At 40.8% G+C, this 72,089-nt stretch overlaps 1 protein-coding gene across 1 annotated transcript; it reads right to left on the bottom strand.

The window, feature by feature from the left end:
* Positions 1-18,276: 18,276 nt before the first annotated feature.
* On the bottom strand, positions 18,277-32,406 carry LOC124619603 (cytochrome c oxidase subunit 7A-related protein, mitochondrial-like). Its single transcript, XM_047146105.1, has 3 exons — positions 32,248-32,406; positions 25,242-25,418; positions 18,277-18,561 (listed from the first exon to the last, which is right to left on the bottom strand). Exons 1-3 carry the CDS (start codon positions 32,317-32,319, stop codon positions 18,424-18,426), a joined length of 387 nt encoding a protein of 128 aa, XP_047002061.1. The 5' UTR covers positions 32,320-32,406; the 3' UTR covers positions 18,277-18,423.
* Positions 32,407-72,089: the final 39,683 nt, after the last annotated feature.

Raw genomic sequence — 72,089 nt, forward strand, 5'->3', positions numbered from 1 at the left:
CGTATAAGTCTTGGTCAATTTAATGAGGGGCAGGACAGGCCTAAGCCTTGTGACACCACAACTGGTTACAAAAATACCTACTTTCATAAAAGACCTTGATATTTTGCTATTATTCAATTCAGAAAATTTCACCTTCAAAACTTTCTGGCATGCTTTGGGAATCCCTACATATGTAGAAATCACATTTATAACATACTACCTACAATTTCTTTCATTTGCTAACTGTCCAGCTCATTGTTAAAATGATGATTGTGTCTCTGTGTCCCCTAGTTTTTGTGCACATTTAGTTAAATTTCTAGCAATTGTGTCATAAGTATGTAATTGGTAAAATAATTTACATTTTCTAAGTAATGAGGAAATGAATACTAAAATATACACAGTTGTATGTGCAGCTTATTGTTACCTTAATTCGGCTACTAATCTTTGGTTACTGACAATCAGTCATATTTATTGTAATAAGCTTGGTGCTGGTACTATGATTATAAGGATCCTTGGCCTAGGACACTTACAATGTAGCTCAAGGTCTAGGTCAGAGTACTGAAGATTAGCAGCAGACTTAAGGCAACCATAAGCTGCACATACAGTTTTGTACACTATAGTATTTATTTCTTAGTTACTGCAAAAGTCTACATTATTTTACAGATCATAGTGACATATGATTGCTTCAAATATGAAACCAGCCTCACCATTATAGTGGAACCTCAATTTTACATTCTCCAATTTTATGTGTTTAGCAATTCTACATCATAAATCTGTAGCCCCTATGACAAACCCATAAGATAAATGCTAAAAATTCACCGACTTTTCATTTATTCCTAGTAAGGTTTACCTGAATTCTAAGTTCTTACTCAGTGTCTCACTTGAGTTCATCCTGTTCTCTTCCTACTGACATCTGATGTGACTGGAAAAGTTGTAAGTGACTCAAAATAAATAGTTCACACCAGGAGTGGTGGCAGAGTTAAGGAAGTATTTTAAACCATTGTGAAGAGGGAGATGTGAAAGGAAATGCTGACGTAATCCAAGATAAGTGTTGCCAACCCCAAATTGCAACATTTAGATTCTCCACACAGTTATGATACAACTACTGCTAGGTTGCAGCAGTAAGACAGTCAAAACGAAGTGTTCCAGATGGAGCCAATATGTGATGAAGGGGCCCAGACACGACTTTTTCTTGTGGCACTTACAACTCAGTCTCATCTTTTTGTATGTATTTCTGATGTACTGTATTCAGCTACAATATCAGTTGTCAACCTTTCAAATTCAAAAATTGAGTCTCTAAGAATATGTTCAGTCATAATTGAGGAAACATTGCCCATTTCCACCTAGTGAACTCATATTGGCCACCAATTTGTTAAAGTCATCCAATAGTCAGCGCAGCCACCACATCACATTAACATGTGAAATGAGCTCACCTACTGAGAGGGGGAGTGGCCCTTCAGTGACAGGAGTGCAGATAGGTGTGAAAGCATTTTGTGGAGTGCTGAAAATATACTGTTCATGCAGATGATGTACTATGACAGATGTCACATGGAAATTGAGCAAGGATTTTGTGATAGCACATTTTAAAGACTTTTGTGTTCCAATCTGACATAGTACACTATTCATGTATATACTTTACAACACACACTGTAGATTGTAAAGATTGCCAGCAGTGATAGAAGGCAAGCGAAACCGTAGCACCTGAGCTTTCTTTCAAATTTAGATTTTACACAGTGAACAGAAATTCACTGAGTCAACTTCTAATGAGCTTGTAATGTCACTTGGGGAAGTAAACTCATTTTTCACATGTTTCTCTCATCAAGCCTAAAATAACACTTTAACAGTGGTTAGCATATGTAGTGGAGCTCATAATAAAAGCATTAAACAATTACAGCAATGGTTACAAAGTATGTCACTAAGCATATGTCTGCATTTATGCTTCTGGTTTAACCATTTAGCTACTGTTATATTTTTGGTTTAGTTCAATATGTTCATCAATTTTTGCTTTTTTCTGGATGAGTACAAAGGATGATCTCTCAAAAATGCATGTTTTGAATATATAATCTGTAGTCATAACATGTCAGAAAACAGCTCGATTACCTTGTACCCACATATCAATCTCCATTTTTTGGTGAGTGTTTATTTGCTGTTACACATTTCTGATTTTTTAATAACTGATGAAATTCATTACCACAAATTATTGTATAAATGTAGTACTGTACATTAAAATTCCCTTCATTTACACAGATTTTATACAAAGTATTGGAGAGGATTGCAATTTTTAATCATATGCCAATTAGGTTTGTTTTCACTCATATTTTTGGGGAGTTTTATATTTCCTTTACTTCAGCATTTTTTCTCAATTTTGCATTTTTTTAAGTTTGGACCACACAAAAAAGTAAAATAGGGGTTCCACTGTAGTACCCTCTCAAAATTTAATGTAGGACATAGGCTTCAAGCTAAAGAGTGTCGCTATGATTTTGGCAAAATTGTCAGAATGCTACAGGAAGGTAATCTCATGGTGTGTGTTAGGCCTAAATATTTAATAAAAGATTCTTGTATTATGACAATAAGAATAGTGTAATATTTATAATGCAGGATTCTGATATAAATGTAATTCATAAACCCAAGAGTACATCACAGATACAATACGAATATTAAATAAAGTTTTTTTTTTTTTTTTTTCTTTTTTTGGTGGCGCACAACTTCAATGGTCATTAGCGCCCAGACTACGTTAAGAATGCACCGCAAGGCACAAGTTTAAAACAACTACTAAAAGGGAAAACACGATAAAAGACAGACTGACAGGCATAGGATTAAAAAAACAGCATAATCAAATGTCCTTAGAGAGGTTTGTCAAATTGATAAAACGTAGAACGCGAGCAGCTGCTCATGGGTCATCCACTAAAATGGCATCTAGAGTACATGGCAGGCCAAGATCAAGACGCAGTGTGTTAAAATCTGGACAGGACGTTAAAATGTGGCGGACCGTCAGCAATTGCCCACATGGGTAGAACGGCACCGGCGCAGCCGTCAGCAGATGGCGATGGCTGAACCGGCAGTGTCCAATGCGTAACCGGGCCAAAACGACCTCCTCCCGCCGAGAAGGGTGGGAGGAGGACGTCCAAGCCGCGGGAAGAGGTTTCAAGGCCCGAAGCTTGTTGTCCGTAAGTGCAGCCCAATCGGCATGCCACAGCGATAAAATGCGCTGACAAATTACCCTGCTACAATCTGACGAAGGTACACAACAAGAAGCTGTCCAAGGCTGGAGGACCGCAGCCTTGGCCGCGGCATCTGCAGCTTCGTTCCCAGGGATACCAACATGGCCAGGAACCCACATAAAGCTAACCGGAGAACCGACGTCCACCAGCTGCTGAAGAGAGCGTTGGATCCGGTGCACGAAAGGGTGAACCGGATACGGATCACTGAGGCTCTGGATGGCGCTGAGGGAATCGGTGCAGATGACATAAGCAGAATGTCGGTGGCGGCAGATGTAAAGAACAGCCTGGTAGAGGGCAAAGAGCTCAGCTGTGAAGGCCGAACAATGGCCATGGAGCCGGTATTTGAAACTTTGTGCCCCGACAATAAAGGAACACCCGACCACGTCATTGGTCTTTGAGCCATCTGTATAAATGAAGGTCATATTAATGAACTTCGAACGAAGTTTAACAAAACGGGAGTGGTAGACCGTACCGGGGGTAACCTCTTTTGGGAGCGAGCTGAGGTCAAGGTGAACGCGAACCTGAGCCTGGAGCCAAGGTGGCGTGTGGCTCTCACCCACTCAATAGGTTGCAGGGAGTGAAAAATTAAGGTGTTGAAGGAGGCGACGAAAGCGAACTCCAGGGGGTAGCAGGGCAGAGACATACAACCCGTATTGACGGTCGAGAGAGTCATCAAAAAAGGAACGATAAGATGGGTGGTCGGGCATTGACAGTAGCCGACAGGCATACCGACAAAGCAGTATATCGCGCCGGTAGGCGAGTGGCAATTCGCCAGCGTCAGCATGAAGACTCTCTTCGGGATTAGTATAAAACGCTCCGATCGCAAGTCGTAAACCCCGATGTTGTATGGAGTTGAGGCGGCGTAAGATGGATGGCCGTGCAGAGGAGTATACGAAGCTCCCATAATCCAGCTTGGAGCGGATGATCGACCGATATAGACGAAGTAGGACAGTTCGAATCGCTCCCCACGACATACCACTGAGAACACGGAGGACATTTACAGAACGGGTACAACGGGCAGCCAAATATGACACATGTGGAGACCAGCTAAGTTTCCTGTCAAATGTAAGACCTAAAAATTTTGTTGTCTCCACGAATGGGAGAGCAACGGGACCGAGTCGTAAGGACGGAGGGAGAAACTCTTTGTAGCGCCAGAAGTTAATACAGACCGTCTTCTCAGCAGAAAAACGGAAGCCATTGGCGACACTCCAGGAGTAAAGACGGTCAAGAGAACGCTGAAGACAGCGCTCCAGGACACGTGTACGCTGCGCGCTGCAATAGATGGTAAAATCGTCCACGAAAAGGGAGCCTGATACATCAGCTGGGAGGCAATCCATTATTGGATTGATCGCTATGGCAAAGAGAGCGACGCTCAAAACTGAGCCCTGTGGCACCCCATTCTCCTGGTGAAAGGTGTCTGACAGGACAGAACCCACACGTACCCTGAACTGTCAATCCATTAAAAAGGAACGAATAAAAAGAGGGAGGCGACCACGAAGACCCCATGTATGCATGGTGCAGAGAATGCCCGCCCTCCAACAGGTGTCGTAAGCCTTCTCCAAATCAAAGAACACAGCCGAGGTCGGGTGCTTCCGCAAGAAGTTATTCATAATGAAGGTCGACAGGGTAACCAGATGGTCAACAGCAGAGCGGCGCCTATGAATTCCACATTGTACATTGGTAAGTAGGCGTCGAGACTCGAGCAGCCAAACCAAACGAGAGTTAACCATTCACTCCATCACTTTACAGACACAGCTGGTAAGCGAGATGGGTCGATAACTGGAAGGCAAGTGCTTGTCCTTCCCCGGTTTAGGAATCAGGACAACAATAGACTCGCGCCAGCATGCGGGAACATGTCCCTCAGTCCAGATGCGATTGTAAGTATGAAGAAGAAAACCTTTACCCGCAGGAGAAAGGTTCTTCAGCATCTGAATATGAATAGAATCAGGCCCTGGAGCGGAGGACCATGACCGGGCAAGTGCGTTTTCGAGTTCCCGCATGGTGAATGGGGCATTATAACTTTCACGATTCGAGGAGCGGAAGTTAGGTGGCCTAGCCCCCTCTGCCTGTTTGCGGGGGAGGAAGGCAGGGTGGTAATGAGCGGAGCTCGAAACCTCTGCGAAAAAGCGGCCGAAGGCATTGGAGACATCCTCCGGGGCCACAAGGACGTCATTCACGACCATCAAGCCAGAAACTGGTGAGTGGACCTTAGTGTCAGATAGCCGGCGCGGGCTACCCCAGACAACAGAAGAAGGAGTAAAACTGTTGAAGGTGCTTGTGAAAGCAGCCCAGCTGGCTTTCTTGCTTTCTTTAATAATACGACGACACTGTGCACGTAATCGTTTATAAGTGATACAATTCGCCACTGTAGGGTGGCGTTTAAAGGTGCGTAAAGCACGTCGACGAGCACGTAAAGCGTCTCTACATGCTGCGGTCCATCAGGGGACCGGTACGCGACGTGGAGAAGAAGTAGTGTGAGGGATGGAATATTCAGCAGCAGTGAGAATGACTTCCGTGAGGTGTGCGATCTGACGATCGCAGCTTGTGAAGGTTTGATCCTGAAAGGTCGCCCTGGAAGAGAAGAGCCCCCAGCCTGCTTTGGAGATGTTCCAACTAGATGAGCACGGGGAGGGGGTATGCTGCAGGAGATGGATAACACACGGGAAGTGGTCGCTCGAATATGTATCAGAAAGTGCATACCACTCAAACCGGCGTGCAAGTTGGGTAGTACATATAGAGTGGTCTAAATGGGAATAGGTGTGAGATGTGTCCGAAAGAAAAGTAGGGGCGCCAGTATTGAGGCAGACAAGATTGAGCTGGTTGAAAAGGTCTGCTAACAGGGAGCCCCTCGGGCAGGATGCCGGAGAGCCCCAAAGGGGATGGTGGGCATTGAAGTCTCCAGTTAACAAAAATGGGGCAGGTAGCTGAGCAATAAGCTGCATCATGTCTGCCCTGGTAACGGCAGATGACGATGGAGTGTAGACGGTACAAATGGAAAATGTAAAAGTGGGGAGAGTAATGTGGATGGCAACTGCCTGCAGGCCGGTGTGCAATGTGATGGGATCGTAGTAAATATCATCCCGGACCAGCAACATAACCCCTCCATGAGCCGGAATACCTACCATAGGGGGTAGGTCAAAACGCACAGAGGTGTAGTGTGCCAAGGCAATTTGATCGCATGGGCGTAGTTTCGTTTCCTGGAGGGCTACGACGAGCGGACGGTAGGAAGTCTGCACGGGACGGTTCCTTCTTGAAGGCCCATGCATCTGACTTCTGGGTCTTCGTCTTAGCAGAAGCTGATGAAGGGGCTGGTGTCTGTGGGGTGATGGGAGGAAGAGGAGACGTCGACCGCGCGATCTTAGCACTGGCTGAACGGACGACCGTGGTGCTGAAGGTCAGATCGCATGTCTGGGTTGCCACCTCCCTGGTAGTCCGAGGAGAGGCGAGGACAGTACTGTATTTCCCCGCTGGGAGCAGCGTGGGCTTCCTACTAGCCAATAGCTTGCAAGCAGCCGAGGTGGACACTTTCTCTTTGACCCGAATTTCTTGGATACAGCGTTCTTCCTTATAGACAGGACAGTCGCGGGAGGATGCGGCATGGTCACCCTGACAGTTCACACAATGAGGAGACGGAGGTGGACAGTCACCCTCATGGGCATCCCTGCCACAAGTGACACATTTAGCCGCATTGGAACAAGACTGTCGAGTGTGATTGAAACGCTGACACTGGTAGCAGCGCGTAGGTGTCGGGACAAAGGGGCGAACAGAAATAACCTCGTAGCCCGCCTTGATGCGCGATGGCAGTTTAACACTATCAAAGGTCAAGAAAAGTGTCCGGGTCGGTACAAGGTCATTGTTGACCTTTTTCATGACCCTATGGACAGCCGTCATGCCCTGCTCAGCGAGGAAAGATTGAATCTCCTCGTCAGTCAATCCGTCGAGGGATCTAGTATAGACCACACCACGAGACGAATTCAAAGTTCGGTGAGCCTCCACCCGGACATGGAACGTGTACAGGAGTGTGGCCCGAAGCAGTTTTTGTGCCTGAAAGGCGCTCTCAGTTTCTAGTAATAAGGTACTGTTACGCAACCTGGTACAAGATTTGACAGATCCGGCTATGGCATCTACGCCCTTCTGGATAACGAAAGGGTTGACAGAGGAAAAATCCTTTCCGTCCTCAGATCGAGAAAAGACGAGGAGCTGTGGGGCAGGCGGTAGTACTTTTGTCACTGGTGGCTGGTCAAGTTTCCGTTTTTGGGCAGAAGTCGAGAGAGATGGAGTGAAATCCATTGCAGAGGAATCCCCCATGATTGCCAGCGTCTCCGATGGCGCGCTCCTTCCTTGTGGGGACCCTCTCAGAGGGCACTCCCGCCTTAGGTGAATGTTTACACCTCAGGTCACACCTCCCGAGAAACAGACGGAGGGACCAATCGGCATGGTCAGAAGGTATCAGCTCAGGCAATCACCCCTCCCTGGGCCTGGCCTTTACCAGGGGGTACGTGCGTGCCTTACATGTCTACCCAGGGCGGGGAATTACGCGTTACCCCGTCACCGGCTACGTGTGCGAACGCGTGGGTCGGCCTTCAGGTGCGCACAGGGAGGAAGGAAGAAGAGGAAAAAGGAGAGAGAGAGAGGGAGGGAGAGAGAGGACAGACTGTCTCAAACGCCGAGGCGGAGACCAGAGAAGGCAAGGAGAAGAAGGCAATGAGAAGGCAAGGAGAAGAAGACAAGGGAAAGAGTAAGGAAGACAGTGAGGTGGAGAAGAGCAAAGAAAGGAACCAACCAAAGGAAGGAAGAAACGAGAAGTGAAAAAGCAAAATGACCGCAAATAGAGGTCGTGGAACCGTCCGTCTCCGGACGCAGGCGCTAACTATCCCCTTGAGGGTGAGGGACTCGTTTTAGTCGCCTCTTACGACAGGCAGGAATACCTCGGGCCTATTCTAACCCCCAGACCCGCAGGGGGGGAAAGTTTTTTGCTGTTCATGCCAACTGATTCAGGATGTGCAAACAGGGTATCACTGCAGTTATATAGATAATGCAACTAATATAACTTGTAAATACATTTGCATTCTCGGAAATGATGTCTAATGGTAATAAACCAACTACAATTTTACTCATACAGTGATGATACATTGATGGAAAGATAAAAATAAAAAAAATAGAAGATAAATTTTATCTTTAATTTAATATTAGTATATGTTTTTACTACAAACTGTTTTATAAAAGAATTTCATATTATATTGCTAGCCTTCATTGTGTAGGGGCTTGTTTCACACTTTCCTACCACAAAATTGTTCATTGTCATCCTTTGCATGTGGTGAAACGAATCAATATGTCAAATCCCATTTCATAATTCTGTAAATGTTGACAGTGTACCTTTCCCCTACAGCTTCTATTACATATATTGTGTGGTATAACTCTGTAATTTATTTGTCATTATTACATAACAGAATGTTTCCTATTTTTATCTGACAGAGTTCCATGACACTTCACAGCACACTGCTTCTCCTTTGTATACAATTTGAGTAAATTTTTCTGTTATGATTGCTTGGCATATACTACTTTGATGTTACATTCCTTCTGTTAATTCCTATGTTAACAAGTCCGACCCTGTTAAATTAGTTGATGTGAAGCAGTGCAGACCACCATCTAGTGGTCCCTCTCAGTAATCACTTCCACTGAACTCCAAATCCAGTTCACAATTACTGTCTCAGTCAATATGGCATTATACCACAAAGAGACAAGATGTGGTCCATATCTGTCTGGTTCATGCTACTCATACTCCAAGCTGTGCATGCATTACGATAGCACGCCTGGCATGTCATTGTAATACCTCAATGTTCTTATGGTATGTTCTTATTTAAATTTTACTTATTCGAGGTATTCATCATCAAATTTTGACTTTGGATTGTATCCATATAAGCATAATTTTATTAGAGTTGTTATATTACAGCATACTGTATAGTCCTACATTGTTCGATGTAACTATCACTGTCCAGTTCAACGGGTATGCAATGTTTGTCGTTAAGCTGTTGTGTATGCCCACTTTATTTTTATGACTGCAAGCCTGTAACCTTGGCATATTTTCTTTTTATAGATTTGAAAGTGCAATATTTATTGCTGAAACTAGGAATCTAATTTCTGTGTTATTGTTGTTGTTTTCAGTCCAGAGACTGGTTTGATCCAGCTCTCCATGCCACTCTATCCTGTGCAAGCTGTTTGATCTCCGATTAACTACTACAACCTACATCCTGAATCTGTCTAGTGTATTCATGCCTTGGTCTCCCTTTATGATTTTTACCCTCTGCACTTACCTCAGATACTAAATTGATAATCCCTTGATGTCTCAATGTGTCCTACCAATCGATCCCTTCTTCTAGTCAAGTTATGCCTCAAATTCCTCTTCTCCCCAATTCTATTCAGTACCACCTCATTAGTTACATGATCTACCCATCTAATCTTCAGCATTCTCCTGTATCAACACATTTCTAGAGCTTCTATTCTCTTGTTGTCTAAACTATTTATCATCCATGTTTCACTCCTGTACATGGCTACACTCCATGCAAATACTTGTGGAAAAGGCTTCCTGAGACTTAAATCTATATTCGATGTTAAAAAATTTCTCTTCTTCAGACACTTTCCTTGCCATTGCCAGTCTGCATTTTATATTTTTTCTACTTCGACTATCATCAGTTATTTTGCTGTCCAAATAGCAAAACTCATCTATTACTTTGTCTCATTTCCTAATGTAATTCCCTCAGCATCACCTGACTTACTTCGACTACAATCCATTATCCTCGTTTTGCTTTCGTTGATGATCATCTTATAGCCTCCTTTCAAGACACTGTCCATTCCATTTAACTGCTCCTCCATGTCCTTTGCTGTCTGACATAATTACAATGTCATCAGCAAACCTCATAGTTTTTATTTCTTCTCCATGAATTTTAATTCCTACTCCAAATTTTTCTTCCATTTCCTTTACTGCTTGCTAAATATAGAGATTGAATAACATTGGGGATAGGCTACAACCCTGTCTCACTCCCTTCTCAATCACTGCTTCCCTTTCATACCCCTTGATTCTTATAACTGCCATCTGGTTTCTGTACAAATTGTAAATAGCCTTTTGCTCCCTGTATTTTACCCCTGCCACCTTCAGGATTTGAAAGAGAGTATTCCATTCAACATTGTCAAAAGCTTTCTCCAAGTCTACAAATGCTAGAAATGTAGGGTTGCCTTTCCTTAATCTACCTTCTAAGGCAAGTCATAGGGTCAGTATTGCCTCACACGGTGCAACATTTCTACGAAATCCAAAATGATCTTCCCAAAGATCGGCTTCTGCTAGTTTTTCCATTTGTCTGTAAGGAATTCGTGTTATTATTTTGCAGCCATGACTTATTACAGTAATTTTCACAACTGTCAACACTTGCTTTCTTTGGGATTGGAATAATTATATTCTTCTTGAAGTCTGAGGGTATTTCACCTGTCTCATACATCTTGCTCACCAGATAGAGTTTTGTCAGGACTGGCTCTCCCAAGGCTATCAGTAGTCCCGGGACCTTGTTTCATCATAGGTCTTTCAGTGCTCTGTCAAACTCTTCACGCAGTATCACATCTCCCATTTCATCTTCACCTATGTCCTCTTCCATTTCCATAATATTGCCCTCAAGTACATCACCCTTGTATGGACCCTCTATATACTACTTCCACCTTTCTGCCTTCCCTTTTTTGCTTAGAACTGGTTTTTCATCTGAGCTCTTGATATTCATACAAGTGGTTCTCTTTTCTCCAAAGGTCTCTCTAATTTTCTTGTAGGCAGTATCTATCTTACCCCTACTGATATATGCCTCTACATCTCACATTTGTCCTTGCTTCATCTACTGCATTTTTATATTTTGTCCTTTCATGAATTAAATTCAATCTTTCTACTGTTACCCAAGTATTTCTACCAGACCTCTCTTTCTAACTACTTTATCCTCTGCTGTCTTCACAATTTCAGCTCTCAAAGATACCCATTCTTCTTCTACTACTGTATTTCTTTCCCCCGTTCTTGTCAATCATTCCCTAATACTCTCTCTACAACACTCTATAAGCTCTGGTTCTTCCAGTTTATCCAGGTCCCAATCTCCTTAAATTCCCACCTTTTTGCAGTTTTAATCTACAGTTCATAACCAACAGATTGTGGCCACAGTCCACATCTGCCCCCTGAAAATGTCTTACAACTTAAAACGTGGTTCCTAAATCTGTATCTTACCATTATATAATCGATCTGAATCCTTCCAGTGTCTCCAGGCCTCTTCACATATACGACTTTCTTTCATGATTCTTAAACTAAGTATTAGCTGTGATTAAGTTAAGCTCTGTGCAAAATTCTACTAGGTGGCTTCCTCTTTCATTCCTTACCCCCATTCTATATTCACCTACTACTATTCCTTCTCTTCCTTTTCCTACTATCTAATTGCAGTCCCCCATGACTATTAAATTTTCATTTCCCTTCACTATCTGAATAATTTCTCTTATCCTCATCGTACATTTCTTCAATCTCTTTGTCATCTGCGGAGCTAGTTGGCAGATAAACTTTTACTACTGTGGTAGGTGTGGGCTTCGTGTCTAGCTTTGCTACAATAATGCATTCACTATGCTGTCCACAGTAGCTTACCCACGCTCCTATTTTTTTATTCTTTAGTAAACTTACTCCTGCATTACCCCTATTTGATTTGGTATTTATAACCTTGTATTCATCTGACCAGAAGTCAGGTTCCTCCTGCTACCAAACTTCACTAATTCCCACTATATCTAGCTTTAGGCTGTGCATTTCCCTTTTTAAATTTTGCGACCTACCTACCCGATTAAGGAATTGGGCATTCCACGCTCCAATCCAGAGGACACCAGTTTTCTTTCTCCTCATAACAAGAATTATGTTTTAATGTAAATAAATTGGTTTTTCACAAGAACACGACAGTACATCCTTTACATTGTATAAGTCATTCAGTCCGTGCCAAGTTATCAGACTCCACCTATCAGTAAGGCTCAGTACAGTAACTATATCTGTAGAAGTCAAGGCTGAATAGAGGTAGAGTGCAGTTACTGTACAATGAGCTCAAACCTCACTTTGTCAGTGAGAATTCCAGGGTAAAGGTGTAGATCTGTCAAAACAATTGTAAGTGAAGTGCTGATCCATGATATACTGTATTAACAGTCTAAATTCATGAATAGAAGTTGAACATTGCAGTTTTACTTGTATCAATAAAAGTGAAAAGACTGCAAATTAATTTATACAGGTCAGTTTAATTTCAGACCCACCAATGAAAGTGTGCAATCACTGCAAAAGGAAATAAAATTTTTAAGCTATTCAGTATTACCAAAGTAGACATATAAAATGTAGTCCATCTAATCAAAGTTACCATTCCCGTCTCATTTCATTTCTTTTTTATTAATATATACATAACTTTATTGGAATGATGAATTCAGATCATATTTGTACTAATTTTTCTTGTGTTTCTGGACATAGTGTGGCATCCAGGCACATTTAGAAGTAGACTCAACTATCAGACAAAGTCCACCAAATTTAAAAATGCATACATATGGCCACAGCCATCTCTTGATACTGAGACAGTACGCAGAGGCAACATTGGCAGAGAGAGAGAGAGAGAGAGAGAGAGAGAGAGAGAGAGAGAGAGAGAGAGAGAGAGAGAGAGAGAGTGTTTTCCCTAAAAGTGATGAAGGACTTTATGTGACAACTTAGTCTGCTTTTAAATGTTTTTATCTGTTGCTCAATGCCGCCTATACATTGTAAGTAGCAATCAATTCTAATTCATATCATTGTTATTCCAGCTCATTTTCCATTATTTGAAAAGGCATATTTTATTGTTAAGTGTCTACATCTATGTACATATTCCTCAAGCCAAGCCATCATACAGTGCATGGCAGAGGTAGTTTTCCATTCCGCTCGCAAAGAGTGCAAAGGAAAAGCAACTGCATTCATGCGAGCCCTAATTTCTCTCATTATTTCCATGATCTTTATATGAAATGTAAATTGGCAGCGAATTGTTCTGCTGTCAGTCCCAGATGCTGATTCTCTGAATTTCCTCAACTGTGGCTCACAAAAGTAATGTCTTACCTCCACGGATTCTCATCTGAGTTTACAAAGCACCTCCATAATACTTTTGTGCTGACTGAACCTACTAGTAACAAATCTAGCAGCTCAACTCTGAAATGCTTCAATGTCTTCCTTTAATCTGACCTAGTGAGGAATCCAAATACTCTAGGAGTGCTCAAGAATGGGTTGCATTAGCATTATATACATCGTCTCCTTTATAGAAGAAGTACACTTTCCCAAAATTCTACCTACAGTCAACCTGACATGCTTGTTCCATTTCACATCAATTTGCAATGCTAAGCCTAAATATTTAATCACTGGTGACTGTCAAGTAGCATATTACTAATGCCATATTCAAACATTACTGGGTTGCTTTTCCAACTCATCCCAAGTGACTTTAATTTTTCTACATTGAGAGCGAGCTGCTATTCCTAACACCAGTTAGAAATTCTGTGAGTATTTTTGTACCCTCCTTCAGTCGATCAATGATGACATCTTCCCATACCCTATAGCGTAACCAGCAAACAGCCATAAACTGCTGCTCACCCTGTCCATCAGATCGTTTGTGTATAAAGAGAAAAATGGAGGTCTTGCCCCCCCCCCCTCCCTTCCCGGGGCACTCTTGACATTACCCTCATTTCTGATGAACACTCACTGTCGAGTACAACATACTGGGTTCTGGTGCTTAAGAAGTCTTCGAGCCACTTGGGTAACTGGGAACCTCATCCATACGTCTGGATCAAAATTGGAATTATATTAATACCGTCAGCTGCACACGGGCATTGATATAGATCAACGGGGATAGGTGAAAATGTGTGCCCCGACTGGGACTCGAACCCGGGATCTCCTGCTTACATGGCAGATGCTCTATCCATCTGAGCCACCAAGGACACAGATGATAGTGCGACTGCATGAACTATCTCACGCACGCCTCCCGTGAGAGACACATTCTCACCTTGTATGTCCACACACTACATTCGTAGTGTCCCACCCCAACACAGTCATTACTCGTGGAAGACAGACTTCCAAGTTCCGTAAGAGTTCGGGGAATGTGTGTGCATCCGCACAGAATAAGGTCATGGTCGGTATCACCAGAACAGACACCATATCCATGGAAGTATACGTCTGGATCTTCAGCAACAGTCTGCGGCAGGGTACTGTGTCAAATGCTTTTGAGAAATCTATGCCTATTGCCCTTCATCCATGGTTCACACATACGAGAAAAGGACAAGCCAAGGTTCACACAACTGATGCTCTCTCAATCCATGTTTATTTATGGACAAACTTTTCAGCCTGAAGGAAGTTTGTTACATTCGAACGTGGAATGCAATTGGATATTTTGCAACATATCATTGCAAGGACATTGGTCTGTAATTATGTAGCTCCGTTCTTTTACCTTTTTTATGTACAGGAGTCACCTGCACCATTCTCTAGTCACTTGGGACTCTGCACTGGGTGAGAGATTCAAGCTAAGTAAGAGGTTAATGCTGCACAGTACTCCATGTAAAAACCAAATTGGGATTCCATCTGGACTTGGTGACTTACTTTCTTTCAGCTCATTCAGATGGTTCTCTCTACAACAGAGATGCCGATTTCTATGTCCTCCATGCAGGAGTTTGTGTGACAGTAGTAGTTGGGCATGCATGTTTTATTATGCAAAAAATATCAATCAACAGAAATATGCATATCTAACATACCATGTGCAAGTCCAAAGCCTGCAGTCAAAAGATTGATTGTGTGTTGGTTGGTTGGTTACTTCAGGGGATGTGACCAAACAGCGAAGTCTTCAGTCCCATTGGATTAGGGAAGAATCGGGAAGGAAGTTTGATGTGCCCTTACAAATTAATCATCCTGGTTTGCCTGAAGGATTTAGGGAAATCACAGAAAACCTAAATCAGAATGGTTGGACACAGGTTTCAACTGTCATCCTCCCAAATGCGAGTCCAGTGTGCTAATCACTGCACCACCTCACTCAGTAAGAAGGATGTACATTATTTTGTTGCATCCAGTCTCATGTTGTACACCCATTTGCCAACACATTATATTCATGTACAGCTGAGCTTGTGAATACAGATGATACCCTACCACTTGGAACCACACTGTGTGGCCATAGCCAGCATTACAGGGTTAATGGTCATACACTACATGGAGGGTTCTGTTTAATAGTCCTGGGTGGGGGGTGGGGGGCAGTTAAGTTAAAATGCAGGCAACTATCAAACTAATGAAGCAGCTCAGTTATGTGCGTTTTGACATTAGAGACATTCCTCATTGAGGTCGCCTAAAGACAGGTGTGTTGGCTTATTTTGAATCTCTTCACTGCTTGCTGTCATGTGGAATTACCTTCTGGGGCAGTGCAACAAATGCAAATAAATGTTTATTTGTCAGAAGCCAAAAGTAAAAATAGAGTGCACAGCACATAACCACACTTTTTTTAAGAGCCTCTTTAATAATCATTCCATTCTTCTCAGTACATAATACTTTTTGTTGCTGTCAATAATAACCATTTCACTCGACTCAGTGACGAACACAGTCACAGTATAAGACACTAATTTCGATGTGGACTTTGCCTCCTTGTCTGTGATTCAGAGTGGAGTTACATATTCTGGCATCAACATATCCAACAAGCTCCATCTAAGAAAGTCAGACACAAGGAATCCCAACCAGATCAAAACACTGTTAGCAACTGTTTCTACTAATTATCAGAATATCTAGATGAAAGAACTGAGAAGTTATGTGATGTACACAGCAAGCAGCATTGTTTGCTGCAAAGATTTACGACAAAAAGCAATGTGCAACAATAATGGAAATTTCTGGATGGCAAAATATATAACATAAGGGTAAGGCAACACCTATAGCAGACCAAAGCATTGAGCACAGAAATGTAAAAGAAAACAGCATGCACAATAGCTGTTGAGCATTCTTTTTCTAGTAAAGTTACACACATTCACACACAGAAGCACACACGATCCAAAGCCACAGTCCTATGGCCACTGCAAAAAACAGGACTATTTATAAAAGTATTTCCTTTGAAAAATACTATTGTAATAATCAAGAAAATATTTAGTTGTCAATAACAGCTAGCCAATATAACTGAGGAGAGAGCAGTAATTCTTTCTCACTTAACTTATTAAATATAGCCGTCATAAGCATGAACATCTTTAAGCAGTATAGTGAATTTACTGTTAATAGAGTACACATATAAGAAGTACGCATATTAAGAAAATGATTTTGTTGTCTTTTGTTAATGCAGACCTTGACCCATTCCACATCTTTTAATGTTATCCTTATTGATAGGATCTACAGAACATCTTGAATAGATGAATTAATGGACATCAGCATCCCCTATGTTTGCAATTGTCCCTATTTTGTTGTATTTTTATAATTGCATTTTATAGTCATCAAAGAATTTTTGAACAGTGTGATCCCTGTAAACCATGCTGTATTGTCCTCTTTACTTGCCATACTGTCCACCTCTGTAGCATAGCGGTAGCATTACTACCTACCACGCAGGGGCCCGGGTTCAATTCCCAGCAGGGGACTGGGTGTTGTGTGTCCATCATCATTTTCATCATCATTGACTCGCAAGTCACCGAAGTGGCGCCAAATAAAAAGGACTTGCAATACAGCAGCTAAACTCCCCCCCCGAATGGGGCCTCCCGGCCAACAATGCCATACGATCATTTCATTTCTTACCATACTCTATTCTAATTCGTATTACCCATCTATTCCTCAATGTCATATTGGAACTGCATTATCCAATTTTCTGAGGAAACAATTATCAAAGATTTGGGAGAAACGTTGTTAGAAATGCATTAAATTTAGATTTCAGATATGTGTAACATCGCCACTTACATTCAGCATGGTGCTTCTGAATGTATGTGTCTCACAAACATTTCTTTTTCATTTCTGACTATGAATTCATCACAATGACAATTCATTTAAGGTTATAACATAATGAGTCATTTTAGACACTGGAAACTCCAGGTTGGAATATCAAGAATGCAAGGAAAAGATAGGCTGGTATTTACTGTAAAGATGACACATTAAATTGCAGACAGGCACAACTAAAAGACACTTACACATTAGCTTTCAGCCACAGCCTTCGTCAAAAACACACACACACACACACACACACACACACACACACACACACACACACACACACACACACAAGACTACCCTACCATCTCCGGCAGTTCAGATAGGAATGCTTTTAAAAACATACAGAAACACTGAAGAAAAACATATGAAGCATGTGTTAGTATAAGGGAAGAGAGAGGAAGGTGGATCAGTTCGGCCGAGGGCCCCAAGTTCGGCCGAGGGCCCCAAGTTCGGCCGAGGGCCCCAAGTTCGGCCGAGGGCCCCAAGTTCGGCCGAGGGCCCCAAGTTCGGCCGAGGGCCCCAAGTTCGGCCGAGGGCCCCAAGTTCGGCCGAGGGCCCCAAGTTCGGCCGAGGGCCCCAAGTTCATGTGGCATGGCTAGGTGGGAAAATAAAATGTGAAAATATGTTAGGATGAGTGAAAAAGTGTGACCAATAGGAATAAATGTAATAATCTGTGGCATCAGATGTTGCGTCAACAATCTGCATGGTCATGTAGGCATGTGTTGCGCATTGACCATCACTGATACAGTATGGCTGAAGTGTGTACACTTTGGCAGGCAGTGAGTAAACGCAGGAAAGAAGAGGAAGACTGTCACCAAGACCAGCTGGGAGACGACTGTGTATTTCATTTTGTGACAAAGAATGTGGCTGAAAGCTAATGTGTAAGTGTCTTAGTTGTGCCAGTCTGCAATTTAATGTGTCATCTTTACAGTAAGTAGAAATCTATCTTTCCCTTATACTACTGAGTTATTTTAATAAATGGTAATCATCGGCATTTTGTTGGACACAAGCAATTTGCATGTAAATATAAAAACATTTTTGAAAAATATGTTGTCTTCAATACAAGCATACATTTCTCAAATAAAAGCTTTTCATAAATTGTAGAAGAATAATACATCTCCATTTATTTTAATAAATAATATTTACAATATTAATCACGTATGACTCATGGGGTCTCTCCACAGTTTTTGTCAAATGATTTACATTTTTGTTTCCTACTATTAACACACTAGCATTTATCCATGTCTATTTCCTTGGTGTAGACATTATATAGTAGAAGCGGAAACTTTCAAACAGTCCAATAGCACACAAGGCTACTGTGAGTCCAAATAAGGCTCTGTCCATAGGACCACCTTTCAGATGAACTGGAACACCATCTCGCTTCTGAAAATACAAAAATACATGGTCTTATATTAATGATGTGTTGTTAGTCATATAAAGAGAAACTGACATTTACATTGCATGGAAGATTAATAATAGGATTAAAAATAAACATGAAAATTTTATATTTCAAAGAGTAATACTGTTTACAGAGAACACTGAAAGCTCATTTGTAAAGAGTAACACTGCCAAGCACATTTAAAGTATTCCGACATGTATGACTAAAAAGAATCTGTAGCACAATATATTAAAAAGGTAAGTCATGCATTTTGGACCTTAAGAAGAAAGGTCTAATTCTGAGCTACCCAAACCACACTGGCAGTAAAATTACAGAGATTAAACCACAGCTCTGAGATATGCAAATTCTGGTATAGGGGCAAAACAAACTTTTTACACAACTAAAAGTCATTGCTTTCATATCTTTCATATATTTTTGCACCACTTACATTAAAATTATTTCAGGTCAATTACCTGACACAAACATTTTAATAACTGAAAAGAATAACTGGAATGAACCCGAACTCGGAGGATCTACAGGACAGTCTACCTGTAATAAGTGATCGATAACAGCAGAATGAAAAAAATTAAAGTAGTTCAGTCAATGGGCAGCATCCAAATGAAGTGGAAACTTCAAAGAAAGTGGCCATGTATCTCATCAGTGTCAAGGACAACAACATCAGCAAGTCACTCAGTTTCAGTTGGCTATCATATCATCACATTTTGGCTGTACTGTTAGGATACAGTGCATGTGAGAAAACTGGTGTTTAGATGAGAGTGATACAAAGTGATGATGAACTGGACCATAAAATGTTAACACAGCCTTGAATCACTGTTATCTGGTTTTCATAACCATAACAAACCATAAGATTTTCTCCAAAAAGTTGGCTCTACTATCTGTGCACTCTCGGGAGCCCCTCAGTCTGGTGGTTGGAGGTAATAATTGAATCTCTATAAATGAAATGACTGACTGGTAATGATTTCTTTCTGATTTTTGCCAAAATTAACTAGCACATAACAATTTTGAAATTAAAAGTGATATGGAGTTAATGATTAATTTGTTGTGAGGAATCAATCTGAAAGTGATGCTGGCATTGTAGGTACCAGATGATACAAAGTTTCATTCATCTGAAGTTGGTACATGCTGGAAAGCATTCAAGACAGTTAACATTTTTGCAACTTCTATCGATGTAGCAACATTCGTCGGCCTCTTGCTGAAGGTGGCCTTGGGCTGTACATACTATCCATAGAGCCCTGCAATGGGTATAGACCTGTCTGCACTAATGTTGTGATGCCAAGCTGACTGAATTGGTGGCACACATGCCATGCACTAGAGTCTAGTCAGGCAGCAACAGCACCTAAGGCTGAAAAATGGATGTGAAACTATCTCTAGTGTGTGACTGACAAAATTTACTGTATGTGGGCACAAGTTTCACTCTGGCCTATCCTACAGCAAGGGAGCTACATTTGTAAGACAGTACCGTGATACCCATCATATCACAGGCTACATTGTTAAGCAATGTAGCACAGACATCCTGAATGTGGTGGTTTGGAGTATTACAATAAATAATAATCTCTTCTAGTGCAATGTGCCATACTGATCAACCTCATGTACGAGTCTCTAAACACAGTGAGCCTTTTCTCTCAAGCTAGAATCTGTGCACCCCATCCATCTGTGCCTAGAGCAGGTATCATATTCAAGCATGATAACATTTTCTAAATATTTGTTTAGTGTGTACCTGAGGTGGGACATCGGTACCAGTCGATCATTTATCTAGCTTGATGTGGCAAATGGCCTAAAACACACATCCAGACTGGATGGCTCACCAGTTCTCATTAATCCACAGGACAAATTGGGTAAGGGCTGATTCCCTGTCTGCTGACAGCACATGACCTTGCTTGTGCATTACAGACTTCGATTCAGAGATAAGAGAGATAATGGACGGAAAAGAGCAATGTAAACATTGGATGTGTACAATGACACAGTGTGAGCTAGGTACTACTGAAACAAGCAATGTAAACAGTCACTGGGTTGTCAAGAATGTGCAATTCGCTTGTGTAAACAATGAATTAAGTACAACCAAATGTTTCTTTTCTTTCACAAAATTACAGTAATGAAGGTTGTGGTACTAAAGAAAAGCTAACTTCAAATGTCTCCCTTAGTACAAAATCAACCAATTATCATGTAATTTGTTTTCTATTAATTGCAATCAACTGTTTCCTCTTTTTAACAATGCCATAATGAAAATTAAATTCAAATTATTTTCCTTTTCTATAACAGTATCGTAACAAAAGTGAAACCCACATTACTTTGTTTCCTATTACACCAATACTACAAGAAGTGTTCGAAATGCCCACCATTCGATTCGACACATGCTTCATTATAGCGAACCCAGTTTCAACTCTCTCTCTCTCTCTCTCTCTCTCTCTCTCTCTCTCTCTCTCTCTCTATCTATCTATCTATCTATCTATCCAGCCACATGGTCTCCTCATATAACACTTGCAATGCATTTCGATACTTGATACTACCCCAACAACACGTATGTCCTGCATGAACCCCAATTGGACAGGCAGTACTTGGCAGAGCACTGCATACATCACAGTAAGGAAGAACTATTCTTTTTGCCCCACTACTATGGAAAGGTAGGTGTTCTTACCTCTCACAGCAGTTCTTTCCACATAGCAGGTGCTATGCATAATGAGTTTGGTTGAAATTGATTCAGTAGTTTAGAAAGATATGTTTAAGATCCAAATATACACATATCAATTTTTACAATTATTAAGATCAAGATGAACACTGATAATGAGATTGACAGAATGTATGACGAGACAAAAGATCACTAAGGAGAATGACAAATTAACTGCGATGTAGAGGCAGAATTTGATGGTAAAAAAAGGAAGAAACAGAAGAATTGTAGGAGAAAATCAGCTGAGAGTTGGTGGGTTTGGGGTGGGGAGGGGGGGGGGGGGGGAGGAGGGGGTTAGATGGGACGAGAGAGGGGTGAAAGGATTAGTCACCTGATAAAATTTGGAACCTAAATCAATCTATCTATCACTAACACTTGGTTTAAAAAGTCATGATGTAGGTGACATGCAGACTATTGTATGACTTGACAATTATGGCATCTTCTCAGGTAAAATATGTATGTGAAGTTGGGTATATGGAAGGGTCCTAGTGATTTTAAACTCTGAAACCTTTACAGGTGCAGATGTTTACACTGACCATTATTTATTGGTTATGAATTATAGATCAAAACTGAAGAAAATGCAAAAAGATATGAGACCTGGATGAATTGAATTAACCACTGGTTGCTGAGAGCTTAAAAGGAAACATTAGGCAACTTAGACAAACAAGGAAAAGGAAACAAACTAGCTGAATGACCAGCCTTAAGGAATGGGAATGGTAAATGCACCAGACGATCAAATAAGCAAAAAACAAGCCCAGTAATAATCCTCAGATAGCATGAAACACTGAATTTAACCGATGAAAGGAGAAAATATAAAAATGCAGCAAACGAAGCGGATGGAAGGGAATACAGATGGAACTTCCTGGCAAATTAAAACTGTGTGCCAGACCGAGACTCAAACTCGGGCCCTATGCCTTTCGCAGACAAGTGCTCTTCCAGGCAAATAAATTAAATTCCCTGCCTTTTGCAATATTTATTTTATCTGGTGCCACCCCTACGGACACAAGAAAGACAGTCTACCACAGTTATTTTGAGTCTGTTATTCGGTATGGGATAATTTTCTGGGGCAACTCTAGAAGCAGTACAAGGCTACTATTTCTTCAGAAGAAAATCATTAGAAACATGTGCTGCCCACAAAATGAGTCATGTCACCCTTTGTTCAAGAAATTAAAAATACTAACAATTACTTCAATGTACATTTTTGAAATTTTGATTTTTGTATATAGTAATCAACATACTCTTGAAAAGATCCGTTTCAAGCATAGCTATGGTACTTGTCGCAAGGAAAACTTCAAATTTCCTTTGCACCACTTAAAGCTTTATGCTCAGACACCACTGTACATGGGGCTAAAAATATATAACAAATTAAAAGGAAGAAACCTATTAACAATGGACCTTGGTTCGCTGGAAAGTTTACTCCAAAATATATTAGAGAAATGTTACTACACCATTGAAGAATTCATGGAAGACAGTCTGATACTTTGAACAATGAAAATCTATAGCTAATATTGCAGTGTTGTCTGTGTACAACAAAGGTAACTGGGAAACTGCTGATTTATAGTAATATTGTGGTGTTTTATTTATTGGCATTATTTTTAAAACAGTGTAAAAAGAATTTCTGTATCATTATACATTACATTTTTGCTAAACTTCACATGTCTCCTGTACAACAGATCACATGATCTGTACAATATATGTAATGAGACTAATAAATCACATTTCACCATCTGAGCTACCCAAGCACAACTCTCGACCCATCCTCACAGCGTTAGTTCTGCCAGTACCTCATCTCCTACCTCCCAAACTTTACAGAAGCTCTCTTGCAGAACTAGCACTCCTGAAAGAAAGGATATTGCAGAGATATGGCTTAGCCACAGCCTGGGGATATCTCCAGAATAAAAATTTGCCTGGAAGCACACACTGCTGCAGGGTGAAAATTTCGTTCTGGGAATACAAGTGTCTAAAAAATTTGATTGACGGAAAGTGTAAAATTGCATGCACTAATGGCTTGCAGAAAACTGCAAAGCTTTTGATGCATGATTATGGGAAAAAATAGATCCACTTATAGCAAAATTAAACAACTTTTTGATATCTATGGATATTAAGAGCTTTGATGGCGAGCCAGTACTACGCAAATAAATGAAGGATGAAAGTGGAAGGAATACACAGAAGGGAAATGAAATTAAGACCAGTATTTTTGAGTGGCAATAGGTTGCACATACAGACGAGATGTGTGACATGATACTGCAAGAAGAAACTGGGAGAGCACTGAAAGACCTACATTGAAACCAGCCCCACAAAGCCTAGTACATTCCCTCACTCAGATTTACTGGGATCCCCAGAAGAGCCAGCCACAACAAAACAATTCTACCTAGTATGCAAGATACATCGAACAGGTGAAATCCCTCGAGACTTCACAAAGAATGCAATAAATCCACTTCCAAAGAAGGCAGATGCTGTCAGGCGTGAATACTACTGAACTGCCAGCCTAAAGTTCTGTTTGCAAAATAATGAACTGAATTATTTACAGAAGAATGGGAAAACTTTTAAACGTTGATCTCAGGAAGATCAATTTGGGTTAAGGAGAAATGTCTTGGAGATACTGTAAAACACACACCAAAAGTAAAACGGATAACTGAATGTAATCAAATCAAGTGAAGGTGAGGGAATCAGGTTAGAAAATGAGACACTAAAAATAATGAAGACTGTCATTTTGTCAGAAAAATAACTGGCAATAGTCAAAGCAGTGAGGATATAAAAATGCATAATGGTAATAGAAAAGCATTTCTGAAAAAGTGACTGTTATAAACATCAAACAAATTTAAATATTAAAAAGTCCTTTTCTCAAAGTATTTGTTTGGAGTGTAGTGTTGTACATGGAATGAAAATGGGGTCAATTGTTTGTACCAGAAAATTAGGTAATTTTTGAGAAGATACTGAATCAAACTGGCAAAAAAAGAAATTTGTGACAACCTGACTAACAGAAGACATCAGTTGACAGGATACATCCTCAGGCAAGATAAGGGTGGAGAGTAAAAGCTGTAGAGAGAGAGAGAGAGAGAGACCAAAACTTAACTACAGCAAGCAAGTTCAAATGGATGTAGACTGCAGCAGTTATGCAGAGATGCAGAGGGCAGACTAGTGCAGAGAGCTTCATCACTCCAATGTTCAGACTGAAAAACAATAACAGGTAGTGCCTTTACCAACAGGTGATTGACATGAACTTCAGGAAGAATAAAAGATCAAGCCGAAGTCACATCCAGTAGAGAGTAATGAAATTTAACTAAGCATATTGTATGTCACACCGACTTGAAGCTTCCAACTGTCACAGTTCCATATAGTCACACAGAATTGGTATAATGTATACTACATAATGTAAGAAATTTCAGTCTATACAGGAGATGTTCCTGGTGTAGTTTTCATGTAATATATTTTAAACATTTTTGTTTAACTTCCAACAAATATTAACTGGTGATATACATACTATAAGAAGATTATCTACTACATTTATAATCAGGTAACTTATGGGAACACAGCTGGATAACATCTTCAATACAGGCCAGTATTTTGACAGATGTACATCCTGTCATTTTCAAGACACAAATGCAGCAAGGGAATTTAGAACTTTGGTATGCACATCATTTCCAGTAAAGTAAGGTAGCTAAACACACACACACACACACACACACACACACACACACACACACACACACACACACACACACACAAATAAACACTAAGCCCCCACAGTTGACTGATGTTAGAGGCTATCAACAGTGAAAATTAATGCTCAATGGATGAAGTAGCATTAACTCTGCCCTGCCGCCGCCGCCCCCCCCCCCCCCCTTGCCTCTCCAGTGGAGAGGGAGATTATGTTAGAACTTATTAAAATATCAGACATTCAAACCCATTCACTCTAGTTAACATAAGAAATTCACAGGGTTCTTATTCTTAAGCTGTTTGGAAATATGAAAAAATTCTGAAACAGGTCTATTTTACCTGAAAATGTTCCATCTTGCGCCGCAGATTCTCAGGTACAGGACCATAGGGGGTATTTGTGCCTGGAATAAGGTTTTGTGATGCATGTCTAACTGGTGGTGCAACCCGTGCCATCTGTTCATTTTTGCTGTGAAATATTATCTTGGGAGGTTCCCTCCTTTCCAGTGGCTGTGCACTCTTCCATGGGGGAAAAAATAAAACATTTAAGCATGTATATCAAACATTACATTCTCTAATATAAATTAGATTCTGTTCAAAAGTACAAAACTAAATTTAAACAAGTATTTTTTCATTTTTTGTAATTGATCCAAATCACAGATCATAAATGTTTGCAAAATGCTAAACATAGTTTCTTCAATGTCTCACGTTCTGTTTGAGAGCTGTACAGAACAATCTTGATACTGACATGTCACCAATTTCCTAACTAAAAATCACTTCTTGTGCCATTTAAAATGGTTGGAGAATATTTAATAGTTCATAAATCAAGTTTTCTACTCTATAAGTAGAACTGTCATTTGTTTTAGTACTTTACAAAGCAAGTTTGCTTCTGGAAGCACCTCTAAATGCTTGTATTCCACCTTTTGCATTTAAAATAAATTTTATCATTCAGTCAAGTGTCAGGCCTTAAGAGTCCACTATAACATTTTGCTATGTTAGTACCATGAGACATATTGCCTTCTAAATCTATAACTGCCAAAGTAAACTGCATTACTAGAAGTTTTCTACTGCTCGAAATCATTTCCTTGGGGCTATGACTGGAAACAAACATTATAAGAAGAGCTCCCATGAAAAAGAAATCTATAGTGAGAAGGTGGGGCGGGGGTGGCGGTAGTAACATGAGGAGAGGAATTTTAGACATGTCAAGTAAAAATTTTACAAATATTACGATGCTTATAATGCAAATTGCTGTTTAAGGAAGTTATACAAATTTTGGGTTTGGAAATTGGTGTGTGTTAAGCTCTGCTGAATAGGATAGTTTTATAAACTTTAAAATAAAAGAAAGAATCAAAGAAAATGAAGGACAGGTTGCCCACCATTAGACTGGAAGTAAGGCCTACAAAGAACACGTAAATTGCCTACTCAGTAAGAAGAAGAAATCAGTTACACCTAACATGTTTCATCAGTTTGTTTTGATAAATAAATGATGTATATGCACACTGGGGGACTATTTTGATCTTTAACTATACAATTCAAGTACACATTTTTAAAGAATGTATTAATTTTTCTTGGATGCCAAATTTATTCATCCATTTGCACTCAAAATAAAAACCTACTCTGTGGTATATACCAGCAAACTTCTTGATGAGCAAGTACTTTGATGAAATTGCCATTCACAAACATTTGGGCATGCAGATCTGTTTTTGATCTGTGCTGCACAAACTGAGATCATAAAATGGACACTTTAGAGGATTTTATTAAAGCTTGTGATTGAGACTCCTACTTCCTGTAAACTGTCTTTACTGAGAATAAGAGCTGGTGCTATGAGTTCACACTTGTGCAGTTTAGGCAAGCCTGTCAATTACTATGCACCAATGTCTGCACCTCACTTCTAAAGACATCTATTAATAATGGAAGTTAACTGAAGTTTGTCATTGTCAATTGGTACTGTACAAAACTGGTTAGACATATTTTGATTCTAACATATTTTATGATAGCACTCATAAGATTATTTATACACAGCTTGCAACTAAAATAAGTCAGTAACTATTTGTTTCCCACAAGTCCAACTCCTCAACCACATTTTGGAAACAGGCAACTGCCTGAAGTAGGGCATTGCCTATAGGATCAAAGTACAGTGGAGAACACTAGGGTAGCTTTGAAGACCCTAAAGAAACCTCAAAAAGTGACAGGCAGCAGGGCAGATTTGTCCAAAGAAATACATAGGACTTAAACATTGTATCCTTATAAATGGATGCAAGAACCCAGGAAATAGCACAGATCATGACAGGAGGGTACATACCAATGATGGTACTAAGTGAGGTAAGAAAGATAGGGACTTTTAGTAAGGTGCAGGATAAAGGATATAAGATATGGTGGTCAGGAAAAGTCAAAAGAAGAAACAGTGAACAAATTACTTAATGTGGAAAATATAAGAGAATAATTAAACTTAAGATGGAAAGAAATATTCTTGATGCAGTCCACATTTATGCTCCTCAAATAAGATGCAAAACAGATTAGAAGGAAAAGTTTATCACTAACCTGCAATATGGTGTAACATCTAACAAGACTGTGATTATGGGAGAGTTTAAGGCCAGAGTTGGGAGTGATAGAAGAGGATATGAAACAGCCACAGGAAGCCATGGAAGATATCACAGAAATGAGGAAGGTGAGGTATTACTTGACTCATGTCTGAGAAATAAATGGATAACTGGTAATGGATGGTATGAGAAAAGAGTGTCACAAGTTTATCAGCTACAGTTGGAATTTGGCACATAAATCCATAATAAGCTATATATTGTAATAACTGAAGAAATCAGAAGATGCCTGACAGAAGTGAAAGTGATACCAAGCATTAATCTTTAAGGTGACCACAGGCTATTGGTACGGACACTAAAGAAATTCAGAAAAGGAATAAGACAGACAAAACTCAAGTGCCAGAATCTGAAAGGTAGAGAAACCCAAGAGATATATGGGGATACAAATAATATACACCTTCCTAAAGATGAGAGGAAGGATGTACATGAAGGATGAAGGAGTGTCAAACAGGCCCTAGCCAGGGCAGTGGAAGAAACGAGAAACAAGTGCAAGGACATCAACAAAAGTCATACACAAAAAACTTCCTGGGTGAAATGTGAGAATTACAGACACTGTGAAGAAGAAGGCAATGAAAGAATGGTTCAAAACCAGAATGGAAAAAAAATGGAAATGACTAAGAAGAGCAGCAAGGAAAATGACAGCATTGGCTGAGAAGATGCCTTGGGAAAAATTCACAAAAGAAGTAGAAAATTTTATGAACAACAAGAAGATGATATACCACATATTAGGTAAAAGAAGGAAACAAAAAGAAAATACTTCAAACATCATCAACATGGAAGAAAAACTGTGTCAGAGGAAGTAGTAGTCTTTAAAGAATGGAAAGAATACTTCCAAGAACTATACGAAGGAAAGGATGAAACAAGTATGAGATAGAGGGAGATGAAAGAAATACACAGAGAAGAAATAGGAGGAGATGATCTGCAGATGATGAATGTAGAGAAAGCTGTATTACAAACAAAAAATGGCAAAGCCACTGGAGTAGTGACATCACAGTGTAAATGATCAAAGCTGCAGGAGCTATCAGAATTCAGTGGTTTTATAGATTGAGAATAGTACGGACATATGGAAATATTCCAGACAATTGGACAAAGGAAATAACTATACCTACCTTTAAGAGGGGCAAAAAGGCACTCTGTGAGAATTAGAGAGAAACAATGCTAGTGTGCCACTGCATGAAGATTTATGAAAAGATAGTTTTACAGAAAATAGGGAATAAGATAGAACAACAATTAATAGAAGAACAATGATTTTGACCTGAAAGATCATTTATAGATGCTTTATTTACAGGCAGACAGGTTGTTGAAAAGAACTAGGAATTTGGGAAAGACACAGTTGCATTCATAGATACAAAAAGGCCTTATGACACTGTTAGAAGGGAGAGAGACAGCAAGGTCTGCACAGATTGGGACTTTCAAAGGGAATGCCAGTGAGAATCAAACATGTACAAAAATGCCTGAATTATGCTATAGTAGATGGCAAAAACTCCATCGTTTACAGCAGATAAAGAGGTTTGGCAAAAAAGTGTGCTCCACCAGGGCTTTTTAATATAGTCACGGACAGCATCATACGGGAAGTTCACCAAGGGTCAATGGCAATGATATGAAAAACATAGCATATGCAGATGCTGTGATGATATGAGATGAAAATGAGCATAAATTGGAAGAACAACTAAATGCCGGCTGAGAGTAATTAATGAATCAGCCTTGAAAATCCGCTTAACAAAAAGTGAAGTAATGAAATCAGCAAGAAAAATGAAAAAATGAAGGTTGTAACTTGCAATGGAAAAATTATTAGAGAAGTAAATGCCTTCAAGTATCTAGGAAGCAAATTAGCCAAGAAAGGAACATCAAGGATGAAATTTCTGAGAGAATAGAAAATTGTTTGAAATTTTGTTATTGTTTATTGGACGTAATTAAGACTTTGTAAAATATGTGCCAAAATAAAGATCACAATGTACAAGTCACTATCTGCTGGTTTTGACCAATGAATCACAATGCTGGATTTTGACAAAGCTCTGATCAGAACGCAAGCAACAGAGATATGATTTCTATGAGGGTTCTAGGATACGACAAGAAGGGACAGGATAAGGAATTAAACAATATGAAACACGTTGCATTTCAAGCCCCTAAAATAAACTATGGAGTGTTAGGCTTCAATGGTCTGACCACATTAAATGAATGGGTCCAGAAAGACTTTTTGAGAAGAGCCCTAAAATTGACAGAATCTGGACAAAGGCTGACTGGAAGACCATGGACAAGACAGGGAGACCAGGTGAAGAATGATGTGACCTGAAGAGAGAGCAATGGGAGCAGATGCTACATGATACACTGCAGGAGAACATATATGTTTGGCAGAGGCTCTGTGAATGACCTGCATGGGCACAAACATTTCAGGAAGAAGAATAAATCACCAACTGCACAGAAATATTGGCTCTTAAATGAGGTGACACAAATGATCCACTGAATTATACATGTCCATATTATCATATGCTCTATTTTGTATGTTTCCATACACCTTCAATGCACTAAAATATACTCAATAGAGAATGTTGCAGTGCTTGTGCATGTATCACATCAATGATGTGACCTATAAGTTACCCTTGCAAATCCACTTTTCTTGTACATACTGCTGTATTAATCCAGTCCCAAACAAAAATATAATGAATTATAGTCCTAACACCAAGTTGTCCATAATTGCAGCATCATTATTGATACACAGGAATTTTTTTTTTTAAGTAGACTACAAATAAATCTAGAAGAAATTCTACTTATCAATATAGTACATTAGCACTAGCCATACATTGTTGTTAGTATACTTTCTGGACATAATCTGCTGCTGCACAGTGTACTGGCAGATGAATGAATAGTACAGAAACTTCAGAAGTATCAAATTTATGGGTGGCTGTGAAGGGGCTTCATGCAGAAATTCTAGAATATTTTATAGGCCAATGGAGTCTTCTCTATTACTACAATGTATTTATATCTTAGAATAATGAAAATTACTGTCTCTTAGCATTTTTTCCCTAAAATAACAGGAATATTAATATACCACTGAGTATCACATTCCATACTGATACAGATATGAGGTTTCGAATTTATTTCAAGTTTAACATATGGCTTCTTCTGCAACCATTAATGGTTCTTACAAATGTTATTAATTCCATTTGAGCAAAAGGGAAAGATAATTAGAATTCGACATATTAGAAAAGATAATTAGAATTCGACATATTAGAAAGGACTAGGCCTAATAATATTCTTTAACAGCAGTGGGACCATTACCATCACCAAAGTCAAAATGTTATGAATTTACACCCTGATAAATTATAACTAAAAAATAAATAATCAAATAAAACTAGTTCACAATGATAAAAATTTACAATTATTTATAAAGGACATCTTTTGAAACAGGGCAAATGTCTACTGGGCTTTTTTTGGTTCAAATGACAACTAGAACTTCACAGCACATATGCCTTACAATTGTAATACATATTTTTATCGATCTCACAGTTACCTCTATACAGTATAAAAGTAGGCTAATCAGAATTATGATATGAAAAACACTGAATTTTAAAATTATGTAGATTTCCCAAATCCATGCTAGTAAAAATTAAATTAATGAATATTAAAATCCCTTAATTCTTTGTCTTGCTGTGACCATTGCTATCTAGACATGGGAGACGAATATTCCAAAACCTTTTCCATGAAATACGAGTAACTTCACCTATGACTTCCAGACATTCAAATTACATTAAGGACAGAATATAAAGTAAAAATGACAGCTGAAATACTATTTTTTCTTAATTTTCTGTTCTTTTCCAATATAACTGATTTTATACCTAGTCTCTGTTATCACTGACTCAAAATCTTATGTTCAGTAACACAAAAGAAACAGTTTTCAAAACTTTTGGATACATACAATACAGTAAACACTCAATCTCCTTCTAGCAGATGTGTTATCCTTAGCTCCTAAGTTTACACAATTAGAAAAAATATACAAATTTAAATTTGATTATTTCTATTATTATTGAATAGATCATAACAGCACGAACAAATGTCATAAATGTACTAGGCAACTTACTAATTAGTACCTGAGCTGCATCCAAAATGTTGCAGTAGAGGACACACCAGTATTTGCATGATTACACCGCAGGAAATTGCCTAGACCTTACTTCAAGTTTGCTGAACTGCAGTCGCAAACTGAGTCTTGCAAATCACAAATTCACAGTAAACTACATTTCACCCCATCTGCACAAAATATTGTAAATTTGGGGGCCGAGACAAACACGTATTGTGCTTTATTCAAAGCTTTGCAGTTGTAGCAAACTTGGAGGCTCCAAAGGCGGTCTTCTGTAAGTACATTTACAACATTCCGTCTTACCACTGCTAATACGGAATGGGCCAAATATACAAATTAGAAATTGTGATGACATCTTTTTAAATACCTGTCGGAGAACTGAGGTGCATTTCTCTGTATTATGGTCAGATTTTGCACGATCCACATAACGTGAGTAAATCCCGAACGTAATCAACTGTGAGCACATCACTACGTTTGCTTATATTATTTTACAGAAAAAAATACTTACTGAAGAACAATGACAAAGTTTATCAGCATCATTATATTTAACTATAATTAAAATGTGTTGGCTTACGTGTAACAAATATTGGTTTTGAGTAGTGCACAACTATATCTAAAAAATTGAATAATTAAAGCCAACTGGTCTCATAATTGAACAATAATGTTGGCCGCTTACCACAGGGAAATATGGATGCATGTGTGTGGAGCCGGTGAGTCTCCCTGTGAAATTATTAAACTGGAAGAACATTTCGCTTCCCTTTTCGTCCACACAATATCGTCTGCTTGCAATACCCCTACACAGCTCGACCTCTGGATCTCTGCCACGAGCGTGCTGCTGGTGGGAGGTGCTGCTCCTCGCGGCAGGTAACGTTACTACGAACAACGCGCCTCAGTTCGAAGCGCGTCGCCTATCATTGCACATGGGATCCATATGAGAACCGTGGTACTCCGATGTAGCGTATTTCTTACACCAATTTTAAGCAAAATATTCTCGCTGCTGCAGATTAAAACTGGAAAGTTGTATCTTGGTGGGAAATTACTGAAACTGCTTGCAAATTTTTTTCTTATATCTATGAAAGTGGCGTATTACCCATGCGTCTCCTCTTCCAGCGTGTTTGGAGTACCTACATTTTTTTGTTGGACAAAACTATAGAACCATCTGAAGAAATGCATGTTATAACATAAATGTAGATGCTAGCCACGCCTGCAAGTTGCACTGTTGCATCTGACTGCGAACAGAACCTGTACGATGCACTCAATACCTTGCAGGTGTCAGACGAGATCAGAAAAGTGTTCCGTGTAGTTGTGAGTGCATTATGTTTGAGCACAGTGCTTTCGAACAAAGTGGAATTATTGGTGCTCGGATGGCGGATGCTTCCCTAACCAAGGTACCTGAGGAGTTTGGTGTTTCAAGAGGCACCGTACCGAAGATATAGAGCGCAAGGAGGGAAAGCGGAAGAACGTCATCCACTATATCGGACACGCCAAGAAGCGTTGTAAACACGGGGCGTTGTCCACCTATTTGGGCTACACCTCAATGAAACAATTTGACCATTCAACTGAGAGACAAAAAAGATGCACCTTGTGGTGGTCGCCTCCCATCAACAACACCAGCTGATGACGAATGAGTACTGTACATATCAAAACTAGTAGGTACTCCAGATACAATGCAACAGAGTTGCATGCTATCTTTTTGGATGCTACCAGGAAGGCTGTGTCGAGCCGGTCAGTACACAACTATCCTTCCTCGACCAGTTTGGCCTCTTGGCAAGACAGAAACACAATCTCGCTCTCCCACAAGGACCGAGGTGCCCAGAGAAGGCGACCAAAGACACATCTAAAATGCGGTTTCGATCAGTGGCTTCAGTTCTCTTCCTTGACAAATGCAAGATAGGTCTGGAGCCTGATGATCATATTAAGACTCATTTACACCTGAGCAAATGGAGGCGAACACAATTGAACGAACGTTTGCAGACAATTCGCCACCGTTCGGTAACATTCGCTTGTACCCGTGAACATGCGTTTCTATTGGAGAGAACAGACGGAAACATACGAGGTGCATTCAAGTTCTAAGGCCTCCGATTTTTTTTCTCCGGACTGGAGAGAGATAGAAACATGTGCATTGTTTTAAAATGACGCCGCGTTCATTGTCAATACGTCCCAGAGATGGCAGCACCGTACGGCAGATGGAATTTTACCGCCAGCGGCGAGAATGACAACTGTTTTAAATACTTAAAATGGCGACGTTTTCCTCACTTGAACAGCGTGCAATCATTCCTTTTCTGAATTTGCGTGGTGTGAAACCAATTGAAATTCATCGACAGTTGAAGGAGACATGTGGTGATGGAGTTATGGATGTGTCAAAAGTGCGTTTGTGTGTGCGACAGTTTAATGAAGGCAGAACATCGTGTGACAACAAACCGAAACAACCTCGGGCTTGCACAAGCCAGTCTGATGACATGATCGAGAAAGTGGAGAGAATTGTTTTGGGGGATTGCCGAATGACTATTGAACAGATCGCCTCCAGAGATGACATTTCTGTGGGTTCTGTGCACACAATCCTGCATGACGACCTGAAAATGCGAAAAGTGTCATTCAGGTGGGTGCTACGAATGCTGACGGACGACCACACGGCTGCCCGTGTGGCATATTGCCAAGCAATGTTGACGCACAACGACAGCATGAATGGGACTTTCTTTTCGCCGGTTGTGACAATGGATGAGACGTGGATGCCATTTTTCAATCCAGAAACAAAGCGCCAGTCAGCTCAATGGAAGCACACAGATTCACCGCCACCAAAAAAATTTCGGGTAACCGCCAGTGCTGAAAAAATGATGGTGTCCATGTTCTGGGACAGCGAGGGCGTAATCCTTACCCATTGCGTTCCAAAGGGCACTACGGTAACAGGTGCATCCTACGAAAATGTTTTGAAGAACAAATTCCTTCCTGCACTGCAACAAAAACGTCCGGGAAGGGCTGCATGTGTGCTGTTTCACCAAGACAACGCACCCGCACATCGAGCTAACATTACGCAACAGTTTCTTCGTGATAACAACTTTGAAGTGATTCCTCATGCTCCCTACTCACCTGACCTGGCTCCTAGTGACTTTTGGCTTTTTCCAACAATGAAAGACACTCTCCGTGGCCGCACATTCACCAGCTGTGCTGCTATTGCCTCAGCGATTTTCCAGTGGTCAAAACAGACTCCTAAAGAAGCCTTCGCCGCTGCCATGGAATCATGGCGTCAGCGTTGTGAAAAATGTGTACGTCTGCAGGGCGATTACGTCGAGAAGTAACGCCAGTTTCATCGATTTCTGGTGTGTAGTTAAATAGAAAAAAAAATCGGAGGCCTTAGAACTTGAATGCACCTCGTAAGAACGACGTAGTGTATTGACCCCACGACGCTGCGTTACTGTTTTGCGGGTGTTGGTAACCAGCAAGTAGGTAACACTCGAAAGCAATGCTAGTTGTAGCCACAATGCAAGACTTTTATGTTCAAATTAAGTAAACACAATGGCGTAGAAAAAGACGAATGTAGGTGTCTGTATTTGTAGTAAGGGTGAAGAGTGTGGACACAATGCAGCTCCACACTGGAAGCAATAATCCAAAACTCTGCGTGTGTCAGCTGTCGCTTTTCGCTGGCTTCTCATTACAACTGAGGCGAAAATTTATAAGCTGAACAATAATTGCCAATGAACAACACAACTCAAAAAACAAAAATAAATGAAGCACAGTTTGACCAGGGGCGCCAACTTATAATAAATTTTGGTGGGGGGGAGGGGGGGGCATACTAGGGGTCTTGCCCCGGGAAATTTTCTAAGTTTTAGATGAAAGATAGTGAGTTTTAAAGTTTTTTTAAGCATTTTAGAGTCATATGATCAACATTACAACCCCGAAAACTGGACTCTCGATAACTCGACACCCCAGAAAACTCGACAAGTTTGACACATTTTTGGCTTTGAAAAAAGAAACAAAACATAAACACGCACGGTATTTTCGTAAAAAGCTTATTTAATTTACAGTAATAATCACGCCTATAAACTACTACAGAGCAGTGAATATATAGCCCTGAAAAGACTGAAATTATATTTAAATGAGTCCTAAACTATCATTAAAAGAATAAAACGTAAAATATTGCTATCGCACAGTAATAGTAACTTAAGCTTACTCTGAATAAGTCTCAGGGTTCATTAAATAAAAACAATATCTCAAAGTTAATGCTTTAATACAGTTAATAAAGTTAATACAGCATGCCTAATACTTTCACTAAAAAAGAATGTAAATAGAGGGTTTTAATTGGTTCTTACACCCTAAAAATATTGTAGTATTTGAAAATAACTAATACACTACTACAGTAGTATGGTAATACACTACTAAACTAGTACTAATACACTCCTGGAAATTGAAATAAGAACACCGTGAATTCATTGTCCCAGGAAGGGGAAACTTTATTGACACATTCCTGGGGTCAGATACATCACATGATCACACTGACAGAACCACAGGCACATAGACACAGGCAACAGAGCATGCACAATGTCGGCACTAGTACAGTGTATATCCACCTTTCGCAGCAATGCAGGCTGCTATTCTCCCATGGAGACGATCGTAGAGATGCTGGATGTAGTCCTGTGGAACGGCTTGCCATGCCATTTCCACCTGGCGCCTCAGTTGGACCAGCGTTCGTGCTGGACGTGCAGACCGCGTGAGACGACGCTTCATCCAGTCCCAAACATGCTCAATGGGGGACAGATCCGGAGATCTTGCTGGCCAGGGTAGTTGACTTACACCTTCTAGAGCACGTTGGGTGGCACAGGATACATGCGGACGTGCATTGTCCTGTTGGAACAGCAAGTTCCCTTGCCGATCTAGGAATGGCAGAACGATGGGTTCGATGACGGTTTGGATGTACCGTGCACTATTCAGTGTCCCCTCGACGATCAGCAGTGGTGTACGGCCAGTGTAGGAGATCGCTCCCCACACCATGATGCCGGGTGTTGGCCCTGTGTGCTTCGGTCGTATGCAGTCCTGATTGTGGCGCTCACCTGCACGGCGCCAAACACGCATACGAACATCAATGGCACCAAGGCAAAAGCGACTCTCATCGCTGAAGACGACACGTCTCCATTCGTCCCTCCATTCACGCCTGTCGCGACACCACTGGAGGCGGGCTGCACGATGTTGGGGCGTGAGCGGAAGACGGCCTAACGGTGTGCGGGACCGTAGCCCAGCTTCATGGAAACGGTTGCGAATGGTCCTCGCCGATACCCCAGGAACAACAGTGTCCCTAATTTGCTGGGAAGTGGCGGTGCGGTCCCCTACGGCACTGTGTAGGATCCTACGGTCTTGGCGTGCATCCGTGCGTCGCTGCGGTCCGGTCCCAGGTCGACGGGCACGTGCACCTTCCGCCGACCACTGGCGACGACATCGATGTACTGTGGAGACCTCACGCCCCACGTGCTGAGCAATTCGGTGGTACGTCCACCCGGCCTCCCGCATGCCCACTATACGCCCTCGCTCAATGTCCGTCAACTGCACATACGGTTCACGTCCACGCTGTCGCGGCATGCTACCAGTGTTAAAGACTGCGATGGAGCTCCGTATGCCACGGCAAACTGGCTGACACTGACGGCGGCGGTGCACAAATGCTGCGCAGCTAGCGCCATTCGACGGCCAACACCGCGGTTCCTGGTGTGTCCGCTGTGCCGTGCGTGTGATCATTGCTTGTACAGCCCTCTCGCAGTGTCCGGAGCAAGTATGGTGGGTCTGACACACCGGTGTCAATGTGTTCTTTTTTCCATTTCCAGGAGTGTATTTCGAAACTTAAAATTTAACATTATGTACGTATTTATTTCTCTATTTTATAAAGATTTTTAATATTGCTCTAAATGTCATTATTAGGGCTAGTGTGTCTTTAGAATGGTTAGCGCAAATGTCGACCGTCTGACTGGATTACTGAATATGAAGTCGTTGATGACTGGTCGGATATCCAATTCATCCAAAACATCTCGGGGGGCATGAAGAACAGCCAAGTTGTTCAATCGCTTCTGTCCCATTGTTGGCTTCAGAGGTCTAAGGGCGCTAAATGATCGTTCTGCTGAAGCTGTCGTGATTGGAACTACTTGGAGAAGTTCAATGCACTTCACTACTTCACATAACATTTCTCCAACTGCTGGCTCTTGTGTAATGTTCTTTCTTACATCACACATGTTTTTTAAGACCAATTGTTTTTTATTAGCGATATCGGCTAACATATTCAAGTGTATGCGCAGTCTCTCAATGTCTAGTTTATTTCTGAAAAATTCAGTTGATTTTTCCAAGTTTTTTTTACCTCTGTTTACTAAAAGCAAGCACCCTTGTTTAACTGCAATGACCTGTGTGAGTCCAGTTGAAGCAAACCGCTCAGTAATGCAAGATTGCACTGTTTCACAAACTTCAATGTAAATAACTTTGTAGTATTCCTTTGTGGTTTTGAAAGTGTGCGGTGAGCTGGCTTCGTTGTTTTCATACGTCTTTGGTATACTTCGATTCTGAGGAAGCGAAGGATCATCAACTTGTGAATGTTTTTATTTTAAACACAATTCCCAAAAGTGTTCAAAACTATCACGCCTTCCATTCAATATACAAATCAAGCAATCATAGATTTTTTTCAGGTCAGCAACATTTAGATGAGGGCATTGAGTTTTTTCATTGACATCCTCTACTGGGTTCCTGGCTTGCTAACATAGACGTAAAAAGAAATAAGTCTTGAATTGTAACAGTGACTCAAGGTAGCCTGTATATTTGTAACCTGCCTCTGTTTTGTCCTCTGCAGAAAATGTTTCAAAGTTTTTCAATATTCTCAAGGTAATAGAAGATCGCATAGTCCATCGAGTTGGGCAAAGGGGTCGTAGACCAGCTTGGTCGTCGGTGCTCTCACAGCGTATGCTTCTGAAAAGTCCCATCCTTTTGCTGGATTCCCTTCCAGTGTTTATTAAGTCCTTGGCTAAATCCATAATATCCTTCATAGACGTAAGATGGCTGAGACTGTCTACATCTGCCAAGTCTGAACTGTGAGCAGTGCAGTACAAATAACATGATTTTGGTTGTATATCCAAAACTTACGTTCTTACAAGGGAACCTCCCCATCGCACCCCCGTCAGATTTAGTCATAAGTTTGCACAGTGGATAGGCCTTGATAAACTGAACACAGATCAATTGAGAAAACAGGAAGAAGTTGTGTGGAACTGTGAAAAAATAAGCAAAGTATACAAACTGAGTAGTCCACGGGTCGCATAGGCAATATTATGGACAAATTGAGCTCAGGAGCGTCGTGGTCCCGTGGTAGCGTGAGCAGCTTCTAAACGAGAGGTCCTTGGGTCAAGTCTTCCCTCGATTGAAAATTTTGTTTTCTTTATTTTTGCATAGTTACTATCTGTCCGTTCGTTCATTGACGTCTTTGTTCACTGTAATAAGTTTAGTGTCTGTGTTTTGCGACCGCATCGCAAAACCGTGCGAGTAGCAGACGAAAGGACGTGCCTCTCCAATGGGAACCGAAAACATTTGATCGCAAGGTCATAGGTCAACCGATTCCTCCACAGGAAAACACATCTGATATATTCTATACGACACTGGTGACGGCATGTGCGTCACATGAAAGGAATATGTTGTCGACCTACCTAACTTGTACACTTGGCGAAGGGGTAAAAAGATTCTTCTACCTTGCCCGATTTAGGTTTTCTTGTGGATGTGATAATCACTCTCAAAAAAGTGATGAAAACATAAGAGTTTGTCACATAAACTGAAAATAAAAAATTAGACTTTTCACTCGATGGAAGAATTGAACCAAGGACCTTTCGTTCCGCAGCTGCTCACGTTACCACGATACCACGGCGCTCCTACGTTCGTAGTGTCCTTGACGTTGCTTATCTTGCCATGAACTACTCAGTTTGTATATTTTGCTTATTTTTTCACAGTTCCACACAACTTATTCCTGTCTTCTCAATTAATCTGTTTTCAGTTTTTCAAGGCCTATCCACTGTGCCAACTTATAACTAAATCTAGGGGGGTGCGATGGGGAGGTTCCCTCGTTAGTCCTTTGAACTTACCTCTCATATTCGAGGCACGATCATAGCACTGTTAAGTTGTCCTTTGACAAATGAAGACGAGCCAAAACGTCTTTTAAAATACTAAACAGACTTTGTGATTCAGTGTTGATGATTAAAGGAACCATTGACAGTATGAATACAAAATGGGGCACTTTTTCATGAATCGAAGAATCACTTGTTTTGTCACCCATAATAGAAGAATGTCCAGTCTTCTTGACTGAAGCCAATACCTTTCTCAACACAGACTTTCCTAGTAGATCAATGATCTCGTTTTGAATATTGTGGGACATCCCCTTATACCCCGAACGCACTAACCAATCTTTAAACTCAGGTATGTCATTCTTTCGGAGTTCAAACAGTTGAAAAAAAATTGAGTTTACATCTTCATGCCCTCTAATTGCTAGTCCTTGTCGGCATAGAAATTGCACGGTAGTCAAAATTGTATCAAAAGCTAATCGGCCTTTCTTCATATCGCTACCCAACTGTTCATTCAATTGGGAGGCCACACTTCGGTTAGTGATAGAATTTAGTTTCAGAACACGTTCTTTATGCGTAAACGTATTTTCATGAAGACGGATTTTTTCCAAAGCCTTTTTCCAGTTAGAAAACCCTATGAAAGTAAATGCATCTTCTTTTTTTTTTTTAGATGAAAATTGTAGTAGATTTCTAGCATCTGCCTCTTTGCAGGTTTTGCAAAAAAAATTTTCGGTAGACGCTTCATATTCTAGCCATGTATATGTTGATCAACCAGGACTTCTGAAATGATCTTCCCTTACCGGATTGTGCAGGTTTCGGCTGTGAATGGTTCTCGCCTGAAGACAACCAAGCAGCTGAGGACCCAATAATTGTTGGAGGTTGACTTGCACTATCATCAACTTCCAAGCCCGCCTTTTTGGTAACAAATTTATTCATTGCAAACTTAATTCACAATACACTAAGAGATAAAGTAAACGAATAAAATACAGTCATATAAAATAGTCCACTAGACACTAAAGTCGGAACACTAAACACGTCTGCAGCATGCACTGACCGAAACTATCCACACTGAATGACTGCGACATCAGGGTGGGCTTTATACAGCCGCGGCGACGTAATGCCTAGAAGCGTGAAGGCGACGCTTGGCGGAGGGTTCCAGGCGCTTCTGCTCCAGTCCTTTTGATGTCGCCCAAAGGTTAACGCACCGGGACAAATTCTAAGTGTGCCCGCAGCACAGTAACACTATCATGATTCACACTATTCATTTTCAGTTAACCTACTTACTACCGTAACAAGTATTTGTTTTAACTCATTACTGAATGTATTTTAAAGGATAACTTATCATCAAACAAGGAAAATAAAAAATTCCAACATAATTTTGTGATCTTACAAAGCATAATATAACTGATAATTTTCTTAAATTTTTGAGTGGGCTCAGGCCCCCTAAGGCCCCATGGAGTAGGCGCCTGTCAGCCTGAGTATTAGCTACTGCTGATATTTACGTTAGTAATTGTTTCACATTTCAGTAGCTGCTATATCTCAAATGGTTTTCGACGCTTGCAACGACACATGCGAAGCACTTCAATAATTTTATTAAATTACGTTTTAGGAAGATAATAGCAATGAAGCGTGATTAATGAAATGTGATATACAGGGTGTTACAAAAAGGTACGGGCAAACTTTCAGGAAACATTCCTCATACACAAATAAAGAAAAGATATTATGTGGATATGTGTCCGGAAACGCTTAATTTCCATGTTAGAGCTCATTTTAGTTTCGTCAGTATGTTCTTCCGCCTACGCTCAATGGAGCACGTTATCGTGATTTCATACGGCTGTGCTGCTAGAACATGTGCCTTTACAAGTACGACACAACATGTGGTTCATGCACGATGGAGCTCCTGCACATTTCAGTCGAAGTGTCCGTACACTTCTCAATAACAGATTCGGTGACCGATGGATTGGTAGAGGCGGAGCAATTCTGGCCTCCACGCTCTCCTGAACTCAACCCTCTTGACTTTCATTTATGGGGGCATTTGAAAGCTCTTGTCTACGCAACCCCGGTACCAAATGTAGAGACTCTTCGTGCTCGTATTGTGGACGGCTGTGATACAATACGCCATTCTCCAGGGCTGCATCAGCGCATCAGGGATTCCATGCGACTGAGGGTGATCCTCGCTAACGGAGGACATTTTTGACATTTCCTGTAACAAAGTGTTTGAAGTCACGCTGGTACGTTCTGTTGCTGTGTGTTTCCATTCCATGATTAATGTGATTTGAAGAGAAGTAATAAAATGAGCTGTAACATGGAAAGTAAGCGCGTTTCCGGACACATGTCCACCACATATTTTCTTTCTTTGTGTGTGAGGAATGTTTCCTGAAAGTTTGGCCGTACCTTTTTGTAACACCCTGTATACCTACAGGATGTTGCGGAAAGACGTCTTAAAATTTGTGGGCCTGTACAGCACGAAGTATGGAGCATTTTGCGATAACGAACCAATAGCTGGAAGTGTGAATTAACACACATTCTGTAGGCTAAGTGAAGCAACAGAATGCTGTAGTCTGGAAAACGTTTACTGGCAAAATTGTAGAGTACTCTCAAACACTGTAGACTGGATCTGTGTCTTCACTACTTTAGTATAAATGTTCAATGCGACGGCCACCAACTTCGTTACATAATGTGCAATGACGAATCATGTTCTGTCTGATCTTCTGTAAGATTGCACGCTCCCCACCGCTGGTATCAAACGCGCTCAGTGAGCTGAGGCGTTGGTACTACTGGTGATGAGTACAGTACGCAAGGGGCCTCATGTAACCGCAGAGGAAAAAGCAAAGAGGGGTGCGGTCAGGAGGGCACACAGGCCAAAGGACTGGGAATCAATCCCCTTCCAATTGCATGCCTGGCGCACGTTGGGATGCAGCCGACGAAGGGCAGGACAGTGCAGCGAAGGAAATATTACAAGGGAACTTCCTCATCGCACCCCCCTCAGATTTAGTTACAAGTTGGCAGAGTGGATAGGCCTTGAAAAACGGAACACCAAGGAAATACTTACAAGGGAACTTCCCCATCGCACCCCCCTCAGATTTAGTTACAAGTTGGCACAGTGGATAGGGCTTGAAAAACGGAACACAGACCAATCGATAAAACAAGAAGTTGTGTGGAACTATGAAAAAAATAAGCAAAACACGAGGTGCATTCAAGTTCTAAGGCCTCCGATTTTTTTTCTAATTAACTACACACCAGAAATCGATGAAACTGGCGTTACTTCTCGACGTAATCGCCCTGCACACGTACACATTTTACACAACGCTGACGCCATGATTCCATGGCAGCGGCGAAGGCTTCTTTAGGAGTCTGTTTTGACCACTGGAAAATCGCTGAGGCAATAGCAGCACGGCTGGTGAATGTGCGGCCACGGAGGAGTGTCTTTCATTGTTGGAAAAAGCCAAAAGTCACTAGGAGCCAGGTCAGGTGGGTAGGGAGCATGAGGAATCACTTCAAAGTTGTTATCACGAAGAAACTGTTGCGTAACGTTAGCTCGATGTGCGGGTGCGTTGATTGGTGAAACAGCACACGCGCAGCCCTTCCCAGAAGTTTTTGTTGCAGTGCAGGAAGGAATTTGTTCTTCAAAACATTTTCGTAGGATGCACCTGTTACCGTAGTGCCCTTTGGAATGCAATGGGTAAGGATTACGCCCTCGTTGTCCCAGAACATGGACACCATCATTTTTTCAGCACTGGCGGTTACCCGAAATTTTTTTGGTGGCGGTGAATCTGTGTGCTTCCATTGAGCTGACTGGCGCTTTGTTTCTGGATTGTCACAACCGACGAAAAGAAAGTCCCATTCATGCTGTCGTTGTGCGTCAACATTGCTTGGCAACATGCCACACGGGCAGCCGTGTGGTCGTCCGTCAGCATTCGTGGCACCCACCTGGATGACACTTTTCGCATTTTCAGGTCGTCATGCAGGATTGTGTGCACAGAACCCACAGAAATGCCAACTCTGGAGGCGATCTGTTCAACAGTCATTCGGCGATCCCCCAAAACAATTCTGTCCACTTTCTCGATCATGTCGTCAGACCGGCTTTTGCGAGCCCGACGTTGTTTCGGTTTGTTGTCACACGATGTTCTGCCTTCATTAAACTGTCGCACCCACGAACGCACTTTCGATACATCCATAACTCCATCACCACATGTCTCCTTCAACTTTCGATGAATTTCAATTGGTTTCACACCACGCAAATTCAGAAAACGAATGGTTGCACGCTGTTCAAGTAAGGAAAACGTCGCCAATTTAAGTATTTAAAACAGTTCTCATTCTCGCTGCTGGCGGTAAAATTCCATCTGCCGTACGATGCTGCCATCTCTATGATGTATTGACAATGGACGCGGCCTCATTTTAAAACAATGCCCATATTTCTATCTCTTTCCAGTCCGGAGAAAAAAAATCGGAGGCCTTAGAACTTGAATGCACTTCGTATACTGACTGAGTAGTACATGCGCAAGGGTAAGCAACAATAAGAAGAAAGCGAGGTCAGGAGCACCGTGGTCCTGTGGTTAGCGTGAGCAGCTGCAAAACGACAGGTCCTTGGTACAGGTCTTCCCTCGAGTGAAAAGTTTAATTTTTTATTTTCGGACAATTATTATCCGTCCGTCCGTCCGTCCGATGCGACGTAACTGCGCCGTAGTATGGGGACGCTATACCTAAACAAACATCGAAACACACGACCTCAGACGACTACAGCGCACGGAAGAGAGAGTTTTCCTGTGGAGGAATCGGTTCACCTATGACCTTGCGATCAAATGTTTTCAGTTCCCATTGGAGAGGCACGTCCTTTCGTCTACTAATCGCACGGTTTTGCGGTGCGGTCGCAAAACACAGACACTAAACTTATTACAGTGAACAGAGACGTCAATGAACGAACGGATAGATCATAACTTGGCGAAAATAAAGAAAGTAGACTTTTTACTCGAGGGAAGACTTGAACCCAGAACCTCTCGTTCCGCAGCTGCTCACGGTAACCACGGGACCACGGCGCTCCTAAGCTCGCACTATCCTTGATGTTGCCTGTCTTGCGCTTGGACTACTCAGTTTGTATATTTTGCTTATTTTTTTTCATAGTTCCACACAACTTCTTCCTGTTTTCTCGATTCATCTGTGTTCCGTTTTTCAAGGCCTATCCACTGTGCCAACTTATAACTAAATCTGAGGGGGAGGTTCCCTTGTTAGTGGCGCAGTGTGTGTGCATATTGAGAGGCAGTTGAGTCACTGACGCACAGTCTTTCCTTGTTGATTCAGTGCGCATTTTTTCCTTGTGAGGGTGTGGGTGAACTCATGAATTTTAGTTCAGGGTCGGATTATGATGAGGAAATGGACTTGCCGTTGTTCTTGTATAACACTTCGAAATGGAACAAATCAGAATCGAAAAGCTGATACATGAACAATAGAAATACTCATGGTGAATTCGCTTTAATCAGGGTTTTCTGATAGATAGTTCACCAACTAATTCCGCTTAGACCAAAAACATATCTGCGAGGTTCACAGGCTTGAGCGGAAATCTACAGCAGATTCAGGAGGAATGTCACATAATTTGTGAGGTGCTTCTACAAATGAAAACAAATCGAAAAAGTCCTATGAACATGTGTCCGATTTTCGATCGTTATGGGACTGGAGCGGGTTGTAGACTGCATTCATTCGTGAATGGATATGAAGACAAGTGTGAATATTACTTTCCGAAATGCTGTGTAAGCGCTGTGGTGGACGGAATAATGGTGGGACACGTGACTGATCCATGCTTAAGAGGAGTGGGGGTTTTCCAACAGATGTTGACACTGTGACTTCACACCGAGGCAACAGTTGCAAGTATACCCAATTTGTAATTGGGGTTGGATGGGTGGGTAATCATGACGCCACGTGCGTGTCGTGCGTGCTTGAGTGTTGTTTAAGTGAGCGATTCCATTGTGTCTGAGAATACCAACATGCCGCATACGTTCATCCATACAGAATATGCAGACATGTTGTTTGTGTTCGGGTACTGTAATGGCAGCGCCCGTGCGGCTGTGACAGAATACCAGAGAGGTTTCCCTGGTCGATGAACCCACTGTGCATGGATGTTTCCCAGAGTTTTCAAACATTACGAAACATCAAAACAGGATGCTGTCCAGTCAGTTGAAGAAAGGGACAATACTACTGCAGTGGTACAACAGAGCCCCATCGCCAATAGACGGTGTATTAACCAGCAGCTCTAAATTCCACAAGTACGAGTGTGGCATATATTTCATTCCAAGGGCCTGTACCCATTCCATGTGCAGCCTGTGCAACATGTGCATCCAGGAGACTCGGCAAGCACACAAAAATTTTGTGAATGGTCGGCTGTACACAGAGACGTCATGCAATACACTTTTTTACAGATGAGGTTACATTTACACGCAATAAAACGATGAACAGCCACAGTTCCCATACATGGGCGGTGGAGAACCCACATAGCACTACAGAAACAATATTCCAAGTTAGGACCTCAGTGAATGTCTGGTGTGGTGTAGTTGATGACTTGGTGATAGGGTCTTTGTTCCAGCGAAACTGCATGACAGCCACAGCAAATGCACATTTCCTTATAGAAGACTTACCTGCACTTTTGGAAGGCTTGACATTAGAGTAACGACGGCAAATACAGTATACCTGCGACATGAAGGATCACTGATTCACTGTACCAGACAAGTATCCTAGAACCTGAATAACAGATTTCCTGAATGATGGATTGGCGATGGTGGGCCGCCAAATCACCCGACCCATTAGACTTCTGTTTATGGAACTGGTTAATGCAGTATGTGCACACTATGAAGATGTAATGCCCGAAAACCAACTGCACGTGAAGAAAAACATGCTGTGTTCTTGGAAGATTTCCTGAAATTTATTACAAATTAAACACATAAGCAAGAGTTGCATAGGTTACTTTGGAAATTAATTAAAGAAATTGTGGTCACTATTTATGAGTTGAGTGTAAGGTCCAGCTCAGTTCTGACGAAGTGTCAAAGATACACTGCTGACTTCTGACGAGCATAATGGTAATGAAACACTCGCTGCGCCGTAATTACGAGTTGGTTCGAGTTCTCGTGGTGGAGACCGTGAATTCCTAGGGGAGATGTCTCAGCTTTCGAAATCACTTTAAATATTTTACTGCAGATGAAATGTTGACTTGTTGTATTTTTAATTGCTTGTGCTACGGTGTAAAGTCAAGCGCCGGCACGCTAGTCGGGAACGACAATGAAGAGAAGGCTGTGAGAAGACGTCAGCCAATCGTACACTGACCAGACCTCCCTCCAGGACAACAACGCAACAGCAGCAGCCCCTATGTGGAGAGGCGCCATGACGGCTGGTGGCGGCCCCAGTTCAATAGCAGCTTCAAGACGAGCCACTTGGATAACAGCGTCAACGGTAGGCACATCAATAGCAGTTCAGGAAAGACTTTTGTCAGTCAGAGATCACCAGTCACTGCAAAGACATTATTTCGTATGTCATCCTTTGCTGTGTAGTTGCCAAAGTTAAGTATTTTATTTGATTAATTGTAATAAAACTCATTGTATTAGATTAGATTATTTTTTCGTTCCATAGATCCGTGCTGAGGAGATCCTTGTGGATGTGGAACATGTATTTTTTTTTAAGCTGAAATAACAATACCAATAGTATGAGTATATACAATACATCATTTCTTTCTATTAAAAAATTAGTCAATGGAGTAGAACGAGTTGGCCACTAGTAAGTCTTTCAGGCTCCTTTTAAACTGATCTTTATTTGTAACTAAATTTTTTATGTTTGCTAGCAAATTATTGAAGATGAGTGTTCCTGAGTAGTGGACCCCTTTTTGAACTAAAGTAAGTGCTTTTAAGTCCTTGTGCAGATCATTTTTGTTCCTGGTATTGTATGTATGAACTGAGCTGTTTGTTGGAAAAAGAGATATATTATTTAGGACAAATTTCATTAAGGAGTAAATGTACTGAGAGGCAGTAGTTAGTATACCTAGTTCTTTGAAGAGGTTTCTACAGGGCGTCCGTGAATTTACTCCACAAATAATACATATTACACACTTTTGGACTCTGAAAACTTTTGTTTGACTTGAAGAGTTCCCTCAAAATATTATACCATATGACATTATGGAATGAAAGTAGGCAAAGTATGCAATCTTTTTCATTTTTATGTCGCCTATGTCTGCTAACACTCGAATTGCTAATACAGATTTGTTAAGGCGTTTCTGCAGTTCTGTGGTGTGCTCCTCCCAACTGAATTTATTGTCAAGTTGTAATCCCAGGAATTGAAGACTGTCAACCTCTTCTATCTGCTCTTCTTCATACTTTATGTATATGCTGGGTGGAAACCTCTTACAGGTTCTGAATTGCATATAGTGAGTCTTTTCGAAGTTTAATGTGAGTGAGTTGGCTTTAAACCATTTATTAATATCCATGAAAGTATCATTAGCTGATTTTTCTAGAACTACACTCAACATACTATTTATTGCAATACGTGTGTTATCTGCAAACAAAACGAACTCAGCTTCTGTCTGATTGTTTGTCTAGCAAACCAAGTATGGAGGCTTTCTGGACATAATAGCTTGGTACATTGACATGAAGAAATGGTACAGTGGGTCACTGACAGATATGAGTCTTCAGTCTTTTTACATTCAGTAGCTTTTTCTTTTGACCTTCGTTCACACTGCACAATGGAATGTTGTATAAGCTTGGAAACATCAACTTTCTTCATTTTCTTTGGTTGATCTTTACTACATCGGGTCTAGATTAATCAGGAACTGTCCAGTTCTGATGGCTGTGAAATTATTACTGAAATTCTTATAGTTTTGTAGGGTGTACTCATCCAACTGTTTTTCTCTTCTGCTGCCGCAAGCTCTGTGTTCCTTCACGTCCACTGTAACTTGGTTTTTACACCAAGAATGACCAGTACTAACATAATGTTTCAGAACCTTTATTCTACATCACGTCATAATTATTATGTTACATTGACAAAACTCAAAAATACTGACATGCTTACAACACTAATGTACATCTTACTTAAGCAATTACATGCTTCTTACACAAAATCTCATAAGACACTGATGTAAAATGCCAACATGGCTGTCCCTTCATATATAATTCCTAACAATTCTCGGTATTGTTATAAAGGGTTTTTTAATAAAATTACATTTAAAACTGTTGCCTCAAAATTAATGACATATTTCAACAGTTGCACTGACTCTTATAGAGCAAATACATATATGGATTTCCAAGCAGTTAAAATTTTAGGGGTGTGCAAATACTCAAAATATGAAATATCAACAATACTTTCACTGTTTTTATAAAATGCAAAAGATACTTGGTTCGGAAAATGTTCCTACCAATTACAGAACCTATACACTTCAATACAGTTATAATTTAGTAACTAGTTTCATTGCAATAATTCTACAAGCACAGATCCACCTTTTGTTTACATGAGTGATTCCTGTTTATTTCAAAAATTGGATCGAAAAATACGTGTTTTAAATGGGTTTCAATGGACTGTTACGTCTCATGGCCCTCTGTTTGATACGTAACTTCCTCAAAACTATCAATATTTAAATACCCTAATCTGCGCTGTCGTCATTCTGAGACACTACCCTGCAGCAGCACGGGTGGCGCTCTCGCAGTGAACTGTGTCCGTGACACTACGCGGCGAAAATGGAAGCAGGCACTTTGCTGCCCTGCCCTTCCTGCGCCTCAACTTACGCTGCTGTATTTATGCATGTGAGTCACAAAAAACTGTGCTGCTGCGCCTGCCTGCCCTGCCCTTCGTCATCTGAGTCCCAATATGTGCCTGCCTGAAGTCGTCTGTGGGATACACCCTGGCCCGACAATCAAAGTGCGCTGTAGCATTGTCGCACTGAAACAGCAAACTAGCGCGCAGTTGCAAGGGAACGTCGCCCAGAAGTTCAGGCAAGGCATTCTCCAGAAAGGTCAAATACCGTCCCCGATTTAAACTATCTGGTAACTGGTAACGTGAAGTCCAGCCCAAATGTTTACTGAGAATGTCATCTGATAACTTCTATTTGGGTATGTGTGCATTTTCAACAGCCCATTGGTGGCTGTTGCTGGAATTAAAAAATATCCTTCCATGTAAAAGCTGAGTTATCACTAAAGAGCACGAGATCAACACAACTGGGGTTAGCACCACGCCGACGAAAGAACCATTGTGAGAATTGTTGCTGTGGTTCAAAATCAGGCTGTCTGATATTCTGAACAGATTGCCCACGAAATGGATGTAGATGCTCACTCGACACTAGCATGATCTACGTGCATAGCACGTGTAATTTTTCTAGGACCGGCGATTACATGTTCCATAAACATCTTCAGATTCAGGGGTTTGTGTCCTTTTCCTTGCACCTGTACTCGACGTGTATCGGTCAGCTAGGTTCCTTTGGCTGGCTCTGAGCACTATGGGACTTAACATCTGACGTCATCAGTCCCTTAGAACTACTTAAACCCAACTAACCTAAGGACATCACACACATCCATGCCCGAGGCAGGATTCGAACCTGCGACCCTAGCGGTCATGCGGTTCCGGACTGAAGCGCCTAGAACCGCTCGGTCACAGCGGCCGGCTTGGTTCCTTTCTCCGTCAGTCGACGATCAACAACGGTGAATAATGAGATGCTATTCTAAGTCGTCTGTTCCGGTATCTTGCTGTATACAACCGAGTAGCTGCACTGGTATCCCGGTGAGCTTCATCACAACGCAAGTACATATCAGCAAATTTTCCTAAGTACGCACATCACGATAAGCGTACGACTGTACTCTCACGGCCGGCCGGAGTTGCTGAGCGGTTCTAGGCGCTACAATCTGGAACCGCGTGACCGCTACGGTCGCAGCTTCGAATCCTACCTCGGGCATGGATGTGTGTGGTGTCCTTAGTTCAGTCAGGTTTAAGTAGTTCTAAGTTCTAGGGGACTGATGATGATCTCAGAAGTTAAGACAATTTTTTTTTATTTTTTTACACTACTGTAGTTGTGTGTGTTTACAGTCTTCCATGCGCATCAATAACGTAACGTCAGTGAATGGATGGGCAGTTACCCAAGTGGCAGGTCAAACGTCTGCTGCTGCTACAGAAGCTTCGTTTCACATTTTTGTCTGTATGTTTATTCATGCAAAACGTTCCGAATTTCATCCTCTACAATCTCCCAAATTTTTAATACGTCATTGTGTGACAACCCATCGCTTGGGCTAATTGATTACATCTGCTGTACAGTGTGATTCCGTAATATTGTTACAAACTTTCTAGGATGATGGAGAAAGGTAAATGTACCAATTTGACGTAAGAAATGACCGAGTCGACAGCTATAAGCGAAAACTGTTCTCATACCTCTAACAGTGGAATACATGCAACGATACTCTAGCGATATACTTTTAGAGATGCTAGTATGGACGAAAACAATAAAAAATGTTCAATAGATATGGGCTCTAAAAGGCATACCTTAAGCAGTGGGCTCTTGTTGAGTAGAAGATAAGCGAAGGTGACCAAGCACTCACAGTTCTTAAGGGGAGGTTTACAAGGTACATTCAAGTTCTAAGGCCTCCGATTTTTTTTCTCCGGACTGGAAAGAGAGAGAAACATGCGCATTGTTTTAAAATCAGGCCGAGTTCATTGTCAATACATCCCAGAGATGGCAGCACCGTACGGCAGATGGAATTTCACCGCCAGCGGCGAGAATGAGAACTGTTTTAAATACTTAAAATGGCGACGTTTCCTTACTTGAACAGCGTGCAGTCATTCGTTTTCTGAATTTGCTTGGTGTGAAACCAATTGAAATTCATCGACAGTTGAAGCAGACATATGGTGATGGAGTTATGGATGTGTCGAAAGTGCGTTCGTGGGTGCGACAGTTTAATGAAGGCAGAACATCGTGTGACAACAAACCGAAACAACCTCGGACTCGCACAAGCCGGTCTGATGACATGCTACGCACCTGACCTGGCTCCTAGTGACTTTTGGCTTTTTCCAACAATGAAAGACACTCTCTGTGGCCGCACATTCACCAGCTGTGCTGCTATTGCCTCAGCGATTTTCCAGTGGTCAAAACAGACTCCTAAAGAAGCCTTCGCCGCTGCCATGGAATCATGGCGTCAGCGTTGTGAAAAATGTGTACGTCTACAGGGCGATTACGTCGAGAAGTAACGCCAGTTTCATCGATTTCGGGTGAGTAGTTAATTAGAAAAAAATTCGGAGGCCTTAGAACTTGAATGCACCTCGTACTATCTTTGGCCCGAAGAAAGCATGTTCTTTTAGAATTATTTTCTCGGATTGTGTTATAGATATCAATGTCAAATTTCGTTAAAATGTTTATTGATATTTCCTCTACAAACTGGAATTTTTTAGACCGGAAACGGCGAAGAGCAGAGGCGGAAGTGCCGTCGGAACGAAACAAAATTTCGATGTAGACCTCCACGCGCGGTATGTCACAGGTCAGCCGGCTCGTCTGAAATCAAAATTGAGTTGACGTTAGCGAAGTATATGAGATTCTTTAGGAATTGTACCTGGCTTAAGTTATTTGGACCATAGGAAACAAAATGGAGGCCATTTGAAAAAAAACAGGTTTTTTTTTCATCGATTTTTCGACTTCGTCGGAATAAATGTGGAACAACTCCTAGACAATTTAGTTAGCTTCGTTATAAATTTAAAAAAAATGGTTCAAATGGCTCTGAGCACTATGGGACTTAACTGCTGAGGTCATCAGTCCCCCAGAACCTAGAACTACTCAAATCTAACGACATCACACACATCCATGAGCGAGGCTGGATTCGAACATGCGACCGTAGCAGTGGCGCAGTTCCAGACTGTAGCGCCTACAACCGCTCGGCCACCCCGACCGGCTCGGAAACAAAGAATCATGCCAATCGGTTCAGTAGATTGGAAGTTATCATACCGCGCAAAAAAAAATAAGAGAAAAAGAAAAGAAAAGAAAAAGAAAAAAAAACTTCATTTCCAGAAAAACGCGTTTGAAGTTTTGACTACATATAAATGCAATATTATGCAACGTACGTTCAATCTGCTATTCCGGGTCTATAAAGTAGTTCTTCCTCTTCCTCAAAGAGGGCGTTCTGCTCGATCTGGACCATCCAGCGCTGCTCCAGAGCCGCTCGTACGGCCGATGACAAGCGGTTTTCGGCCGCTTGAATCCGGTGGTTGTCAGAATTCTTGGCGAACCGAACTGCGTCGAACACAGTCCCAGGGTGACGTCCATCGTTGTCATGGTCTTCAGAATTGCTGAATATCCTTCGTTGAAGCTGCTCACTGCTAGGAAAGTAGCAATCTCCACAGTCTTCACTCCAGAATGCAAATGCTTGATGGCTAACTTCCAAACACACGCATTCAAACTTTCATTTGAATTTTGTGTGTTTCCTCCCAAGCACCGGTACAATAACTCGTCCCCGAAAGAAAAGTGGTGCGCGGAAAAGGCCGATTTCAGGCAGGTGAATTTTTTTGCTCAACCGCGAATAACAAACATTACCGTACCGTATTCGGAAAAACCGGTTCAGGGATGGATTCTAAACACTTTTATGATCCAAAAATGAAGTTTTTTAAAAAGTCGATTTTTTGAACCAAAAGGTAGTAAACCTCCCCCTTAAGGTATGCATTTTAGAGCCCACATTTACTAGTCTGTTTTTTTCTTGTTTTCGTCTATACTACCTCCTCGAAAAATGCGGTCACCATAGAGCTATCAATAGAGCAGATCTGAAACTTCTTGGCAGAGTAAAACTGTGTGCTGTACCGAGACTCGAACTCGTGACCTTCGCCTTTCGCGGGCAGGTGCTCTACCGACTGGACCATCCAGGACTGCTCCGCGCTGCTTTACTTCCGCCAGTATCTCATATCCTACCTTACAAACTTCACAGCAGTTCTGCAAAGAGATGAGGTAGTGGCGAAAGTAAAGTTCTGAAGATGGGTTCTGAGTCGTGCTTGGGTTGCTCAGTCGGTAGGGCTCTTGCGGGCGAAAGGCAAAAGTCTCGAGTTCGAGTCTCGGTCCAACACACAGTTTTAATCTGCCAGGAAGTTTCATATCAGCGCACACTGAGTTCCAGATTGAAAGCTTGATTCTAGAAGAGATGTGCTTCACGGTATCGAAAATGACCAAGTGTTCATAGCTCTTAAGGTATGCATTTTAGAGCCCATGTTTACTACACTTTTTTTTCCTTGTGCTGGTCCATACTACCATCTCTGAAAGTTGCCTACTCTACAATCTTAGCAACAACAGTACCATTACATGTACCCCACTTCCAGAGGAATCAGAAAGATTTTCGCTTGTAAATCCCTATTTGGTGGTTTCTGTGCCAACATCCATTGCCCAAGATCGATATATTTATCCTTCTCCATCATCCCTGAACGTTTGTGACGTTATAACGGAATCACCCCGTACAGTTAGTTAGAGGGTAGACAACAGCGTGATCGCTGGAAAGCGGTTTTTGTTCATTCACTTATTGCAGCAAAAACCTCTAAAACAACAGTGAGCATCAAGCAGCTGCCACGAAGGTAAGCAATGTGACTGATCAGGTCTCTCTCATACCTTTTTTTTAAATTTTGATGTTCATAAGGGAAATATGTTCATTATGCTGTTCCTTTTCAATAAAAATTAAATACAAAGCTTGCGCATATTCACTCTGTTCCCGTCTCATCGAAGCAGATAATGAATTTATTGTCTTTCCCTTTCCGGACATTTGAGGGCTTCGACAATTTTCTGCAAACCATATTTCTTTTACTTCAGCATTTGTGCTGTGGATATCTTCGACCCACAAGCACCTGTGATATCTAAATTCTTTTATCAGTAAGATTACATATTCTTCAGATTAACCCAACGCTCACTTAGCTCATGCCACAAAAAAAGTGGTTTGCACAGAATAGCGGACGAATGTTCTCTGCGCTGCTATAACGCGAGAAAAACAGAGAAAACGCGAACATCCTTTGATGGTTCGTTAAAACAACAACAACCGGCAGAACAAGTGCGAGCAAAGCGAACAGAACATGACCCGATGCTCTTCGTTTGCCGTCGCTTGCAGTTTACACCAGAGAGAAATATAGCTAGTTCGCTGTTTGCTCTTTCCCTTTTGCTCTAAAGCGGGCTTTACGAGAGTGTGGAGGCAACACACCTCTCAGTGAATTACGTAGATAATAGGGTTGGCCGATTCTGAGTAAGAGTCGATGAATTGGTCTTCCCGGTTATTTAAATGAATCGATTAATCGTATCGATGAACGGTATCGAAGCAATCGATTATTCGATTAAACTATATGTTACCCCTTTATTTTTAGGCCTACAAAGCATTTTCCTATGACTATTTTTATGATAAAATGTTTTTTTCTACCAAAAAGGAAGCGATGTTATCACACTTTTGTTATTTTTAAGTTAACGGAAGGTGCTCAGTTTCATGATATACATATTACAATTTTTTTATCACACCAAAAATACTGTCTATTTAATATTTATTAGTAAAGCCAAATAATATCGTAGTTTTCGCCATAGATATTGTAGTGAAAACTCTTACAAGCAGCACAATTTTTCAGGCAGTGAATTGAGGAACTCTAATTCTTGTAATGTTTTAAGAATGTTGCTATGTCCTCTGCCTTAGAAAATAGTCTTTTAGAAGAAACCGAGGAAGCTTTTATACCTACATATTTACGAACCACACTACGTGGAACAGGATAAAATGCCTCACTGTTTTCCCCGAGTTGCAGAGGAGATAACTTTTGGCTGTTGTAATCAGACTCAAACTTCAGAGACTAAACTCTGGCTATTTGTTGTTACTCTGGTAGAGCTCTGCTCCTGCTGTATTGAAACTAACGTCTCATGAGTGTCCCAAAAATCATCTTGTGCAGTGGCCGGTAACTGCACTTGTGATACTTTGGCTACTTACTGTATCTGCTTATTTTGAACAGTGTCATTTAACAGAAGTACGAGGGTAGTTTGGAAAGTTCTCGAACTGGAACAGAAAGAAACCACTTGCGGCGATCACCGAGCGCGCTGACGCAGTTGTTAGCACACTGGACTCGCGTTGGGGAGGACGACGTTTCGAATCCGCTTCCGGCCATCCTGATTTAGGTTTTCCGTGATTTCCATAAATCGCTTCAGGAAAATATCTGGATGCTTCCTTTGAAGGCCGACTTCCTTCCCCATTTTTCCCGCATCCGATGGCTTCGATGATCTTGCTGTTTGGTCTCTGAGCCGTGCTCCCTCCCAACTTTGCGTTTTCGTGAACTTCGCTGTCTATCTGTGTTTGGTTTCCCGGCCTTGTCGCGGTTAAGTTGTGGTTCTTCTCCCTTCTACGTATCGATATTTGCGCTGTGTACCATCTTTGGTGTGGGGCAGATAGTTTCCGGCAAGGGGGTCTGGAGTGAGTCGGTTGATTGTTGAGGACGAGAGAAGTTATCTCTGCGCAGTGCAGTCGGCTGGGGCCGCTGGCAGCCCCTGCGCAGTGTTGGAGCGTGTGTGGAGCTGTCCGATCGCTACGAGCTTCGTGGTTTGCCGACTCAGGACGTCGAAGTTGAGTAGTGGTTTCAGTTACCCAAGCCACGTCTATTCATGTTGTGGTGGTTCGCTTCGATGGTTTGCTGTTGGGGAGGTTTTCCGGTGAGCAACACCGAGTGGATCTACTACTGAGATTTCGCCGCCATGCGGTGCAATTGACTATTTTGGTCGACTACGATTTGAGTGTACCAGTGGAATTTTCTGTCTTGCAGCCGTTAGTGTTCTGGTTACCTCCCCTGGGCACTGACGTAAATTCAGGCAGTGTTCTTTTGAGCGAAATTAACTATTACCGTGTTGTAACCTCCCCAAGTAAAATAGTAAAATGAATAATTATTGGGTTAATGTGATTCTTATTTAGTGTAACCTCTCTACAGAAATTAGTAAAATGTTTATTATGGATAATGATTCTGAGCCAAGTGTAACCTCAGAGCGAAATTCTTTCTCATTTAACCTCCACACAAAATTTGTTTCCCATTTAATGTAAGCTCGAAACAGAAAAATTCCTAAACCTCGTAATAAAAAATAAATTCAGTAACCTGGTAAAATTTGGACGACAGCAGTGCTGCGTCATGGCCCTGTAAGATCATTCTGAATAAAAAAGGCAAAAATTCTTACCTCAATAAAGACAGCGAATATATCTGCTCTTACAATAGCTGTTTTCCGGCACAGCTCTGTGCAATGCTGGCCTATACATTTGTTATTTATGAAATGAAGCAAATGATTTTTCTTTTGCAACAATTGGAATGATCATGCATTAAAAAAATTAAATTCTTTAAATTGAAATGAATGCTTGTTCGAAATTAGCCAAAGATTATTATTGAGACATTTTTTAAAAGATTTACATGTGAGTTTACATAATATTACTAGATATGCGCGAGGCTGCTTTTTTTTTACCTTATACAATAATACTCAGGCTCCGGCATCGCTGCACCGCGACCGGCCCAGCCAACACGATACACCAGACAGGACTGACAAGCGCACATAGGTTCAAATGGTTCAAATGGCTCTGAGCACTATGGGACTTAACATCTATGGTCATCAGTCCCCTAGAACTTAGAACTACTTAAACCTAACTAACCTAAGGACATCACACACATCCATGCCCGAGGCAGGATTCGCCCATAGGCGACTGCTCGCTAGCGACAACATACTGCTACTACTACACAGTTCGTACTGCAGTCAACACTGCACTTTGGTCTCAGATTCTCTTATAGCTTACATATCGCAGGTAGCGCATACCTCTTACAGTGTTTCAAATTAAAGTGCACCAGCGGAATTTTCTGCCTAGTGGCTGTTAGTGTTCTGGTTACCTGCCCTGGCCACTAACGTAATTTCAGGCAGTGTCCTTTCCTCACCTGTTGTCGCTGTCCAACATGGTGTGTAATTTCGACAGCTAATACATACTCCATTGTGGATTTTTCACGTTTGTAACATTGCAGTTTGAGTTCTCATGTACTGATTGACGGGCAGCAACTCGTTGTGTCAGTCGGTGCGTGGCTGTCCCCTGGTTGGGTTCCGATGGATCAAGTATAGTTGGGCCCACCACCTGTCTCACCTCAGTGAACGAGGGCAGACCGACCTCCCTGGAGGCTTTCTGAGTGCCACCGGTGTTTAATAATCTGTTGTCAGCTATTTTAAATTTTAGGCTTATAGTTGTTTGTTTTGTTTTCTTAAAATTTTGCAAAATTAATTTTTAAATTTATCTTTCAAACTTAAACACTGCGGCCTTCTGCCTTTAAAGATTGTGGTAATATATTTTAAAAAATGTGAAGTGTAATTGTGGCCCTCAGCCATTGGTATCGCACCTTGCATATGTTGCTTCTTTAAATTATTGTATTGCTATCTTAATTGCATTTTAAGATTTCTTGTTGTTAAACATGCTGGCCTTCTGCCTTTAAGGGTCTATGGCAGGGGTCTCCAAACTACGGCCCGCGGGCCGAAACCGGCCCGCGAGGGCCGGAAAACCGGCCCGCGTTAGCTGGCCGGACTTCCCCGGTATCCGGCCCGCCAAATATTTGAGGCATTCATTACCTGTACTGCCAACAATTGAGTTTCGAGGCCTATCGCGACCAATACACCGCGACATTGTCGGAGCTCTATCTTTACAAAGCGGGAGGCCATGATTAAACTTGTGGCTATCCAAGTAATACACATTGGTTTGTTGCTTCACTCCACCACGAAATATTGACATCCCCACTGCTCTTTAAAAATTCTACATTCACTGTCAACCTTTCCTTTCTTTTCCCTATTTGTACAGAACTTCACAAAAGATTGTAACCTGAAAATAAAATTGTGCTATTTAATACTAATAAAACTAGGGAGTAGTCTGCCTAAACAAACTGCAATGAATTTACTTTTAAGGTACTTTAATTACTAAACTAAATACTCACAATTACACTGTAGTTCCACTAAAAAATACAGTGAAAAAAATACTATGCTATACGTATTTCGATTTTCAGATTTTCCTTGTCTCTTCGAATTCAAACTTTGAATTGTCCCACACTTCGTCGCCTCACCTACTAGTACAGCGCATAAAACACTAAAAAACTCGTGAGACACTCGCAACATAGACACCATCACGCAACAGAACTATCAAATGTATGCTCTGGCTCTGCTACTTGCTACAAGACTACATAACAAAACTTATTGTTGCGCCGCTTGAAATAACAATGCGTTGACATACACTACCTCTGTTACGTCCTGCAGTAATAGTGTTGCTAACAATGATTTTGAGATTTCGTTAACTTTGCATGACGCTTTCGTGAAGAATGTGCCAGAATAAAATACGCCAGAATTTCGGTCAGGTACGTCCACCAATCAAAATTATGTAATGAAATAAAAATCGTAGTTCGTTTCAGTGTTAGGTATTCCCAAAACCTTAGATTTTTTGCGGTTTCATCTTTCCTTTAGCCTTACATTACGATGATCATGGAGTGCTAGGCTGCTTTAATCGCACTAGGTAGATCTTGGCCCTTATGACTTTGTTGACGAGTCAATGTGGCCCGCGGACTAAAAAGTTTGGAGACCCCTGGTCTATGGTAATCTGAAGTTTTGAAATTCAATTGTGGCCCTCAGTCATTTGTGTTGCACCTTGCATATGTTGCTTTTGGGGTTTTAAATTAATTTATTGCTATCTTAATTGAATTTTCGATTTTTTTAAATTTCTTGTTGAAGAATGTGCAGTGACATACTTTTTTGTCAGTGAACTTCGCCAGAATAAAATACGCCAGAATTTCGGTCAGGTACGTCCACCAATCAAAATTATGTAATGAAATAAAAATCGTAGTTCGTTTCAATGTTAGGTATTCCCACAACCTTAGATTTTTGCGATTCCATCTTTCCTTTAGCCTTACATCACGATGATCATGGAGTGCTAGGGTGCTTTAATCGCACTAGGTAGATCTTGGCACTTATGACTTTGTGGACGAGTCAATGTGGCCCGCGGACTAAAAAGTTTGGAGACCCCTGGTCTATGGTAATATATTCTGAAGTTTTGAAATTCAATTGTGGCCCTCAGTCATTTGTGTTGCACCTTGCATATGTTGCTTTTGGGGTTTTAAATTAATTTATTGCTATCTTCACTGAATTTTTGATTTTTTTTTTTAATTTCTTGTTGGCTGTCTGCCTTTAAAGGTCTATGGTAATATATTCTAAAATTTTGGAATATCATTGTGGCTCTCAGCCATTTGTATTCCACCGTACGTACGTTGTTTTTGAATTATTTTATTGCTATCTGAATTGGACTTTTATCTTGTTAAGATTTCTTGTTGGAAGCCTTCACACGTGAAAGAGTTGCATTCGGTAAAGATTCGACTATGTGCCGCTTTGGTTGTAAAGGTCATTAAATTACAATAAACGACAGAAGCAGAAACTGCCCTCAACCCTTGGCCCTTTCCACAATCCTATTATCTGTTCTGCCCAGCGGGTTTAGCGGGCGTTTCAGTCCCATCCCCCGAATCAACCAACCGACCGCGGAGATCAGTCGTGTGAAGTTAGCACCCCTTTTTCGAGAAATATACATTTTTTTCAAAGTTCTTGTTAGATGTGCCATAGTTCTAGAGTTCTTTCCACAAAATTTCAATAGTTCTGCAAAATGTAACGAAGAAAACAACAATACTCGAAAAAATTTTCGTATCGAAAACATTCTCTGACAATTTCCGCAAAATTTAAATAAGTACAAGAGTTCTGAGCACAGTTCTGAATAGAGCTCCAAGAGTTCTTTCGAAAATCCAAGTAACATTTTTTTGTGCAGCTAATAGCTTACGAGATAATTGCAATTTAAGAGAAAATCTTTTCACTTACTGTGAAGTTGGCACCCTTTTTTTCACAAATGTATACTTTTTTCAGATTTCATGATAGATATGGCATAGTTCTAGAGTTCTTTGTACAAAATTTCAATAGTTCTGCAGAATTTAGCGACGAAAACAATGTTCGAAAAAATTTTCGTATCGAAAACATTCTTCGTCAATTTTCGCAAATTGTAAATAAGTACAACAGTTCTGAGCACAGTTCTGAACAGAACTCCAAGAGTTCTATCGAAAACCCAAGTAACATTTTTTTGTGCAGCTAATAGCTTACGAGATAATTGCAATTTAAAGAGAAAATCTTTTCAATTACTGTGAAGTTGGCACCCTTTTTTTCAGAAATGTATACTTTTTTCAGATTTCTTGACAGATATGGCATAGTTCTAGAGTTCTTTGTACAAAATTTCAATAGTTCTGCAGAATTTAGCGACGAAAAAAATGTTCGAAAAAATTTTCGTATCGAAAACATTCTTCGTCAATTTTCGCAAATTGTAGATAAGTACAACAGTTCTGAGCACAGTTCTGAACAGAACTCCAAGAGTTCTATCGAAAATCCTAATAACATTTTTCTATGGCGATAACAGTTTGTGATAAATTGATTGAATGTGGGAGACACTTTCTCTACAGAAAATATAAATATATTCGTACAACAGTTCTGATGACAGTTCTGGACACCACGTGAAGAGTTCTATCGACATTCCTAGTAGAATTTTTTAGTGCAGGTAATAGTTTAAGAGGTAATTGCAACTTAATTAAGAACCCCATAAGAGCTCCTACTGTGAAGCTGGTACCCTTTTTTTCAGAAATATATATATTTTTCAGAGTTCTTGATAGATAAGTCATAGTTATAGAGTTCTCTGTACAAAATTTCAGCAGTTATGCAGAATTTAGCGAAGAAAACAACATTGTATAACAAAGCAGATTCAGGAACCCTTTCCTTCTGATACAGTTCTTACTGTTGCCACAATAAAACACTTGTGCATAGATTCCAACTGTACTGATCATTACAAAAATACAACCATTGACCAGCGGCGCACATTTCTTGCAGCGTTGTACAAAGCATTCGGCTTATCCGCTGTGAAAATACCACACTTAACGCTATTTTAAAATTTACGGTGGATGGCTTCCGTTTATCTACAATGTCAGCATCTATCGAATTATCTTCATGCAAACGTGATGCCTGGATCACTCACTTCCCCTTTTTAGGTACGGAGGAAACTAGAGTTCAGTGTTGTGGAAGCCAAAAAAGGAAATGTGGGCAGCCCTTCTTTTACTGATAGCAAACTCTAGAGAAATCTCCACGCTTGTCTTTCTTCATCATGCCAACAAAAGAAAAATTCTCCCTTCATAGCTCTATTATCATTCCTGTACTAGTAAACTAGTTGTCCGCTTTCACATTTCGACCTGACTGATATATAGGTTTACACAGTCACAGAACAACATCAAAATGTTTGTTGCTCAGTTGGTAAATCCTTCTGGTTGCAACACAGCGTATATTTCCAAATTGTACAGGTAAAATACTTAAGAATCCACACTTAAGAATCCATACTCGTTTGTTTTGATTGATACATATTGGCAAAAACTGTACCTTCCACAGAATCCTTCCAGCTTCTTGTGTACTGTAACATTTTCTCGAAGGATGTAAGATTTGTGGTAGTTGCGTACAAACACAGTAAATATTTCCCGAATAGCTGTTAGCTTGTCTAATTGTCTCCTTTCATCACGAATAGCGCGACTGTAAAATCTAAGGCTCTCCAGAATAAATTTGAAACGTTTTATGTTCATTTGGAAGGTGAAATTTTTCAATGCCATCACCATCAGTTCCACACAGATCTTCCAGGCTTTATCTGTTACTTTTGTTAACAACAATTAAAAACAAGAGACTGATGAAGGCTTTCAATTCAATATCATCTATTGATTTTACCCCTCTCTCACGCTGAAATGAGGCTTTGATGCTCTCAAAATTCTGATTGGAATACAAAACTACAATAGACAAATATCGTTATCTATGAGGTAATTACAGCATCACAAATGCTGCTTTGGCTGCACCTATTGGTACAGGTAAATTTCGAATAATATTATGCTCTTCGAACAATATGCTTTGGATTTCTTCAACATTATCTAGTACTTCCCACTTACAATAATAAAATTCCTATAAAATAACGCAACCAGGCGCAGTGTATTAATCTGAAATTTGACGTTCAGACAGCGGACACTGACTATTAAACAGTTCAAACAGAATTTAAGTGCAGTTTACATTCTGGATTAGCTTTGTACTACTTACTACGTTGATAAACAAATAAATTAATCGCTGAAATGAAATTCGAAAGGGCACAGTGGATAAAAACGAGCAATCGGCTCATATCTCATCAAGAGAGCATTAGCGTCGATACTGAATCATACAATATTGAAAGGCACACATGAAGTGTATATTTTTAGAATCAGGAAGAACCAGATGAATTTTATTACGTAAAACAGTAATTGTTTTGAGCTATCATGACATCCAGGACCCACTAACAGCTAAAAATATGCCCAGGACCCTCATGGATGAAAGTTATGTGGCAACATCACCAGCCGCTAGGATACATAAAAACATGTGCTGTGTGTAACGAATAAATTTGAAATTGCTGTCGTTAATATTGTTGCAAACATTTGTTCTAGTTAGAAAGGAAGTGTGGAAGTTTGATGAGTTACACTACAGCGAGAGTTAAAAGTCTTTACAATGTATGGAAATGTAAGTATATTTACTTAATATATCGTACTAACGAACTAAGTAGTATGTTTAAATCCTAATTCAATGCATGACTGATAGAGGTGTTATAATGTTGAGGGGAAACAGTATTAAAGTTAATAAGAAGTTCGAAATTTGTAAATAAGAACCTCGTTTATTTGGTCCTCAGTAATCCGGATTTCCGGTTTATCCGGATTCATATTTTGTTTCCCTTGGTGTTTTTCTCTTTTTTTCTTATAACACGAAGATGTGTAGTCGGTGAGGTACATAGGCTGCTTATCACTAGGCCGGTAATTTAGTCTAGTACTGAGTGATAAGGAACTCGGAGTGTGTGAATGACATTGTTTCTCAAGTATTGTACATTAATATAACGGTGTATTGATGCCCATCAAGTAAGTTGCATAGTAACCACGCCAACAGCACTCCACCACAGCTCATTGTACCTCTGGTGCGATTCTCGACAGGTGTGACACCATCTGGTTAGTGGCGCCTGTGAATGTATCTGCTCGCTCAGCCATCTGTTTGTTTTGCACTGACGAGCCTTCTCTCCTTGAATCATCTAAGCGTGCACATCCCACGCTTCCACCTACAGTTACTACAGTCAGTCTTAAGAAGGTGTACTGGCATTTGTATAGTGCTGAACATTTAGACTTTTTGTATTTAGTAGAATATACATCCGGGTTTTCGATTTTCGGTTTTCCAAAATAAAAGTGAGAATTTACGATCGTCCTCATAGCTGTACTTCCAGCAATACCTCATCTCTTGCGTTCCCAATTTCGTAGAAGTTGTCCTACGAAAATTGCAGAAGCACTCTTGGACGAAAGGATATTGTGACGATATTCTTTCGTCACAGCCTGGGGTTAGAGACCCGGTCCGGCACACAGTTTTTATCTGCCAGTAACTTTCACATCGGCGCATACCCACTGCAGAGTGAACACACAATCTATTTCATAATCTACTGGCACCATAAAAATGTTATGAGGGTTTTTAAAAGAACTCTTTCGGTGCTATCCAGAACTGTCGGCAAAAGGGTTGTGCCAATTTATTATAATGTAGACCAAGTGGGTCTCTCGAAAATGCTATTATCTCATTAACTGTTATCCCCACAAAAAATGTTATTACAGTTGTCGGTAGAACTCTTAGGGTCGTATTAAGAAATGCGAATTTGTTACTTTTACATGACAAAAGTGAGTCCCACATTATTTATCTCATATAATGTCATCGTCACAAATAATGTTATTATAGTTTTTGGTAGAACTCTGTGGGTGATATTCAGAACTGTCATCAGAACTATTCTACGAATTTTGCTATATTAGATAAAGTGAGTATCAGATTAAAACAAATATTGTATAAACTATTATCGCCACAAAAATGTTCTTATCATTTTCAATGCAACTCTTCCGGTGCTATCCAGAACTGCCAACAGAACTGTTATACAAGTTTATTTTTTCCAAACTGACAAATAATTTTTTACCATACCAAAATTTTGCCGAGTTATTGTTTTCTTCCCGAAATTCTGTAGAACATTCGTGTTTTGAGCAGGGAAATCTAGAAGTATTGCATATATATCAAGAACTGTGAAAAAAATTTATATTTATCGTAAAAGGGGTTCAAACTGCATGGGAAATGCTCATAAGCATTCCATAATAAAGGCAGTTACTACGTAAACAATTACCTGCACGGAATATGTTACTAGTATTTTCGATAGAACTCTTACAATGCTATCCAGAGCTGGCATCAGAGCATACGAACAGACTTAATTTTTTTTTTTTTGAGTAAGTGTGCCCCACAATTAATCAATTACCATACAAACTATTATAACCACAAAAAATGTTATTATGATTATCGATAGAAGTCTTGAGGTGTTAACCAGAACTGTTCATCAAAACTGTTGGACGAATTTACTTTTTCTGTGGAGAAAGTGGGTCTAACATCAAAGGAGTTACCGTATAAACTATCATCGCCACAAGAAGATATTATTAGGATATTCGATAGAGCTCTTGGTGTTCTGTTCAGAACTGTTGTACGAATTTACTTTTTGCGAAAATTGACAAAGAATGTATTCGACACGAAAAATTTTTCGAGTATTGTTGTTTTTTTCGCTAAATTCTGCAGGACTATTCAAATTTTGTACAAATAACTATAGAACTATGACATTTCTATCAAGAACTCTGAAAAAATATATATTTCTGAAGAAAAGGATTCCCACTTCACAGTAAGTGAAGAGGTTCCTTCCTTAAATTGCAATTATCTCGTAACGTGTTAGCTGCACAAAAAATTGTAATTAGGATATTCGATAGAACTATTGGGGTTCTCTTCAGAACTGCCCTCAGAACTGTTGTCCAAATTTACTTTTTGCGAAAATTAATAACCAATGTTTGCTATACGAAATTTTTTTCGAGTATTGTTGTTTTCTTCGTTAAATTCTGCAGAACTATTCAAATTTTGTACAAAGAACTCTAGAACTATGGCATACCTGTCAAGAACTGTGAAAGAAATAAACATTTCTGAAAAAAAGGGTGCCAACTTCACAGTAAGTGAAAAGATTTTCTTCTTAAATTGCAATTATCTCGTAAGCTGTTAGCTGCACAAAAAAATGTTACTTGGGTTTTCGATAGAACTCTTGGAGTTCTGTTCAGAACTGTGCTCAGAAGTGTTGTACTTATTTACAATTTGCGAAAATTGACGAAGTATGTTTTCGATACGAAAATTTTTTCGAATATTGTTATCCTCGCCAAATTCTGCAGAACTATTGAAATTTTGTACAAAGAACTCTAGAACTATGGCATATCTATCAAAAAAATCTGAAAAAAGTATACATTTGTGAAAAAAGGGTGCCAACTTCACAGTAAGTGAAAAGATTTTCTCCTTAAATTGCAATTATCTAGTAAGCTATTGGCTGCACAGAAAAATATTACTTGGGTTTTCGATAAAACTCTTGGAGTTCTGTTCAGAACTGTGCTCAGAACTGTTGTACTCATTTACAATTTCCGAAAATTGACGAAGAATGTTTTCGATACGAAAATTTTTTCGAATATTGTTTTCGTCGCTAAATTTTGCAGAACTATTGAAATTTTGTACAAAGAACTCTAGAACTATGCCATATATATCAAGAACTCTGAAAAAAATATATATTTCTGAAAAAAAGGGTGCCAACTTCACAGTAAGTGAAAAGATTTTCTCATTAAAATGCAATTATCTCGTAAACCATTAGCTGCACAAAAAAATGTTAATTGGATTTTCGAAAGAACTCTTGGAGCTCTGTTCAGAACTGTGCTCAGAACTCTTTTACTTATTTACATTTTGCAGAAACCGCCAAAGAACATTTTCGATACGAAAATTATGTCGAGTATTGTTGTTTTCGTCACTAAATTCTGCTGAACTATTGAAATTTTATACAGAGAACTCTAGAACTATGACTTATCTATCAAGAGCTCTGAAAAAAATATATATCTCTGAAAAAAAGGGTGCCAGGTTCACAGGAGGAGCTCTTATGGAATTCTTAATTAACTTGCAATTACCTCTTAAACTATTACCTGCACAAAAAAATTTCACTAGGATTTTCGGTAGAACTCTTCACGTGGTGTCCAGAACTGTCATCAGAACTGTTGTACGAATATATTTATATTTTCCGTAAAGAAAGTGTGTCCCATATTAAATCAATTTATCTCAAACCATTATCGCCATAGAAAAATGTTGTTGGGATTTTCGATAGAGCTCTTGGGGTTCTGTTCAGAACTGTTGTACAAGTTTAATTTTTGCGAAAATTGACAAATAATGTTATCGATACGAAAAAATTTTCGAATATTGTTGTTTTCTTCGCTAAATTCTGCAGAACTATTGAAATTTTGTACAAAGAACTCTAGAACTACGCCATATCTATCAAGAACTCTGAAAAAAATATATATTTCTGAAAAAAAGGGTGCCAACTTCACAGTAAGTGAAAAGATTTTCTCATTAAAATGCAATTATCTCGTAAACCATTAGCTGCACAAAAAAATGTTACTCGGATTTTCGAAAGAACTCTTGGAGCTCTGTTCAGAACTGTGCTCAGAACTCTTGTACTTATTTACATTTTGCGGAAACTGCCAAAGAAAATTTTGGATACGAAAATTTTTTCGAGTATTGTTGTTTTGGTCGCTAAATTCTGCAGAACTATTGAAATTTTGTACAAAGAACTCTAGAACTATGCTACATCTATCAAGAACTGTGAAAAAAATGTATATTTCTCGAAAAAGGGGTGCTAACTTCACACGACCGCGGAGATCCTATCAGGGCTCGCCGCAAAGCCGCGATTGCTGATGAGCGCAGCCGATTCGTGCCGCACAGCTCCGAGGCGATGCGCCATACCGACGCAGCGCCTGCCGCCGGCAGCAGTTCACGGCGAATGATAACGAATAATGGTGAGACGATTAGTGCCCCGCTCCCACCCCTTAATAACCGAGTCGTGTCCACGCCCAGTCAAACCAGCGCTGAGATTTGTAATTTTATGTGCAAAAAGCACTGTAATAAAAGCTACTATTTCATGTTTCAATCATCTAAAAAATATCTTCCTCTCGCTTATCAATCCAAGCTTATAAAATTTTGTTTTCTAAGTACACGTAATTGTTGATGTCACGTAATTACGAACTTCCGAAGTGGGCTGATCTCATAAGTAAATTGCGTACCGTGTCACATCACAGAGTTTGAAGGATTCACTACATTCTTGACGCACAGCGTGGAGCTAAGTAATTAATAATCTCCGTATCATTTTATGCAAGAGACCAAAGAACTATCAGTTCATTGCATTTTTGGCGATCAGTATGGGGCTTCGACTTGACTGCATTCTCACGTTTTCGCTAGTGTGACAAATACTAAATTTTGAGACACGACTCAGGAATAATTACCATTCCCTTATTAGAATATACTAACCTCTCTGAGATAATAGTAGGTATCAGATACATTATATAATGGTAAGACAGAGATTTAGGAACCAGGTTTTAAATTGTAAGACACTTCCAGGGGCACATATGGACTCTGACCACAATCTATTGGTTATGAACTGTAGATTTAAACTGAAGAAACTGCAAAAAGGTGTGAATTTAAGGAGATGGGACCTAGATAAACTGACTAAACCAGAGGTTCTAGAGAGTTTCAGGGAGAGCATAAGGGAACAATTGACAGGAATGGGGAAAAGAAATACAGTAGAAGAAGAATGGGTAGCTCTGAGGGATGAAGTAGTGTAGGCAGCAGATGATCAAGTAGGTAAAAACACGAGGGCTAGTAGAAATCCTTGGGTAACAGAAGAGATACTGAATTTAATTGATGAAAGGAGAAAATACAAAAATGCAGTAAGTGAAGCAGGCAAAAAGAAATACAAACGTCTCAAAAATGAGATCGACAGGAAGTGCAAAATGGGTAAGCAGGGATGGCTAGAGGACGAATGTAAGGATGTAGAGGCTTATCTCACTTGGGGTAAGATAGATACTGCCTACAGGAAAATTAAAGAGTCCTTTGGAGAAAAGAGAACCACTTGCATGAATATCAAGAGCTCAGATGGAAACCCAGTGGTAAGCAAAGAAGGGAAAGCGAAAAGGTGGGAGGAGTATATAGAGGGTCTATAAAGGGGCGATGTTCTTGAGGAGAATATTGTGGAAATGGAAGGGGATGTAGATGAAGATGTAATGGGAGATATGATACTGCGTGAAGAGTTTGACAGAGCACTGAAAGACCTGAGTCGAAACAAGGAAAGTCACGGCTGCAAAATACTAACGCGAATTCTTTACAGACGAATGGGAAAACTGGTAGAAGCCAACCTCGGGGAAGATCAGTTTCGATTCCGTAGAAATGTTGGAACACGTGGGGCAATACTGACCTTACGACTTATCTTAGAACAAAGATTAAGGAAAGGCATCCTACGTTTCTAGCATTTGTAGACTTGGAGAAAGCTTTTGACAATGTTGACTGGAATACTCTCATTCAAATTCTAAGGGTGGCAGAGGTAAAATACAGGGAGCGAAAGGCTATTTACAATTTGTGCAGAAACCAGATGGCAGTTATAAGAGTCGAGGGGCATGAAAGGGAAGCAGTGGTTGGGAAGGGTGTGAGGCAGGGTTGTACCCTCTTCCCGATGTTATTCAATCTGTATATTGAGCAAGCAGTAAAGGAAACAAAAGAAGAATTCGGAGTAGGTATTAAAATCCAAGGAGAAGAAATAAAAACTTTGAGGTTCGCCGATGACATTGTAATTCTGTCAGAGACAGCAAAGGACTTGGAAGAGCAGTTGAACGGAATGGACAGTGTCTTGAAAGGAGGATATAAGATGAACATCAACAAAAGCAAAACAAGTATAATGGAATGTAGTCGAATTAAGTCGGGTGATGCTGAGGGAATTAGATTAGGAAATGAGACACTTAAAGTAGTAAAGGAGTTTTGCTATTTGGGGAGCAAAATAACTGATGATCGTCGAAGTAGAGAGGATATAAAATGTAGGCTGGCAATGGCAAGGAAAGCTTTTCCGAAGAAGAGAAATTTGTTAACATCGAGTATAGATTTAAGTGACAGGAAGTCGTTTCTGAAAGTACGAGTATTTGTATGGAGTGTAGTCATCTATGGAAGTGAAACATGGACGATAAATAGTTCGGACAAGAAGAGAATAGAAGCTTTCGAAATGTAGTGTTACAGAAGAATGCTGAAGATTAGATGGGTAGATCACATAACTAATGAGGAGGTATTGAATAGAATTGGGGAAAAGAGGAGTTTGTGGCACAACTTGACAAGAAGAAGGGACCGGTTGGTAGGACATGTTCTGGGCATCAGGGGATCACAAATTTAGCATTGGAGGGCAGTGTGGAGGATAAAAATCGTAGAGGGAGACCAAGAGATGAATACACTAAGCAGATTCAGAAGGACGTAGGTTGCAGTAAGTACTGGGAGCTGAAGAAGCTTGCACAGGATAGAGTAGCATGGAGAGCTGCATCAAGCCAGTCTCAGGACTGAAGACCACAACAACAACAACTCTGAGTATGATGTCAGGCGCACAGATGATGTGTTTGTGTGTGCTGAATGCGTCGCAAATGTGCTGTATGAAGTGGACATAGCGGTAGCTAGTGGATTGTTGCGTTTCCCACAGCCTCCTCCGTATTTTGTGAAGCAGTTTTTGAGCGGGTAGTTCATTGTTGTGAACTATGTGTTCCATGTTTTCATTGTTCTCTTTATGGTTACCAACGTTGTCGTCAGCGTCATTCCATCTGTGTCAGTTTGTTCTGTGCAGTACTTTTGGTTTGTTTCTTCTATGCAACTGAGTCGTGGGAAGTTGATAGATATGAAAGTCGACAGGAGACTGGAGGAGAATTCGGGTGTAACTGAGGAAACGCCAGGTACGTCAGTGGGTAGTATACAAATTCAGAGCACGCTAGAAGCCAACAGGCCAATTTAGGAAAGTTCGAGAGTGAGCGAGGAAACACAAGGCACGTCTGTGGGGAACACGCAAAGTCAGACCCCACTGGATCGAATACACATGGTTTTAGAAAACTCCACATGGCGGTTAACCGCTAAGAGGGAGGAGAATAAAACACGATTTGGAAGACTTGACGCCGAGCTAAAATTTTGCAGTCGAGAGATTGATGAACAGATCGATGAAGTTAGGCGTCAACAGGCGACCGAAACCAAAAAGATACGGACAGAGGTCACCAACAGCCTGGACGAGGTGGGACAAACGTGCCAAATGAAGGATGACAACCTAGAAACGCGGGTAAATACGAACATTCAAATGGTTCAAATGGCTCTGAGCACTATGGGACTCAACTGCTGCGGTCAGTAGTCCCCTAGAACTTAGAACTAGTTAAACCTAACTAACCTAAGGACATCACAAACATCCATGCCCGCGGCAGGATTCGAACCTGCGACCGTAGCGGTCTTGCGGTTCCAGACTGCAGCGTCTTTAACCGCACGGCCACTTCGGCCGGCAAATACGAACATTACTGACATCTCAGCGCGCCTAGACGAGGAAAATAAATCTACCAAGGAAACACAAACTAGAGTTTCAGTTCTAGAGCAAGAAGTGTCTGCAACACGACAATGCAATGTCCCTGTAACGCAAGTGACGACAATGAATTTTCAGGCTGCATTCTCGACGCACGGGGTAGACATACCACTGCATTAAGTTCGGTCGAACGCGCAGTACTCACTCGAAGACGTACCTGAACAATTTAGATGCGTAGTTGCGTGCGAAAGGAGTGGCGAAATGTAATGCTTTACATGTTGCACGGCAGATGTTCGACTAGGAGGAGGCTGCCTGATTTGATGAAACAGTTTGCGAGAACAGTAATTACTAGGATTTCTGCACTATGTTTCAAGTAACATACTGGAACCTGGCCGCACAGGCAAGTGCGAAGATGAGCATATATCGGGGACAGTATGCCCCCCAGTTATGCCAATCCATGACTACATATGCTGTTCGGTTTGTCGTTCTGGCGGGATACTTGGATGACACAATGACAGATGAGGAATGGTGCAGCGCGATGCGCTCGCATTTTCCTTCTCATGTACAATGTGCACTTATCGGAGCACTGACGAGAGAACAATTCCTCGATGCTTTGAGGTCTTTAGACGACCCTGAAGAACAGGAGAAGCAAAGGACCGTACTCGCTAGCACAATGAGGACATAGAACAGGACGCAACTAGGGTTTGTTCAGCGCGATGACAGGCAGAATTGTCACAATAACGGACTGAGGAGAGAAGAAGAGAAGAGGCGAAAGCGAGGTGGACGCCATGGTCCACAACAGGCAGAGCAGGGCAGGGATGAAATGCCAGACCACTGACGCCAAGTGAAGTGCGTGCAAGTGTCGCATCATGAGAGACGGCGTGAGAGTGATGGTGGTTCACCACCTCTGGCAGATGCGCCTGAGG

The sequence above is a fragment of the Schistocerca americana genome, chromosome 6 (genome assembly GCF_021461395.2).
Source record: "Schistocerca americana isolate TAMUIC-IGC-003095 chromosome 6, iqSchAmer2.1, whole genome shotgun sequence".
Taxonomy (NCBI): domain Eukaryota; kingdom Metazoa; phylum Arthropoda; class Insecta; order Orthoptera; family Acrididae; genus Schistocerca; species Schistocerca americana.

Coding starts and splice junctions, on each gene's coding strand:
- LOC124619603 (XM_047146105.1), bottom strand. CDS start 32,319: ATGTTCTTCCAGTTTAATAATTTCACAGGGAGACTCACCGGCTCCACA. Junction 25,419..32,247: donor TGCATCCATATTTCCCTGTG/GTAAGCGGCCAA, acceptor CCCCCATGGAAG/AGTGCACAGCCACTGGAAAG. Junction 18,562..25,241: donor GCAAGATGGAACATTTTCAG/GTAAAATAGACC, acceptor TTGTATTTTCAG/AAGCGAGATGGTGTTCCAGT.